Source organism: Castanea sativa, chromosome 5 (genome assembly GCF_040712315.1).
Source record: "Castanea sativa cultivar Marrone di Chiusa Pesio chromosome 5, ASM4071231v1".
NCBI classification, from domain to species: domain Eukaryota; kingdom Viridiplantae; phylum Streptophyta; class Magnoliopsida; order Fagales; family Fagaceae; genus Castanea; species Castanea sativa.
In genome coordinates this window covers 49017558-49089646 of record NC_134017.1, presented here as the reverse complement: position 1 = coordinate 49089646, position 72089 = coordinate 49017558, and the positions used below count along the sequence as shown (strand labels likewise).

General features: G+C 34.9%; 3 protein-coding genes across 4 annotated transcripts; 1 reads left to right on the top strand and 2 right to left on the bottom strand.

The window, feature by feature from the left end:
• Nucleotides 1-20645: 20645 nt before the first annotated feature.
• On the bottom strand, nt 20646-31772 carry LOC142636857 (protein STICHEL-like 3). The gene is made up of 7 exons (XM_075811147.1): nt 31597-31772; nt 28786-31425; nt 27138-27357; nt 26295-26855; nt 23675-24251; nt 22527-22590; nt 20646-20952 (listed from the first exon to the last, which is right to left on the bottom strand). The coding sequence occupies exons 2-7, from the start codon at nt 30844-30846 to the stop codon at nt 20860-20862; spliced, it is 3576 nt and encodes a 1191-aa protein (XP_075667262.1). The 5' UTR covers nt 30847-31425; nt 31597-31772; the 3' UTR covers nt 20646-20859.
• Nucleotides 31773-53391: 21619 nt separating this feature from the next.
• LOC142637384 (uncharacterized) lies at nt 53392-58428 on the top strand. Its single transcript, XM_075811665.1, has 3 exons — nt 53392-53712; nt 57065-57138; nt 57982-58428. Exons 1-3 carry the CDS (start codon nt 53464-53466, stop codon nt 58067-58069), a joined length of 411 nt encoding a protein of 136 aa, XP_075667780.1. The 5' UTR covers nt 53392-53463; the 3' UTR covers nt 58070-58428.
• Nucleotides 58429-60682: 2254 nt separating this feature from the next.
• LOC142634178 (uncharacterized) lies at nt 60683-66329 on the bottom strand. 2 transcript variants are annotated; one of them, XM_075808466.1, is made up of 4 exons: nt 65993-66329; nt 63835-63957; nt 61076-61195; nt 60683-60959 (listed from the first exon to the last, which is right to left on the bottom strand). In XM_075808466.1, exons 1-4 carry the CDS (start codon nt 66027-66029, stop codon nt 60904-60906), a joined length of 336 nt encoding a protein of 111 aa, XP_075664581.1. In that variant the 5' UTR covers nt 66030-66329; the 3' UTR covers nt 60683-60903. The 2 variants fall into 2 exon arrangements, with proteins under 2 accessions (XP_075664581.1, XP_075664582.1); XM_075808467.1 differs by lacking the exon at nt 65993-66329 and adding an exon at nt 64082-64206.
• Between the last annotated feature and the right edge of the window lie 5760 nt (nt 66330-72089).

Genomic DNA, 72089 nt, shown 5'->3' with positions numbered 1-72089 from the left:
GCGATGCCGTAGGATTAATCTCCCCACAACACAACTTCTTCTAACACACACAGAAATGCATATTTATACTTACTTGAACTTGTTAAATATCTGTGTGAATCTGACCAGGTTTGTTTGTTTTTGATGTCTTTTTTACAGATAAACAACACGTGCGTCCTCGTCTGAGTCACTGTAACGTCGCGGATCTAAACCGAGTACTTCGCTCCGAGGTGTTCGTTAGCGAAGACTTACAACTCCGGGCTGCTTATCTCATTCTGGGGTACACTCCCCTTTCCTCGGACTTCCAGGAGATAGAAAACGCCATAGTTGCGGGTGACCGAAGACGAAGGAAGATAAACGTAGCTTGGCCCCACTTTTCGGACGACCGCGACCTCCCGACGCTCCTAACACCGTTTTGTACCACCGGCCTATAGCAGCCATTCCCCTCGCCGTGCACTCACAAGCAACCTGCTCGTTCCGAGAGAGCGAGTGTCTTCTTCGCATACACTTGACGACGAGATAGATAAATTCCATTTCGAAGACACCGAGAGACCTCGCGGGAATCAGTTTGTTGTACTTTCCGACGAGGAGGAAGAAGCCACCGAGGCCTCTGGAATTGTAGGTTTTGTGGTTGCCCTACCCGAGGACGAATCTGAAGAAGATATGGGAAGAATGCAGGGTCTCCTCACCAATAGAGCCGCTAAGGTTGTAGAGAAAAAGACGGGGACGTCCCAAGTTCCCCCATCTTTACCACCTCCCCCTCCTCCAAATTGGAACCAAAATTTCCAGCCGAGGATCCCAAGAAGAAGAGAAAGGGGGATACCGAGGGGACGATCAACAAGGACCCCAAGAAACCACGACAACAACTCCCACCGGTTCAGCAGCAGAAGCTGGACAAAGGCAAGGGTAGGGCCCGCTCGGTTGAAATCGGGGAAATCAGGGACGAGGCTGAAGTGCGCCGAGCACCGACCACCTGGTCCCCCGATCTAAGACTGGACGGCGCACCCATCTCCCGAGTCCGGTATAAGGGCGGTTCAACAAGGCCATGCCCACCACTTGGCCGAAGTGTTGGAACGCCCTCTCCTGCTGCCCAAGGACATGGAGACCTTGGAAAAAATGGGCCAGCCACAACTATTCCTCTCACTAAAAAGAGACTTAGCGCTGGTAAGTTTTTTCCCTTTTTTTAGGAAGATTCCACCTTTAACAATATTTATAAGTTTGTTTACTATTCCTAATTCTATCACACTTTGTTGCAGGCCATTCAGGAGGTCTTTGTAGCCGAGAAGTTTATAGAAGACACTCGGAAGATAGCCAGAACCGAGCTCGAAATCAGGATGGAGACTGAGAAGTCCTTGGGCACAGCCCTTGCTGAGAATGAGAAGTTAACCTCAGAGGTGGTTGATCTGAGGAGAGATAAAAATGGGGTCGAGTCAAACTTGAAGACCATGAAGACCTAGATATAAGGACAGCGCAAGCTCCTTCGCGAAAGAGATGAAGAGCTCTCCCAAGCTCAAAGGGAGTGCTCGGATCTGAAAAAGGAACTAGCGTTGATGAAGGAAGAAGCCAGCTCCTTCCAACTCTCTCTTCAAGCTGCCAAGCAGGCGAGTTTCGAAGAAGGGGTAGCAACCACAGAGGAGCGAGCACCGAGAGGAGTTCGCGGCTTTATGCGGGGAATACTGTCAAAAAGTATGGGGGAAGCTTTAAACGTAGCAAAGAGTTCCTCTATCTTCGGATCCGAGGAAGTCCGAGAACGTTTGGCTTCCCTCTGAAATACAGGAGATTGAAGAGGCTCCTTGCCGCCGCCACTCCTACCCCCGAGACAACTCTCCTCTGCTCTACCTCCGTGGTCCCACAGCAAATTCCCCGATCCTACGTAACCTTCTAGTTCCAACAAAGAGAAGGAAGGAGGAGGGGATGCAGAGAAGGACTTGAGCCAGACAGTGGAACCCAACGTCCTTCCAACGAAGACAGCAGATAAGGGAATGCAAGTCTTGACTCCCTTTGAGCTGGAGTTGAGACAGACCGAGGGCACCAGTACCTCTCAGCAAGACCCCCCTACAAAAGCTTAGGACCTATCTTTAGGACTTCTCTTTTTCCATATTTGAATTATATATGTAATGTATATTTGACTGATTAATGAAGAACAATTTTATTTGATTTTCACTTGGGTTGTATCTGTTTTTACTTTATTCTTTTTGTACTTATTACAGAAGTTTCTCAGAGTAAATAAATCTAACTCCAAGGATTGCACAATCATAAATTTCACATAATCATGCGCATATTATTAAAGATTTAATAAAAGGTGACATGGTTAATATATTTGAACAATGCCTCGATTAAAAAGAAGAGAGGACCTCATATAACAATTAAACCCTTATAAGGCACAACACTGTTTCTAGTAGGATGTAAGATCCGAGGACCATTCCTTACACAAAGTTGCTTAACACTTAAAGATATAAAACTTAAGATCCGAGTTTACTAAACAGTAACGCATTAACATCCAGACATAATAAGGAGATAACTTTGATCAAAGTTGTAAGTTCAAATGTTAATTTTCCCAAAGTAGGAGGTCCGAGGACCCGACATAACTAAGGTTCTGTTTAACAAATGATAAGACATCAATTTCCACAAGGTTGGTGGTCCGAGGGCGACACTTAACCAAGTTTCTGTTTGATTCTTTAGAACAGTAACTTCAAATGTTAATTTTCCCAAAGCAGGAGGTCCGAAGACCCGACATAACTAAGGTTCTGTTTAACAAATGATAAGACATCAATTTTCACAAGGTTTGTGGTCCGAGGACTGCACTTAACCAAATTTCTGTTTGATTCTTTAGAAATGATAACTGTGAGCATCAGAGCTACTCATAACTTTGAAATATTAATTGACAAAAGCTCATTTCATTAATAATAATACTTTCTAAGATTATTTACATTCCATGGACGTGGTACAACTCTTTCGTCTAGGTCAACTAACCTATACGACCCTATGCCACCCGAAACAATGCGATAGTGGCCTTCCTGAGTTGGGTCCCAACTTACCCCAAGCTGGGTTCTTAGAAGTGCCTACAACTTTTCTTAGTACAAGATCACCTGGCGCGAGTGGTCTTAGTTTCACGTGGGCATCATACCCTCGTTTTAGCTTCTGTTGATAATAAGCCATTCGGACCATAGCTACCTCACGCCGTTCCTCAAGTAAATCAAGATCCTTTTCTAGGAGTCTTTTATTATTCTTTGGGCTAAAAGAACTCGTCTTTAAAGTAGGAAAACCAGATTCCAGTGGTATCACTGCCTCGGCACCATAAGTCATAGAGAATGGCGTTTCTCCAGTGGACCTGCGCGGTGTGGTCCGATACGTCCATAGGACATGAGGGAGCTCTTCTACCCATCTGCCTTTCGCATCGTCCAACCTCTTCTTGAGCCCGTTGACTATGACCTTGTTAACGGCCTCGGCTTTTCCATTTCCTTGAGGATAAACTGGGGTGGAATATCTATTTATGATTCCCATGTCACCACAATACTTCCTAAAAGCCTTACTATCAAACTGGACACCATTGTCAGAGATGAGTGTGTGTGGTATTCCGAATCTAGTGACGATGTTTTTCCAGACAAACTTCTTGGAGTCAACATCTCTAATATTTGCCAAGGGCTCGGCCTCAACCCACTTAGTGAAATAGTCTGTTCCCACGAGAAGCCATCTTTTGTTTCCAAGCCAGCCCTCGAAATGGCCCTACAATGTCCAAGCCCCATTGTGCGAAAGGCTAAGGACCGGAGAGAGGGTTGAGAACCCCTCCAGGGTTGGTGAATATTAGGGGCAAACCTCGACATTGATCACATTTTCCGGCATAGTCCCGAGCCTCTCTCTCGCATATTGGGCCACCAATAACCCCGAGTCGTGGCTGCATGGGCTAAGGACCTTCCCCCGTGTGGCTCCCACAAATTCCCTCATGCAGCTCCTCCAAGAATGAGTCCGTCGATTCGGGGTGCACACACAACAAATACGGTCCGAAAATGATCGTTTGTATAGCTTCGGTCCTCGGACAACCGAAACGCGGCGCCTTTCGACGTATTTTTTCGCTTCAGCCTGTCCTGGAAGGATGTCATTCTTAAGAAAGGATATGATCGAGTCCATCCAGCTAGGTCCAGGCCTTATTAGATGGATGCGAGGTGCGTCGGCAATGACAACAAGAGGGTTTTAGTAAATCCCGAACGAGGATAACCCTAGGTAAACCTTGAGCCGAGGTAGTTGCCGCCGTGGCTAAGGAGTGCTGCATGGGTGTTTCCGCTCCGAGAGATACGGGTTAAGGCGAAGGAACCAAACCTCGCTTGGCGTTTGATCTCGGGCCAAATATTCTTGCATTCTCGGGGTCTCTAGCCTCCATGGTTCCCGTGACACCGGCCGACCACCAGTTGAGAGTCCGAGAATACATGGATTTCCTTACCACCCATCTTAAGTACCATCTACATGCCTACCAAGACTGCTTCATATTCGGCCTCGTTGTTAGTAGCCGAGAAGGCCAATCTCAAAGATTTTTCAAAGACAATTCCTTCGGGGACATTAGAACGAGTCCAATATCGCATCCTCTCGATTAGCAGCCCCATCCACATACACTTCCCCAAATCGGAGACACCGCAGCTACGATTGCCCCCGGCTGATTTTTCATCCATGCGGGCCTCTTTCGCAGTTTCTTCCAAGAATGGCTCGGCAAATTCCGCTACCAGTCGGCCGAGGACTTGGCCCTTCACCGAGTGCGAGGCTTGTATTTAACATCAAAAGCCCCCAGGATAGTCCCCCACTTCGCTACCCTTCCTGTGTAGTCGGCGCTACGCAGCACTGCCTTGAGGGGCAACTGAGTCAGAACAACCACCGCGTGAGACTGAAAATAGTGGGGAAGCTTTCTCGTGGCATGAACCACGGCCAAGAGTGCTTTTTCTAAAGGTTGATAACGCACTTCGGCATCACCTAAAGACTTGCTAACATAATATACCGGTCTTTGCACCCCGTCATGATCTCTTATCAGGACCAGGTTGACCGCGTGGACGGCCACGGCCAGATAAGCAAACAAAATCTCATGTGCCTCCGGACGAGACAGAATGGGTGGCCGAGAAAGATATTGCTTGAGCCGTTGAAAAGCTAACTCACAGTCCTCGGTCCATTGAAACCCTTTCCACTTATTCAACAAGCTTGGAAGAAAGGGCGACACGGCCAATTCACCGAGATATGAATCTATTCAAGGCAACAATCATTCCCGTTAACCTCTGGATTTCTTTTGGGTTCCGAGGAGATCGGAAGCCCTAAATAGCCTTCACTGCACCGGATTTACCTCTATGCCTCTATGAGTAATCATATATCCCAAGAACTTTCCGTACCCCACGCCGAAAGAGCACTTCGAGGCATTGAGGCGTAATTTGTACTTTCTCGCATTCCGAAAAGTGTCGAGCATCTCTCACGTGTAAGGCTATTGCTTTGCTCTTCACCACCATATCGTCAACATATACCTCAACGGTTTTCCCCATTTGTTGTTCGAACATTCTGGTCATCATTCTTTGATAGGTAGCCCCAAAGATTCTTTAAGCCGAATGACATAACTTTGTAATGATAATTTCCCGTCGTGTAATGGCTGCAGCTTTTCTCCCGGTCCTCCAATGCTAAGGGAATCGGTGGTAACCCTGGAAGGCGTCCAAAAACTCATCCGAGGATGTCCGACGGTGGCATCCACCGCTGATCAATACGTGGCATTGGGAACGAATCTTTAGGACGGACCTTGTTCGGATCTGAAGTCCACACATACCCTCCACGTTCCATTCTTCTTTTTCACAACAACCGTAGGGGCCAACCACTCGGGGTAAAAAACCTCTTTGATAGCACCAGCCCTTTTAAGCTTAAGAACCTCTTCCTTCACAGCCTCGGAATGTTCCATGGAGGACCGCCGAGGTGGCTTCTCGGAACGACAAACTGGATTGACATTTAAGTGATGAAAAATGAAGCTCGGATCAACGCCCGGAGCTTCGCATAAGGATCCCACGCAAAAACATCAACATTGTCCTTCAAAAATTCTAACAATTCCCTCTTCTCTTGATGTGGCAAAAGTACACCGACTTGGAAGAACCTCTCGGGTCATCGGCTACCGGAAACTTCTCCAACCCCTCACAATGTGTCTCCTCCCCGTCACCATCCCGGATGGACCGGGAGCAAGGCGACTTTCTATAATTCCTTAGTAATCGGGGCCGAAGATTCGGCCTCCGTCCGATGCGGGACGGCGGCCGATATGCACCTTTGCCCGGCCACCGATTGGTCGCCGAGGACCTCTTCAACACATTCCCCCGAGGGAAATTTAACTTTAACATGTAAGGTAGAGGAGACACTCCAAGAGCGTGCAGCCATGGCCTGGCGAGGATGGCCGTATACGGAGAGTACGCATCAACCACAATAAAGTCCACCTCAACCGTTTCGAGCCGGATTGAACGGCAAACGAATCCGTCCCTTCGGCACTACGGCTCTCCCCTCAAAACTTATGAGCGGCGAATCATAAGGAGTAAGATCTTCCAACTTCAACCTTAACCCCTTGAATAGATCGGGGTACATGATATACGCACCGCCGCCCGGTCTATCATCACTCTTCTCACATCATAGTTCCCCATCCCGAGGGGTGACCACAAGAGCATCGTCATGGGGGCCGAATAGTCCCTACCTTATCCTCCTCGGAGAAACCTAGGACGGGCAAGGTGCCCTTCAACCTCTTCGGCTGCTACCCACATCCTCGACCCGAGGATGGGAAACCGCCACTCTAGTGGGACCGAGCCGGTCCTACCAGTGCAGCGAAGATAACATTAATTGTTCCCAACGCGGGCCGAGATGAATTGTTCCTCTAGTTGTTTGAACCAACTTGACCGACCGCCCGTTGGCCGACATAAGTGTCGCCTTCAACTTTCCCTCACCGACGAGCCGCTCTGGGATGGTTCCACATGGTCCGACAGCTTCTCGGTAGTATGGCCTACATCCCGATGGTAACTGGACAAAAGAGATTTTGGTTTCTTTTCGCAGGTCCCCCGCCATCTTGCTCCGGCCATCTCGAAGAAAGGCTCTTTACGAACTTTCTCTAGTAACCGATGCACCGGTTCTCGGAACACGCATATTACAACTGGTGCTTTGCCGAGCCGGATTGCCCGAAGTAATCCCTCCTCGGCTTGTTGTTGTGATATCTGTCCGACCCGAAATCCCTTCTCTCCCCGCGGGATAACCTTCTCCTTTCCTTTCCCCGCTTTCGGTCTTCCTCTACCCTTTTGTACTCATCAATACTATCCATCAGGTTGCGTACACTGCGGACTGGCTTTTTCGTCAAAGACTTTCTTAGGTCGTGATCAGTAGGGAGACCTACCTTAAAGGTATTAAGCGCCACCTTATCAAAGTCGCCATCTATTTCATTAAACATCTCCCGCATCGGTCGGAGTATGCTTTCGGTTGTCTCCTTCCTTCATGGCCATGGATAGCAACGAGTCCAATGGCCGAGGGACTCTGCTACACGTAATGAACCGCGAAGCAAATGCCCTAGCTAGCTCCCCAAATGAGCCTACAGACCCCGATTTGAGACCGTTAAACCATCTCATAGCCACAGGTCCCAAGCTGGAGGGGAAGACTTTACACATCAGAGTCTCGTTGTGAGAGTGCACTGCCATCCTCTGGTTGAAGTGACTCACGTGCTCCATCGGATCAGTCCGGCCATTATAGATGGTAAAGGTGGGCTGGGTGAACCTCCTAGGAAGCCTCCCCCTCTCAATCCTCCGTGAAAACGGAGATTTAGAGAGTTGGTGTAACGCCCTACTCATGGTATCGTTGCCTAAGCCCCTAGAACGAAGCTTCTTACGTCTGCGGGTTGGCTGGTCGTCCTCCTCACCGGAGGATGTTGCGCTGGTGGGGGAACACGACCTTGAACTGTAGCCAACTCCCCTATCCTTCTCCGAAGAAGAACTAGACGAGGACGGGGAAACCTTACGTTTAGCACGGCGCAACTTCATCTTCAAACGATTGATTTCCTTCTGCATGGATTTAGAACCCTCATCGTGGGTAGTGCTACCCCCACCATGAGTATGGCTAGCCCCTGGGTATTCTGTATGGACGCTTCCCTCACGATCCCTACGATGTTAAAGACGTTCGAAAATGATCTTCCGGCTGTGATCCTTGTGACTCGCATGGTGAGAGCCTAAGCCTGCCATAATATTCCTACCTCTTCTAGACTAGATTTCCCACGTGACGGCGCCAATTGTAAGTGCACAATTGCACCCTGGTCCCAAGAATACATGGGTTATGGGCTCGGAGCCTTAAACAATATGAATTTATAGAGTGTGGGCTTGAAACCCGTGTTAGAAGCGTGTGAGGATTAAATGACAAACTAAAGATTGCAAGTACTTGGAAACAACAAGGAATATTGTAAATCGGCTTCCTCGGATGTAAACCGGAGTTGTTCTTATATTATATCTTTCTCTTTGTTTCTTTTTCTTTTTAGGTTACAAAAAGTCCGTCCCCCTTTCTCGTCTTAGATTGCTCTTTAAATACTACTCTTTTGAATACTTTGTACACGTGTTGCTCACCTCCCCTTAGCCTAGATATTTCTTTTCTCGATTGCCTTTGAATAGTAACCAGAAGTTTCTCTTCCACTGTTCAGGTGTCACTTCCCCATAAATGCGGCCAGGGTGGTAGGTGCAGGGTCTTTAATGTGGAGGTAGCAGCCTTTATCTTTGACATTTCTTCAACACTGGTGCTTCTGGGGCGTTCTAGGGTTCACCCCCTTTTAGCCATTGACCTTAACCGTGTCATCCCCTAATCTTTACCATGAAATCCCGAGTTCTTCGGTGTCCATCCGAGGGTAAGCTCACCCTCGACTGGATCCTCGGATCCTCGGCGTATGGGCCGACCCATAGTACCAACAAATTCCAAACCGAGAAGCAGGTCGGCATTCCTTAACACGGCCCATAAGGCCCACATTCCCATCAGGATCTTTTTGCCCCCCACAAATTAGCTTTCACATTTTTTTTAGCAAATTTATGTGTGTTTAAATATGCATTATTTATAATTTGTTGTTTGTGTATGGTAATGGTAGGTTTTTATTTATTTTTTTATAAATTTTTTAATCAAGGTGATATGAGGAATTAACAAGATGAGTTATTTATTAATTTATTTTAGGAAATCTATATATATATATATATATATATATATATAATAGGTGAAGCAGAGAGAAACTCCAATTGCAATTCCAAATTAGAATTCTAATCTATATTGTGCCACGTGTCATTGTAAATATGAAATTGGAGTCTAATTTTCCTCTATCTGTTGTAATTTCGATGTGTGTTTTTTTTTTCCTCACACCCGTGTATTTTCAGGTTCACCTCTCTTTTCCACACTTATGTATTTTCAGGTTCACCTCCCTTTTCCACATCGATTCAAGCACCTTAATATACAGTTCCCCTCTTCTTCAATCAATACTATAGAATTTCAAAAGAATCTCTCGGTATCAGTGATGCATGTATTTGGGTATTTCTGTATCTTATATAAGAAAAGGTTTTCTAGATATTCCGATTGTATTTGTCTTTACAATTTTCATGGTCCTGGTTTATGCTTTGCAAAACGAATACCAACCATTCCTAAGGTTTAATTACTGCTTTCTTTCATCTGTCTATACTGTCGTTCTTTTTTGTGTAAATTTTTTATTGTTTAATTATATAATTTTGTGGTTTTTCTATGATTGATGTTGCATGTTTATTTTCTTTCATTTGTCTGTACTTTATTTCCTTTTTGTCAATAATTTTTTATTGTTTAATTATAAATTTTTTTTGTTTTCCTATCATTGATAGTGCATGTTTCTTTTATTTTTCATAATACGTTATCAGCACGAGTCTCTACCTAATTTCGAAATGAAGTTGTAATCCCATTATTTTTCAAACATTAAAGATTATTTGTGTAGTTTTCTCAACTCACTGTAAATTTTCTTTTAAAGAATTAGTACTTATCCTATTTGTTTGTCTTTACGTTTTATGCTCATAATTTTAGAGATTTTTAATTGATTAAAAAAAATTATGAGATTCACATTATTCTATTGTTATATATTGTTATGAGATGTACGTTATGAGATTCACATTTAATTGATTAAAATATTTTGTTAAAAATAGTTTGTGATAAAGTAACTAAATCATAGTTATATGTACTGTGTATGAATCAACCTTAAATATATATGTCTATGTAGCATTGTTTCATTAAAATTTTGTATGATAAAAAAATTTGTTAAAAATTACATAATGCTAAGTTTTATCAAACATGAATAAATTAAGTCTTTTAAACATGACTAAACTCATGATTAATAAATAAAAAATAAAAAAACAAAACCAATAGTATCACTTAAATAAGAAAATGTAATATATTTATTTTCATTATTTTATTAAATTATATTAATTCCCGTGTGGTAGTGTAGGTTACATACTAGTTAAAATAATAGAATGCATAAATTTAGTATTTAATAAATTAGATGGACATATGATATATTTTTTATTTGTAAAGTATATGGTAGAGAAAAAATATTGTAATAGAAGATTTGGATTTAATTAACACCTACAACTTTGAAAATGCAGAATTTAAGGGATAAAAGCCACGTGTAGAGCAGAGGTAAGGCGAGCAGAACAAGGAAAACGCCTCCACCTGTGGGTTTTTGCTTTGCATTCACCACCACCGTGCCTTTAGTAACACGTCGTTGGTACTTCTGGTCCGTTACAATCATGCCACGTAGCATGCGGTCAACACTTTCACCTTTACCATCTCCTCACAAATTAAGTAATAGAATGCCACAATTTTTTATATTAATATTTTAGATATTAGACGGTGACCGGTTGTTTATCGCTTTCAGATCAACCACTTTTTTTTTTCTCATTACTTACGGTCTATCTATTCATGACACAAATTGTAGCATTTAATATGATCTTAGAATTTTCACAAATGAAGGAAAAGTCACAGAATGCGACGGCCAAGACTCGTGCTTCAACCGTGATTCATGCTGTTTTTCAACTCGGTATTAAACTATGTATATTAAAAAAAAAAAACTTATAATGTAACTATATTCTATACTATGGTATAGTATGAATTATGAAATTAAACAATGATGTCAGCGTGGACTTTTCTATTTTTTCTTTTATCCTCTCGGTAATATTATCATTGACATGTTTGAGTCGACATGCCTTTATTCTATTTGAGAGTATTCATGGTTGTATGTTAAGAATCTGGCTGTGATTCATTGCGGTCATGCCGGTGATTTTGTCTACATATATCTGTTAACCGGCACGTGGGGTGTGTGATATGGAACCCCTTTGACACGGCAGACTTAATTAAATCTTTATCACCAAAAATATTTTATAAACAAAGTTGAGTTTTAAACCGATTTAAATTTATTTTCGTTAATTTATTATGTTGAGATCTATAAAATTATTATTTAAATAAGTTATATGATTCATTAAAAAAAAAAATACTGTGACTAAACTTTTATAATAAGTAGTTTGTCATTGGGAAGCTTGTCATTTAATGAAATGTATTTTAAAATTTATTTTCTCTTGATTTGTCCTCCTAAGTCCTACCTCTCTTTCTCATATTTCTATTTTCAAACCCTATCAATCATAGACAAGTTCAGTAGCTCCATCAGCTACGCCAATAAGTTGCATTGTTAGAGAATTCTTGCCAACCTTAACCTAATTCACACGGTTAACAACAGCATTTTTAGCCTTGAGAAAGTCATCACAAAGATGGTTAGGGTGGATGGATTAAAGGCAAAGGATGCAAAATCAAGGGCAGATCAAGGCCAATTGACCGATTAGGTCACTCGAGCTTGGTCTTTTAGTTGAAATAGCCAAGTACGAATGAATTGCACCACATAATCGACTAGCCTCCAATTTGATGTGATCTAAGTCAAGCCAAGTTTAAGTAGGCCTATGCAAAGATTAGTTGCTAATTGCATTTGCCTAAAAAGGAGAGTCTATGGAAGGATATCCCATTTACATCCAAAATTAATTAAGGCTCACTAACCCCAATCAACGTTTAATGACAAGGCCTTCTCCCTACAACCATGGGGAGGTGCTAGCAAGGTCTCCTCATGCATCATGTAGGGATGACATGTTGTTGAGATCCATTCCTTATCATATTGAAAAGTACCTATCAACCTCCACCACAAGAAGTTGCATTGTTAGAGAATTCTTGTTAACCTTAACGTAGTTCACACGGTTAACAATGACATTTTTAGCATTGAGAAAGTCATCACAAAGATGGTTAGGGTGGATGTATTAGAGGCAAAGGATGTAAAATCAGGGGCAGATTAAGGCCAATTGACTTATTAGGTCACCCGAGCTTGGTCTTTTACCTGAAATAGCCAAGTACAAATGAATTGCATGACATAATCGACTAGCCTCCAATTTGATACGATCTAAGTTGAGCCAAGTTTGAGTAGGCCTACATAAAGATTAGCTGCTAATTGCATTTGCCTAAAAAGGAGAGTCTATGGAAGGATATCCCCCTTACATCCAAAATTAATTAAGGCTCACTAACCCCAATTAACATTTAATGACAAGGCCTTCTCCCTACAACCATGGGGAGGTGCTAGCAAGGTCCCCTCATGCATCATGTAGGGATGGCATGTTGTTGAGATCCATTCCTTATCATATTGAAAAGTACCTATCAACCTCCACCACAAGAAGTTGCATTGTTAGAGAATTCTTGTCAACCTTAACGTAGTTCACACAGTTAACAATGGCATTTTTAGCCTTGAGAAAGTCATCACAAAGATGGTTAGGGTGGATGGATTAGAGGCAAAGGATGCAAAATCAAGGGTAGATCAAGGCCAATTGACCGATTAGGTCACTCGAGCTTGGTCTTTTAGTTGAAATAGCCAAGTACGAATGAATTGCACCACTAATCGACTAGCCTCCAATTTGACGTGATCTAAGTCAAGCCAAGTTTAAGTAGGCCTACATAAAGATTAGCTGCTAACTACATTTGCCTAAAAAGGAGAGTCTATGGAAGGATATCCCCCTTACATCCAAAATTAATTAAGGCTCACTAACCCCAATCAACATTTAATGACAAGGCATTCTCCCTACAACCATGGGGAGGTGCTAGCAAGGTCCCCTCATGCATCATGTGGGGATTGCATGTTGTCAAGATCCATTCCTTATCTTATTGGAAAGTACCTATCAACCTCCACCACAAAAGCCTTATAAATACATCACTCAACTAGAGAGAAAGGCAAACTCTTCATCTTCTCCACATTTTGAAAATATTATTTGAGCACACGTTTCAAATATTCTTACCGACCATATTGGTGCGGTACTAACTAACCCTCTCGTTGGTATCTAACCTAATACGCGATTCCTTGCCTTTTTGCAGACATACCTAATGAATAATCAGGGGTTCGACTACATGCTTGTCAAACTCCTTGTTACGATTACTTCTCACTCATCAACATATTCCACAAATCATTACAAGTGACCTCCTTTTGGATCCATTGACTTATTGATAAAATAAAAAAGCTAAGAAATGATTTGTTATGAGTCAATCTTTTAAATATTGATTCTGAAAGATTGTTCACTCATAAAGATATATATATATAAATATATATATATATATATATATATTAATCAAACAAAAATCATATTCTTTTGCTAACACTTAGGAGTTGGACTCAAACTATTTGAGTTTAGTAACATGGGTTCAAAGTTCAAACATTATTTTTGGTTCTCTAGCTATTGTGAAAGGTGAACCCATAACAAAGATTAGGTTTCGCATTGTTTTGGGTGAGAAGTATGTCTCCCATGACTCATGAGAGAGAAAGAGGTCCCCTCATGCATCATGTGGGGATGGCATGTTGTCGAGATCCATTCCTTATCATTTTGGAAAGTACCTATCAACCTCCACCACAAGAGCCCTATAAATACATCACTCAGCTAGAGAGAATGGCAAACTCTTCATCTTCTCCACATTTTGAATTATTTGAGCACACATTTTAAATATTCTTACCGACCATATTGGTGTGGTATTGACTAGTCCTCTTGTTGGTATCTAACCTAATACGTGATTCCTTGCCTTTTTGCAGACATACCTAATGAATAATCAGGGGTTCGACTACATGATTGTCAAACTCCTTGTTACAGTTATATCTCACTCATCAACATATTCCACAAATCATTACAAGTGACCTCATTTTGGATCCATTGACTTATTGATAATAATAAAAAAAAGCTAAGAAATGATTTGTTATGAGTCGATCTTTTAAATATTGATTTTGAAAGATTGTTCACTCATAAAGATATACATACATACATACATACATACATATATACATATATATATATATATATATGTATATTAATCGGACAAAAATCATATTCTTTTGCTAATACTTAGGAGTTGGACTCTTAACTATTTGAGTTGAGTAACATGGGTTCAAAGTTCAAACATTATTTTTGGTTCTTTAGCTACTGTGAAAGGTGAACCCATAACAAAGATTAGGTTTCACATTGTTTTGGGCGAGAAGTATGTCTCCCATGACTCATGAGAGAGAAAGAGGGTGGGGGAAACGTGTTTTGCCTATAAAGAATGTCGAAGGACAGAGGAAGAGTGGGGTTGAAGGAGTTTTGTGAGCAACACATATAGATTATAGACGAGTAAGGGAACTTTTGGACCATCAATCATTTTTAATCTCTACCTTGAGTAAAATCGTGAGTTTAAACTTTAACCTGTGGTTTTGAGCTATCCTTGTGAAATAGCACTTGCTAACTTAAACTTAAAATTGTGACTTTAAATCAAAATTTTACCTCAAAAGTTAAAACTACACTCTTATAAATGGTTGTCGAATTTTCAGTTTTTTACCAAAATCACTCCACGGTTTGACATAGTTCTTCTTCATTTTTTACAGTAAATTTTAGCTATCATATAATTAGCGCGCATTATATAGAAATCTATTATGATTTTTTTTTAATCAACATTTTTTTTAGCTACATTTGTTTATCGACTTAAAATCCTATATTTAAGCATCATAACAATTTATTTATTTATTTATTTGAGATAGGTTTAAAATCCTATTTCTAAACGGGATATGTAATTCATTTTTCATTTGTTGCTATTTAAAGTTAAATAAAATTAAGTCATTTAAACATTTGTATGTGAAAATATTCAAATAACAACTCTGACAACGGTATTTAAGACTGAAGATTGATATTCATCCAATAAGCCATTTTTTTTATAAGTTTAGGCTGAGTTTGGATACAGAGTTTTGTGGCCACGTCCAGCGATTCTGCGTTTTTTTTTTTTTCAACGTGCATGAACAGTAACAGGTACTGTTCATGCACGGTATTTTACTGTGCGATAGACAAATTTCACTGTTCACGCACTGTTCATAGGGCCCACAAACACTTTATTCAGAAAAAAATATTAAAAATAGGTCCCACAACACTATTTACACATTTAAAAATTATTTTGCTACAGTGTTTTCAGTTTTCAGTTTTCAGCAATAAGCTCTATCCAAACGGACCCTTAGTAAAAGTAATTTGTATTTTTTAAATCAAACAATTAACAAACAAAAAAAATTTGAAAAATAAGTTTTCTAATAAGTTTATTAAAGTAATTTGTATGTGAATAATTTTTTTTCATATATTTATTTAAAACTATAAGAAATATCAATGATTTATGTATGAATCACTGAATCAAACAATATAATTTTTTTTTATATAGTAATTTTTAAAATTGCAACAAACATAAGAAAATAAGTTAATTTCTTTTTAAATATTTTCCAAAAAGTAAGGGTATGTTTGGTAACTTTTTTTCTCCTTATTTTCTGTTTTTAAAAATAATTTTCTATTTTTGAAACTAAAACTTGTTTGGCAACTCAAAATAGACAGAAAACAAAAACTATTTACAAAACTCAATTGGTGAAAGAAACTAAAAACATGCAAAAAGTTATTTTCAGTTTCTAGTTTACAAAAATCAAATAAAACACGCACTTGATTTAATAAATTTGTTTCATTTAATGAGTTAACATTAGAGTTCAAATCCTAATAACAACATATTTTAGTATTTTTTTTCTTTAACAAACTATTTTTTTAATTTCGACTAACCAAACATGTTTTTTATTTCAAAAATATAGAAAATTGTTTTTTTTATTTTTTATATTTCCTTTCCAAAAACAAGTTTTTAAAAATAGAAAACAAAAATGTTATCAAATATAACCTAAGTTTCTTTTCCAAAAAATTAAAAAACATTTTTAGGCTAACCAAAAGGATGGTCAAAGGGTGACTCTTAAAATCGTGTGGAGCATAAACCATTTGAATTTTTAACGAACAGAAAAAACACAGGCCATTAAAGTTTGAACAACCAACATTATGACGTACAGTTAAACAATTTCATCCGACGATCGACAGATTTTCCCATTCTCTGCAAGGTTTTCTCACAAGCCAAAATATTCAAGTCAAGATCCGTGCAATGTGGACAGCTTAGGTGGGTAATAATTACATAACTCTAATAAATATAGTTGAATTTTTTTTTTTTTTTGGAGAATCAATAAATATGGTTGAATAACTTGAATTTGGATTTGAAAATAATCAAAATATTCAAATCCAAATTCAAAACGTTTTCTCTGATTAAAAAAATAATAATAATTGTATGATTTCAAGGTTTTTTTTAGTACCATCAAAATCATATAATTAATTTGTTTTTGATCAGAAACAACATTTTGTCATATTGAAAGTATATTAAACTGGCTTATGCTGACAAATTCTAACAATGTTAAATAAAAATTTCTTTAAAAAAAAAAAAAAAGAAAGAAAGAAAGAAAAAAGTCTGCCCTCAAAAAAACAAAGAAAGCCCCTATTTGCTCCACAGGTTTATGGAATGCTCAAGAGGGACCTCTGAATTACACAACATGATTACACAATCACTCAAGGTGGAAGATTGGTAGGGTCAGCAATCAGCATATAACACATTCACAACCTCTTCTTTTGTTTAAGTGTTTACTCTTTCAACTGTCTTTATAAGAAAATGGTACCATGCACATTGCTTAGAAACTGCCTCCCTCCTTACCAGTGACTGAGAGTGTGCAAACATGCTTTTCAAGAAAAGCAAGAACACGGTTTCCAGTAAAACACTTTCACACTTGTTCTTGCAACAACAAAAAAGAAAAGAAAGAAAAGGCTTTGCCTTTCAGCAAAGTAAGCGGAACATTCAGCTTTTCTGGTCGCTTTCGGAGTTCAAACGGGCCGACCACGGATTCACACGCAGCTTCAAATCGTGACTAATCTTTTAGTTTGCACTTTCTTCATGATGAACAAGTCAACATTTTAGTATTAGTTTATTCAAAACCTGTGTCACTGAAAATGACAACGAGTTCACATTTCTGGGTGTTCATATATTACTTCCCACCGCATTTTGACAATAGCTTTTGAATGCTATATTTATACTAGGGTGTTTAGTGAGTCCAGGTTCAACCAAGGAACATTAATTAATTTAATTTATTTTATTTATTACTATTATTGATGGTGATATTACACAAAGTACCAACAACGAAGATCAAATGTTTTGTTTATGCCTTGGATAACATTTCAAAACAACTTACTATATCCTTTTGACAAAGACACTGACACAATGATATAGAATTAAGAATACTTGGGCTTGTAGCTGTAGCTGTAGCTTGAACTAAATAGTTAAAACCATACTTCTAAATTGTATTTTTAACATGTTAAGCACCGAATTTTTTACTTCTCTAAATAATGGCTGGGGCAATATTTTTATTTATTTTTTATGTGAGCCAGGCTGTAAATTGACTCTAAAATAAATAAACATGAAACACAATATATAAACCTGTACAAAATAAGAGTGCAGATATTAGCAACAAAAAGAAAAAAAAAAGAAAAAGAGTGCAGATTTCACAAAGTTAGCTTAGAAGTTAGAATTCAGGGATGCCTAAAATCAATGATGATGGGAATATTGTTACAGAGTTTCCCCTAAACAAGAATTTCCATCATAATCACTCAATTTAAAACCGCAATATCGTTCTTGTGCCTTGTTAGTTGGTTTTAACTTCAAAACCAAATAGATGATTTGAGTTTGCTTCTAGACAGGTAATTTTGAAATTCTATCGAGTTTGGAATTCTAACACATAGGTAGCAATGTTAGTCCCTTTATTTAGTGGTGAACTTAGTTCATAGAGGGAGTCAATGACTATTTATGACCGAGCTTGAGTGTTTTAGGGGATGAGGGGAAGCGATGAATAGCATTGCTAAGTTTGATAATCAAATCCCACATGCTCTATAACACAATCTACAAGAAATTTATTCAGAAACACCCAGATAATAAGACTGTCCGTATGAAAGGGTATAATAGAAAAAGGAAGCATCTTGTGCCTACCACAAGTGTTGGGTCAATCATGGAGTGTGAGACCAGCTTATTAAACAATTGCGTATGCATCACTGTTGAATAGAATACACGAAACGCATTAGAAATTCATATTTTTATAGTCATACTTTAGATGAATTGGCTCTTAAAGCTGAAATTCAGACGGTCCATTTAGGTGCAAAGAGGTGGCATTAAAGACCCTGTTTAACAAGTATAGTCATCTCATTCAAAAACCATATTGAAATCATGGTTCTTGCCAGAAACACAACTCTCACACAAAGGATACTGTTCTACCAGAAACTATAAAATTATGATAAAAAAGACCAATGTGGTTTGAATAATATGTGCTCATATATAATCATTTTTATTGACTAGCTATAGTAAAAAGTTCAGAAAACATATGACTAGCTAAAGTAAATTCTCTTTGCAGCCCAATCTGAGCACTTCAACTCTACAACATTGTGTTCTGAATTGGGAATTTAGTGGAGACAGACCAAAAATCTAATGACTATCAATAGTTATTTTACGGGAATAAGGACGGAAATCTTTTGTTTAATGGCTATTAATAATTCTTACTTCACCACTACTTACAACACTAAACAGAGAATGAGAAAACATTAGCTATTTAACAGCCCAATCCACAATGCAGGAAATTGATGAACTAATCCAAGCCAAGCTGAAATAACAACTTTTAGGCTAGACAAAATTGTACTACAACATGTAGAATTTTTAAGAACTCAAAGACTGTCTTGCACCACGGAACCAATGGCTATGGGAATAACCGAATAACATCTATTTCAACTAGTAAAGTCTCTTGGACTCATACTTGAGACTTGGATTGATCTGGCCTTCACCCAAGATAAGGGCAATTATGGGTAAGGGGATCCCATCATGTAGCCCAGACTATGGGGTACAAAGAAAAAAAAACCACTCAAAACTAAAAGTTGGTCAAGAAAGGTTATAAATTTTTTCATGACTACATGTCAAAAGCTTTTTATTTTTTCTTTGCCATTTTGGTAAAGGGATTCAAATTTACTGATGAAACACAGCTGGCAGAAAGATCAGTGGTCCGGGATGGAAGTGGAATATCAGCAAAAGATCACGTATATCTGCCTCAAATTCTTCACATAAGGAAAAGAGGCAACACAATTCAATATTGTCAATGAAAATGAAGAAAAATAAGTGATTTCTAGATATTGAGAGCTTGAAAACCCTGTTATCTGTTCATGTAACACTAGCCAGTTTTTCCACTCAAGAGGTTTGACCTAATATACAAGCAAACACGACTAAGGATAGTAATATATTTTTATTTACAGGAGATCACCCCTACAAAGGTTTAACTATTGATTTGGATTAAGCTGAAGTCCGAAGACAATTTTAGTTTGCTACGTTGCTTGCTTTACATAAGTCAACAACAATAACATCTTCTATTAAGTCATGTGATAAGCAGGGACATGTTTTTGCCAAGGATTAAGAAAGGATTGTTTTTCAAATCTTTGTAACAAGTCAGGCCCGAGGGAACATTACAGTGTCGAGAGAATTATGTAACAGTGAGGCAGTCTTCTACATCTACTTTAGGTAATGACATTTAGAGAGAAGCCCAGCCACTTTCTGAAGGAGACATTGTCATTCCATAATTTCTTGTCTTACAATTCCTCAACACTGATTAGATACACATCTCTCTATGCGTCTCTAGAAGTAAAGCAAGGTACACAAGTTGGAACTTAGAAAGAGAATTAACTACAAAAAGTTATGTAGGCACCTTTTGAGGAGCACACCAACTTTCAGTGGGAGACATTCTGATTCTACAATTTCTCGACTCACTATTCCTTAACACTGATTAGATACACATTTCCCTACCCATCTTTAGAAGTAAAGCAAGGTAGACAAGTGGGAAGAGTTCTAGCTACAAACAGTTACACAAGGCACTTCTTGTAATGCACGTACTGTGCCAATGCCTTGCACGGGCTAATTATTGATAGGCACAAAGTGTAAAAGATTAATGGAAAATGTGGAAGCTACCACCAATTTTACAACAAATGGCTTACAAACTGACATGAGGATGAATGTGATGACTGGCACATAAACAACATAAGAAATAAATTTCTTAAATATTTTTTGTTTTGCATTTGAAAATTTGATACATCAGTTTGTAAGCCTTATGTCACATTTGTAGTATCCCCAGTATCACCCAAAATTAATACCACAACTAATTAAAGCCTGCATTTGACGGAATACAAGAAGGCCTAAAAACAGAACAGTTGCTCATAAAAAATTAATATCATTAATAGAGGCTGCACTATCTAATTTCTTTCCTACATTTTCTAATTCAGATATAAATCATACCTTTATTCAATGAAAAAATATTTGAAAGATAAATTAACCTAGAAATGGCAGGAAAATCGCTAAATACAAATAATACAAATGATGTTGCACAATCTACCCTTCTAAGCCATCCTAAATCCTTTTCTTGCATTACCTTGGAGATTTAGCTGAGAGACACTTTCCACAGGAAACAAGCTTCAGCAATGAATGTGGTTTCCGCGTCCTAATTTTCAACCGTGAAAGCTGCAGATGGCCACACTCATAAGCAACATCCTCAAACAGATCACAATAAAATAATCATTACATAGCTATTAATTAAAATGAGATTAGAAATAAAAATGGGGTAAAAATAAATGGATCTTACTGAATAATTTAGCAACTTAAAATTTAAATGCTGGAAAATCTTATAAAGACAAGTTGGGAAGTTTTAACAAGATGGTCTTGGCAATGACTGGCGGTAGGTCCAATCAAGTATAGAAAGAACTATGCATGGCTAGAACTTTCTTCTACACTAATATCATTTCATTTTTTTCTTTTATTTATTTATTTAATTTGACTAAGCTTACACTTAAGGAAAAATATAATGTAATATGGCCTTGAAAAACATGAACAATAACTCTGGAAAGAAAATGACACCTAAGAGTTAAATAACTTTTGAATGAAGATGAAAAGAAGAAATGATGAGAATAGACATAATTATTCAGAGAAGAAAGCAGTTGAATTGGTTGAAGTACTATTAATTTTCTTTTTCTTATGTGGTTAATCTGGCAATTCACATACATTTGAAGATATTGAGAGACCTGTGGATCTTTCGATGTCTTTGCTAGCTGGGACTTTATTTGAGAGGTCTCATATATGGGGTTTTACACATTGTATTTCCATATCTGATTTATTAATTTCTATTAGCTCTTCTTTTTGATTTGTTTGTATTCGTTTCAAGTGTAGTGGGTTTACTATCGTCAACAAATTGTACTTTTCTAATCAATAAAGCTGCTATTACCTATCCAAAAAAAAAAAAATGGAATTGGTTGAAGTACTATGATAGGCTAATGAGGCTCTGGTAAGAAAATGAGGTGGGTTAACCAATAGTTTGCCCCCACTCAAGCTTATTTTAATGACTGTCTCACATGGATAAGAGGGATGGGTTGAAAACTAGTGATCTATTGTCGGTTGGCTTTTTGCTATTCCTCAAGCCCGCCTGATTTTAATTTATAAATAAATCTGAGCATGAACACATGAACTTAAGCATATCCATCATGTAATTTATTCCCAATATCCCTTTGATCAATCCACATCTATTGCCTTGCTTCTTTGATCTATCCCATTTTTGCTATTCTGTTGTTTTCAATTGAAACATTTAGCACCACATATGTTCATGCAGAGGTAAATTTTCCAAGAAAAATTAGTATTAGGTACTAGGTTATGAGGTTAACTATGTAAGAAATATTAATGAAGCCCTTATAAAGCCTCATTCCACATCAATCAGGCCTCAACCATGTACAACAGAATTGAAAATAAACACACAGAGGTTTCTCCCATTTCTGGCCCCTAACAGACTGATCCTTGGCATGCCTCTCCATTAACACAACCAGGAAACACTAAATTTATATTACCTTTACTCAATTACCAACAAAAAAAAAAAGAATGCCTCCTTTAATACTGGACTTAACTAATTGCAAGAAAGCACAACATGGTAATGTGCATGAGAGGAGAATATCAAAACTCTTTTTTTATATATATATAAATAAAAGTCCACAACTCAAAAGAATGGAATTTAAAGAATTCATCATAAGACCGTCATGATCACTATGAGTTACCTTCCGACGAGTTACTCTAGTTGCTTTCCAGCAAAGTAGGCTTCTTGATCTAGGTTCCAGTCTCCTGTAAATTTAAGAAATTTTAGAACCGATTTAAAATGAAACAAGATTATGTTTAAGCATGCAAAATATTCTAATCACTGTCTTAAATACCAAAGAGTTCCAATTTGAATTGGGGAAAAATGGATCCTAATTGTTATTCTAAGAAACTTATCCAACCATTATTCTGTTCGCAGTATAAGTGTACTCATACTAAATTAAACATGAAATATAGAAGAAAAGTTCCTCTGTTTTCTCTCCTTAGGGAGGACACATTGCTGAAAATCAAGCTGTCACATAACTAAAGAAGTTAAATTTGTTCAAACTTATATGTCTAAGCTTTTATCTATAAAAGGAATATGTCCTAAGGTGCTTCTCTTTGTTATCTTCCCAGAAATGAGCAATTTAGACCAAGTAACCGTCACCAATTTGTCTTATTTAAATATTTAACATCAGGAAAAGAAATATTTTCACCATAATGCATTCTCAAACAACTTCAACGAAGTTAAGAAGACCTCTTCTATGCAAACCTTTTCTATTTTTCTACTCGTAAACTGGTTCAAATTTCAATTCATTACTTCTCTTGCTTCTTTTCGCACGATACTTTCATCTAATTTTCTTATAATTTTTCTAAGCTTTTGGCCATTTTTCCATTAATATTATGATTTTTAACATTGAATATGTCCTTTCTTGTTAATTATCCAATCCCATAATTTGACCAGAGGAGAGAACAATTATAGCCATATGATGATGCAACTACTGAATTGAGAAGATGGAATTGAACTTTGACAAGAAATTCCACATACTCAAAATCCATGTCTATTACACCTGACCAAATAATTTTATATCACTAACAACCTTTTTTTCTTGATAAGTAAAAAACGCACCCTGTAAGTTTTGAGCCCATGACCGTACACTCCACTCCATTCTTATGGGGGGAGGAGGTGCTAATATAAAATTTTCCAGTCATTTGAAGGTATTAAAATTTTAAAGTTTAATGTAATTGTGATAAGAGGTTCGGTTGCTCCTTGTCAACCATCAAATGCTGTAAAAGTGTAATTAGAAAGAAGATTAATTTTGAAAAAGGACAATGGGATTGCATTACATACAAATTCTCCTGTTCAAGCTTTTCGGCAATAGAAACTGCTTTGCGTTTTGACCATGCATTTCGCTGTGAACATCCTTCAGCTTGCTGAATTACGTGGGCAAGGGACACCTTGCTTTTAACAAGGCTCTGACTTTGTTCACCAAGTTTTCGTCTTTCTGGGAGTGAAGCCATGGTTGATTTCTTATAAGAAGCTGTTCCTTCTCCCACACCAGATCCTCCTAAGCCTCTTTTATCAGCTGCTGCATGATTATCACCGTGCTCATTACCCTCGGGTTCCCTCGGAGAAGCTGCTACTTCTACAATTTCACTTCTTCCCATTTCAAGATTGTCAGTTTGCAAGAGCTGGGCTTGACTGCCAACTCCATTTTTATCTCTAATTTGAGATGAACTGTCCCTAGAAGCTGATAAGATAAGTGGCACATGTACACCTGATCCTGAAACTTTCTTTGGTTCACATCTAATTTCAATTATCACTGGGGAACACAGAACGGCCTCAAATGCTCCTAAAATATGCTCCCTCAGCTTCTCAGCTTTTGATTTAGTCTGTTGTGAAGTGAAGATCAACTGCACAGTAGGGGCTGCAAGAAAAAGAAATTTAATTGGACAAACCATTAGTTACTGCACAGGAAGTCAAGAAATAAATTTAGATAAGCATTACTTAAAGTGAAGAGGCATCAGTACTGGCAGCTAGACTGATGCAGATTGGAATGGATGAAAAATAGAAAAGAAAGAAAGAATAGGACATATCCTAGTCTTCACCTTCACCACCAAGCCTAGAGAAACATCTCTAATCAGAATATTTATTCAAATTGCACTCCACTTCAAACTATTCCAGGAGCCTCTTTTAATTAGGCTTTAGGGATTATATCTCATGAAACCCTCCACAACATTAAAGCCCAAATTCAAAATTATAACATTAAATTAAAATCTAATTCGAAATTCAAAAATGGAATTCGGAATTTGCCAGTTTGCCAGTTTGCCTTTAAAACCAAAACAGAATTTTTGGAATCAGCCTCACCTAATCGTAAAACCTTACAAATAAATCTTTGCTATGATAATGAGAACATGTATTCATATTTCCTAAGTGGCAAAAAGAGGTAAGTTCATTACATCTTTTGATATTTGAGGGAATCTGGGTGAAACTGGCTATAGGAGGTGAAGGTATTTTGGGTAAGTACACTTTACAAACACCAAGAGATTCAAGGTGAGACGCAACCAATGAGCCTAATCAAGTGATATTCTTAGGTCACACAATGCGTAATAGTCTTAAAACTCGAAAATTGCTCCCTTCCTGTGGATTGGATAAATACCAATGGACTACAAAGACAAACAAGAAGGCAATAATGGTCATCTTTTTCTCCCCCACCCCCCCCTCCCCCTCCAAGCACACAACAATAGTAGTCTACACGTGAAATAGTAGTCCTAAATCTCATCTCCCATGTGCTAAAACCCAAGACCTCCCCTTTATTTAAGGGAGGGATACCCCTTGGCTATATGAGCTGGGGTGAGGTAATTGTCATTTCACTGCATAAAATATAGTCGTCTGTATAGTTAAACCCTGGAAATTTTCTCCTGTTTGTCAAATTTTCCTTAGAAGCAATGCCCTCCCTGGAATTTGCCTGTGCCAATTAGCTCCTTCAGTAAACAGTTTTATGTCATCTACTAATAGGGGATCTCAAGAAACTTCCAAAGTGGCCATTTGACCCATATGTGACTATTCAATTATATGAAAATTGAGTTTTCAATCATCACTCCAAGATAGTTATTGATAGTTTTACCCAATAACAAACCAAGCAATTGAGAATAAGATGATTGATGTATATTTTTGTTTGATGACCAGCAAAGCCAATCTCTCATGCACAACACCCTATCCCCTTCATGACTATGTTACAAAAATCTATTGACAGGACACAGGTTGCAAAAGCGGCACAGGTATTGCGACAAATGAAAGGTTAGGGCATAATAGACACAAGGGGAAAGTCCAAGGGGGACAAATATAGAAACCCCTAAAAAGATTTTAGTTCTTTGATTTCCAATGAATAGAACATTTTAAGGGTAAATTATATGAAGAGTCACATTAATACACAATCTAATTCATTTTCTGAGTACATCCAGAGCAAGGAATCCCTTATCTGAAATTTGTACCTAACTTGTAGCCTTAAAAAAAAACACTTTTGGTCATAAGTCTTTCAAGGCTAGTCTGCTTCTTAACATCTTGAAAAGTGAGATGGAATTGAAAAAGAACCAGATTCCGTAAACAACATAGATGAAGAATGATGTAAATACATTGGTAAGATCAGATGGATGTTTTGGCAACAAATTGAAACCGAAGTATCTTGAAAATTGAGAAGTTAGGGCACTTTAATTAAATTTAGTGTTGTTGGCACATTATGGAAAAAGCAATATAAGTTACTTCAATTTTTGAGTTTCCAATTTTGGCCCCAGATTTTATGCCTCCACAAACCAATTGATCCCCAAAATTTTTCAAATTCCCATGCACCAAGAGTTTTCACATATGAAATTAACATAAAACAGGACAATAATGAAAAAGCTTTCTAACAGAGAGATATTGGGGCAATAATCATGGCACTTGAAAATGACGAATGCATATTGGGGTGTACCTGCACCAAAACTGACTGAGATCAGCTTCCCTTCTTGATACAAAAACTCCTTCAAACCATTAATTTGAATTTTCTCAAGCACCTCCAACCAGATATCTGCAATTCCTCTATGGCTTTTACCAGGAATATGCCGGCCACTTACCCTGTTATTGTCAGTAGAATGTGTGGATGTCTGTTGATGAACCATACTAGTCCCAGCATGTCTTTTTTTCTCTAAACTAATACCCTTAAGCGTGCCATTTTCTCGGAAATCAGCAGAACTTCCAGCACGAAGATTTTCTATTCTGACATTTGTTGACAAGCGTCTCTCCTTATTGGACATCTCAGAATGCTCACTTACTCTCCTGGCTAAATCTCTTCCGCCCGCATTATTTAGGGCTAAGGGACTGTGACTAAAACTAGTGTCCGCAGAAGTGGGCAGCATGTACTGCTGATCAGGAGCTAGTTGAAGCAACGCAGCTGTTAGCCACGTTAATTTATCATTTGACATCCTCAGTTGTTTTTCAGCCTCTGATAAAGTTTTCAGAGCTTGACGCAGTTTTTCCATATCTTCTTTGGATACTGCAACCAATAAGAACAAAGATTGAGCTGTAATCAGAAAAGCCACAAAGGAAAAGTTGGCACAAACTAGCTCCATTTATTATTTAAAGAGGAAGGCTGAAAGAGAGTTGCACAACATGAAATTGGTATACAATGAGATGAAGAAAAGAACAAGGAATGACGCAATTACAGATATTCAGATGCACATATCTTCAGAGAGATAATATGATCAACATCACCAAAACTTGTGAATAAATAAATGAATTAGTTTTTTTTTTAATATAGCTGGTAACAGTTACTCACGTGGTTGTCGTCGAAAGAACTTCCTTCTATGCCTGTCTTTTGTAAAGTCATAACTACCAGCAAGTATATCGGTAATGACTGTAGCAAGCTGTGACATCAAAGCCAATGGCTCTACACCAGTTTCCATTATTATTCTCAAGTTCTTCACGGTGTTAACTGTGTCTGCAGATAGTGCTAAATCAAGAAGATCTACTAATTTTTCATCTGAGATAAGCCCAACCTGAAAAAAGGATTTATAACTTTCAGTTGTTGTGAAGGTAGAAAAGCATTCCTATATACTATGGATACAACAGTTATCAATGACATCTGTTACTAATAACAAGTGTTGGAAAGAAAGTACATAGAAGGGAATTTTCTCTAAAGACAAAAAATGCAGCGAAAAAATTTGTATGGACGTGCATTATAAATAAAACAAAAAGATTTAATAAAAAAAACATTGAATTAGAGTACATCAGAAGGCAAGAAAATGAGGCCACACTTGCAGATGATAAGACAATAAAACGCAACCAAAGGAGCTAACAAAAATTCAAATTTGAAATAATGACAACAACTTCTTTACATCTACGGGAAAACATTCATAGAGGATGCAAATAACCATCAGATGCAGCAGAAACACTAAATAAGTAAAATCATAAGCCTAACATGCACCATACATTCCCATCGGCTGATAAGTCAAAAAATTTGTTCATGTCATTACCCTTCTCATGTTCAACTTAGAAATGCAATAAACATGGACATATAAAGTTTTAAAAATATGCAACTGAAATATAATAAGTTCAAAAGCAACATAGTATAAAATAGAAACCCAAACATCAACTATTATAGATATAAAAACCTAATCAATTAATCTTAGACTAATAAATACATCATAAATGTACTCAATTACTTATCCTACCAAACACTTGTAATGCTACAATAACTCCATTCCCATTGTTGTATCACTTCAGCCTCTATTGATCATCCTCCAAATCAAAAAGATCAAAATTTAAAATTTACCAAAAGAATCCATGATCCTGTCATTAAAAATTAAATTATTATGCCCACAAAAAGTTAAATTTCGGGCCTCAAAACATTTTTTTTAATACCTTTATGAGAATGGCATGATAAAGAATCTGAAATTCCAGATATTATTACACACTGATACCAATTATTATCATTTAGCCTTGTAATCTCCCAAGAGAAAAGATGAGAATTCTCATCATTTTTGGTGGCTCAGAGAAAAGTGTCCGCCCATTAATATTCATCTTTCACACACAAAAACTCAAGCAAGTAGAGACCCCTCCCCCCCCCCCCCCCCTGCAGGCCCAAAAATAAAAACTAAGTACTTCATCCAAAATCTTATTCCAACATATTGGAAAAATCATCATATTTCATCAAATAATACATCAAAAACATTAACTTAAAGAGTGACAGTGAAACTTTGATAATTAACTCTCCTAAAGGACAATTGGCATAGGAAGCAGCTCCAGAATTAATATTTTGCGGGTATGTCACCATGCATATCTAGTTGCAAAATCTCAAGCATATTTACATTATTTGGTTCAAGATTAAAACATATATTTTCAAGATGATAGGCATAAAGCAAACATAAGAGGATATGAAAAATATAAAATTCTAATTCTGATAGCAAAAGTGAAGATAAACTTACCAGTTCCTGAACCAGAGGGACAGAGATCCTCTGGCCAAGCAAACTCAGTTGCTCAAGAGTCATCTCAGCATCTCTCAATGATCCATCTGATCTTGATGCAATAAGTTTTAGTGCTTCCTTATCAATTTCTAAATCTTCTTTGGTCGCAATCCACTGCAAAGTATAGATAATATCTGCATCCTTCAGCTTTGGAAAAAAGAACTTCTGGCACCTGGATATGATTATGTGAGGCAAAACATCAAGACTCGAACTGACAAGGACAAAAACCACACGTCTGGGAGCTCGATCAATGACCTTTGATATGGCACTCCAGCAATCAGAGGACAAAGTATCACAATCATCAAAGATAAACACTCTATGATGTGATGGCAGCTGGGAAACAATCATATTGTCAAGTAAATCCATAATGCTCTCAAAGTCAAAATTACTGACTGGACCAACTTCCCTTATGTTTCTACTCTTACCCATATCATGTGCAATGCAAGAATTGCAAAAGCCACAAGGTTTAGGATGTTCCGAAGACTGACAATTTAAAGCTCGGGCAAATATGCGGGCGCAGGAAGTTTTACCTGTGCCATGGGGTCCATAAAACACATACAGCAATCCAACCTTCCTTTTCATGACAGCATTTAAAAGAGCTTGTGCTACCAAATTCTGTCCCACCAGATCCCTGAAGGTTCGTGGCATGTACTTTTGTGTGAGGCTCTGGTGTCTATTTTTGCGGTAGCCTCTCAACTTGCGTTGATCACCAGATCTAGCTTCAGAAGCAAGGTCTGAATCAACATCATGCTTGTATAAATTATCAGCAAAAATTCCAAGTTCACCGGAATAGTTATGGACCCAACCAGCATTGTCAGTCGTTTCCTGAGATCCAGATGCCTCAACCAGCAGAGGCAGTGCCTCTGCATCAGATCTTGTAGATGAGCTTGTGTAATCAGATGCCATTGGCATGTCAGACATTTCTCTCCCATGGGCAGTTGAACCACCTTTCTTTAACCTTGAGTCTGATAAACCACAAGACAAACTTCTTCCAGCCATGTCAAGAATAGTTTTACCTCTGTGGTGAATTCTTGACCAATTCCAAGGAATCCCACACCCATTTCTTGGAGCCCTTGTGACATTTGCGTTGCCATACTCTTCTTCCCCCTCCTCCATCAAATACTTGGCACAGGCTGAACCCTGAGCTAATGTGTTAGATGCCACAGACAATTCATTCTGAGCTCCAACGTCTCTTGAAGCTCGAGTTCTTCTTGTGCCTCGAAACTTGCGCCTTTTAACTCTATTTAACCCACTGGAGTACGCATGAATGCTGGCTTGTGGTTCATCAACAGTTTTCTCCCATCGAGAATGACTTCCACGAAGGTGGATGTTAGAAGATGCTACATCATCAGTTAGACCATCATTCAACTGCTCGGACAGGGTCTTATGTTGAACATCTCCAATTTGCTTCCCCTTTTGTTTACTCTTTCTATCTTTAGATTCAGAGTTTCTAGAAACAACATCATGAGTCAAGACATTTCCATCTTGATTGAGTGGAGGCTCCTCATTGCCACCCAAAATATCAGTCCTATTACTCTTCCGACTAGACTCCTCTCTCCTAACTCTTCTACCATTTCCAACTCCACTCTTGCTACTACGTTCACTTATTGCCGCTACCCCATCATTACCCCCACTGACCTCACCAGGAGCAACTTTTGATGTGGATAAATTGGGTAATGTAGGTGAGCTTCCTGACATCCTCCTAGCTTCCCTCCGACGCTCAATGCCAATAGACCTTCTCCCCTCCCGAATCCTTGCATCATTTTCACCCTTCTTTGGAAGTAGATCAACAATGGAAGGTGAATGCCATGAGGGAGGACTTGCAGAAGGGTCCCTGAGAGATCTTGACCTCTGTAGGACCACAAGGTCCCTCATAAGAGACCTATCTGCTAATATGGGGCTATTCTTGTGCATATGATTCTTCAAGTGAATACAATTCGTCAAATGTATGTGGTTGCGTAGATGATCACCGATATCACCATTCGCATCCTTAAGAATCCTATCGCGGACAGCTCTGGTCATGATCAGAACACTAAAGCCTCCAATAGAAGAATCTCTTTAAAATTTAGGAAAGAAATTAATGTATATAGCATTTCTTATTGTATAACTGTCACAAACTCTTGGCAATTATGGCATTAGTTCCTTATCACCCACCAATGATATCTCAATGAAGGCATAGCAAAGCCCAAAACAATGCCAAGATTCAAGCAATTAAAGATCCTCCATCAATAACAAAACCACCCATTAGCAAAACCCCATTTCCAATAATAACACCCTCAAGTACAACAAAGCTACTCAAAGGCATAAAATCCACCTATAATATAAAGTAAGCAGGGCAATCCCTTTTAACCCATGAAATCAAAGCTCAAAAAGATTCAAGCTTTAAAGCGCGAAACTCAAATGCCACTCCAAAAGAAGCAGCATTAGCCACCACCTGAACTCCAATGCATGAGATTACAACCAAAAACCCCAACCTCAACAAAAACCACCACCCTCTGAACTTCAACATGCAAAAACCCCAGAACCAGAACAAACTAAAAGCAACCCATCTTTTGAAATCTCGGCAGCAATCAAAATCTCAAGCCCCTTTACTTCAAAAACCTTGAAAAAGATTATGGATTTCGACAAACCAGAGAGAATCAGATAAGGCCATGAGGAAACAAAAAGAAAACAAAAAAGAACTTAATGTAACAACACAATAAGAAAACAAAAAGAAAAAGAAGGAAGTAGAAGAAGAATCAGAAAAAGCAAGAAGGGAAACACCCCTATCACCTGAATCAGAAAAAGGCAAGCAAACCCATTTGGATCATTAAGTCCTGGATCTCCCAGCAAGCTTCACATGCACTTCACGAGGGCTTCTTTCATAGAAAACGATAGTCAAGAGAGAGAGAGAGAAATAGACCAATACTAGAATATTAAACACCAAAAAAAAAGAGTTTTGTAAGCTTGTATGAAAGAGAAAGAGCAAGGGAGAGAAGCAAGTATTTATCAAAAAGTGAGAGAAGCAAGTGAGTGAGTGAGAGAATCTCAGAGAGTTTGTATATTTTGCCGTATGCTGTAAGAGAGAGAGAGAGTGGGTGAGATCCGTTGGAGACTGACATAGAGAGAGAGAGAGAGAGAGTGGGGGGACATAACACAACACATGTAATGTGTCCGTTTGTTTGAGCATGCAATTCCTAACACTATTTTTTGTTTTGGATTTTAGCCCATTGCATGTACTGTCTTTCTAGGACTATTTTTATTTTTCAATCTTAAAATTTTTGAATTTTGGGAAATAATTTGATTTAAAATTTTAGAAATGGAAATGTTATTTAAAAGATTTTGAATTTTGGGGGGACCAATTAGGTCCGTTCCGTTGAATTTGCCGGGTTCTTGTTAGTATAGGGTGGACTTTTTTGGTAGCCTATATATATATATATAAGCAAACAATTTAGACTTTCTTTTCACTTCTCCCCAAATCAATAACAAAACATTTATTAAGAGAAGATAAAGAAATTTCGGTGGCTTTTGATTTTTTCACTTTTGTTTAACCAAATGTGACATTAAAACAAAATAATAATAAAATAATAATTTGATCCTGTGTTTGGAATTTGGATGAGTTTAAATTTTATATTTTACTTTTTTATGGTCAAATTTATGTATAGTTTTTAACAGTTTCTGCTTTTTCTTTTTCCTTTTTGAGCAAATAACAGTTTCTGCTTTTAGGTGTGAATTGTACCTTTTATTATTATTATTATTATTTTATCAATTTAGTGCAGTGCTCATATAAGTATTTTTTTAATAATATTAGACATACAAACTTTTTTTCAAACTGCTAACATGATGAATGATTATTGGTAATTAGAAAAGTGATATTCATATAGAGCCTAATAATGTTATGTGAGCTGTTAGTATGTGCGAACAAAGTTTCTGAGAAACTTTACAAATTTCTCATATATCTCTGTTTTATGTGTGAATTTTGAAAATATAAATGTTTAAATTTCATGTTCCTTATGTTCTTAATATTCACATCAAATTTCGTTCAAATCAGATATTTTTTACTATTCGATCAATAAATCTATTTTTTATACACAAATTTAGATCATAAAAATTTGAAATTTTAATACTATTTGCTTAATGACATAGCAATTGAGTTTTGATCTTCTTTAAATTTTATAAGCACGACGGATATAATAAGAACATGCAATCTAACTGTTAGATTTTCAAAATTCACACTCAATATAAAGATACGTACAAGAATTTTGTAGAATTTCTCTTCAAATTAGTTTGAAAAGAAATATTGTTCAATATTGATGAGTGCACCTCATATAGAAAAGAGATCTTAGAATCAAAATTGGTACTTTATTTCTAATGTAATTGGCATTAAATTAGAAAGATACGCTGAATTGGTGGTCAAAAATATGCCAAAAGAAAGGACCCAAGTAGACCTGGCAAAGGGGAAAAAAAAAAAAAAAAAACCCAAGTGTATAGTGAAAGAAAAAGAGGCAAAAATCCATCATTTATTTGATCTTTGATTTTGCTTTACCGACATAATAAAACTGATTTCCGAAAATCTCCAAAGCTATTACATTACATTTTGTTTTTATTGGTCACAACTATTAACCCTCGATCAGAAGATAGTTTCTCATGTTTCAAATGTTTTCTATAAAAAACCAAACCCCAAAACTAACTTCTTTTTTTTGATGGGACCAAATATTACTATTTAAGAGATGTGACTAGTGACCAAAAAAAAATTGTTGTTGACTTAACAAAACCGGTTGAGCTTATAAATCTTTTTGTGGCGTGTGGCCTTGTTATATTTAATGTCTTCTTCTACTGTTTGATTTGGAATTTATATATATTTATTTGTTCCAGGTGGTATATTTCTCTACTAGCTTATGATATCCTTCTCAAAAAACAATACTAGCTTATGATATGGTTATCAACTATCATCCAACTCAGGAATCGGAAATAAGCATGCATTATATCTATTTATGACATGCTGCATCTGTTTGGTGCAGTAAATAATTTTACACACAATTTGACAGTTCTATCTACTTACTACATTGAAATATTAAATATCAAGTTCTATTATATTTAATTCAACTGTATATAACTTATGTTAGCTCTTTACAGAATTATTATTTCTCTCATATTGTTCAACAAGATAATGCAATTGCGCTTGACTTAGTCCAAAGAGCTGACTTTCTTTTCCTCTCACAGCCTAGATGGAGTCTGTTCCTCCAGATTTAATTTCCCTTGTAATTTCTAATTTACCAACTTTTGATTAATAAACAATATTTTCTTTCTTTTCAAAAAAAAACAAAGATTATTTCAATGTACGGCTAATTTCACAATTCGAACGTCATTTCCCCTCCTAAACCCTCAAGCATTTTATATATAGAGAGATGCCAATTAAGCTACAAGATTCTTGACAATCTAACACAAAATGAGACTGCAAAGCAAAAAAGAAGATTCAAATCCCCAAATCAGCATATAGTTTTTCTATATTCCAACATACACACATAGATCCAGCAAAAAATAGCACATACTCACAATATGTGACTATGGAATAGTTATCTCTAACAAATTGCTCGAACATAAAGTGAGCATCATTTGGACTCTTCAACTAATGGCATTGATCAATGGAACTTTATATTTGATTAATTAAGTAAAAATGTTGGTTCTTTACTACTTTGGGTGGTAAGATATCTGTATAACTTGCAAAAGAAATTGTAGTCTTATAATTAATACATAAAATAGAATAGCTTTATACATATATATATATATATATATATATATAAATAGAAATTTTACTCTACCTTAATGTAAGTGTATATGTGTATAAAGCTCTCTCCTGAAATCTTAAACCCCGACCATTGTACTCCCCACGCCCCACAAGCACTTATATTTGTAGAGTGACTCTTTGGTGCAATGGTAAAATAGAATAGCTTTTTAGTACCAAAAATGATTACATCAAACATGAGTTGAATTTAAAACATATATTTTCAAAGAGAGAGAATTATCAAAATTTGATGAGGAGGAAACTATCACACAAATCTTTGATACTTTGGGCCTGTTTGGTCTACAATCTTAAACTCACATTTTTACATTTTAAACAATTTTACACACTTTTTCACCTATCCAAATTTCAAAAAACTACAAAAATCACATCTCAAACTACTTTACCACACACTATTCACTATTTAGTTATTTTATTCAGCAAAAATAAAGTTATTTATCAATCAAACCATTCATATTTTTCTCATTTTTAGTTCTCTCATTTTTCTTAACAGAAATATAAGGGCAAATACAAAATGATTTTTTTTTTTAAATAATCAAAATAAGGACCACTGAGAAAATTAAGCTATTTTAAAAATATGTTTTTCCCTGTCTGAGAAAATTACAGTTTGACCCATCATCAAGAAAGGAAATTTTTTTTTTTTTTTTTTTTGAGAAAGGAAAAATTTTTTTTTTCGTAGCGTAGAGAAGCCATTGTCCAATTAAATTCAGTCCACTGTACTGTGACATAGCCGTGGTCCCCAGCGGGTAATCTCAGGAACCATGCGGTGCCTCCGTAAACAAATCAACTATCAATGTCACAGTCACAATCACAATCACAATCACAGTCGCGTCGTGTTGAGCGATGGCTGATGTACATGTGTTTAACGATAGATGTTTCTAATTCTCATCATTATTATTATTATTATTATTATTTCTTTATAATTACCATGATAAGCATGTTCGTGCGTGTATATATATATAGAAAATTTCATAATTATTTTTCAGTTTTTCACAATAAGGATCTATTTGAATACTGCTTATTTTACTAAAAATTGAAAATATTGTAGCAAAATAATTTTTAAATGTGTGAACAGTATTATAGAACCCAATTTTAAAGTTTTTTTTTTCTAAATAAAGTATTTATGGGTCCTATGAACAATGCACGGATTCACTGAAAAAACATAATTCCACGTGAAACAATCTTCTTTAAAATAAAAAAAAATAAAAAAAAGGCCAAAACGCAAACACTGGCCTTTATCAACTGCATCCAAATGGGTACTAAGCTAGTAATAAGTTTTATTGATTTTTATCTTGACTCACTTTTTGTATTATTTTTTTATTTGTTACTAATAATTTATCACATTAATAATTATCTCTCTTTTTTTGTGTATAAACTTGATCTTCTTTTTCTTTCTTCTTTTTTTTTATTATTTAGATGCTTAATGTTAGCAAAAATGTGCAGTGATTGTCTAATGCTTAAGTGTACAAAAAGAGTTTTCATTATATTTCCATATTCATATCCATGAGGTTCCTCATATAATGTAGATATAGGATACTCACATTCTATGGAAAATAGAAAGAATTTGTACTAGTTCTCATCTCAGCTTAAGAAATTGAATAAAAGGAAGACCTAATTAGGCTATAGTATGATACTTTGTATTGATTAGACTTCTTGATTGTCATCATGCTTGTACAACATTATTACAATTTTTTTTTTGGGGTAGAAAACAATGACACAATGGCCAGTGTACTTAGGATTTGTATGCTATGTGTTAGAAAATTACCTTAAATTCAAATTTTGACTTTTTTTTGAGGGGGGGGGGGGGGGAATTCAAATTGTGACTTGGAATGAAAAATTGGGATTTTTTTTTTTGAAATAAGAAAATTAATTTAGTTATCTTTTGAATTTTCTTGGCGTTGAAAAATAGGTTAATGAGTGGATGGACATCATATTCCTTCTTAAAGAAGTAATGTATTTCTTATCCACTAAGAAATAAGAATTGGGTGTATAAATATACCGTGTTACAAAGGATTCGATGTTTTTGACCTAGAGACCTTCCCTATAGGGAGAAGGAATAAATCATAATAATGAGAGTGAACTAGTATGAAAAAGTATTGATAACGAATTAAAGATTTTTGCTTAGAAGATAATACAAGGAGAGGGACAACAAATTTTGGGGGTTTTGTATAACGATTTTTGTTAAGCACACAAATGAAGAAGAATTTGTGAAGCTTGTATTAATGTTGCGAAGCGAGAAAAAAAAATGTCATGTGTGAGTAAAAAGGAAAAGATAGTTCTACAAATTGTAATGCAAATTTGGTGCGAAAAAAAACATGGTGGAATCTTTGTGTGTGAGAAGAAAGAAAACAAAGAAATCTTCTTTAACTACGAGACATACATGAGAAAATAAATTTGAGGTTTTTCTCTTGGGAGAGGTTTTTGGGTACTACGTACAACCACGAAGAGTTGTTGTATTCAAAGTTAGTGACAATCTCAGATGAAGTCCCTAGAGATAATATATTATTGTATTTAGAGTAGATCTCAAGTTTTGTATAAATTTGAGAAGAGATAATGTGATTGATTTTATAATAGTAGATTTATTTAAAATTTGTCCCGTGGTTTTTACCTTAAAGGAAAAAGGGATTTCCACATAAATATTTGTGAACTTATATATGTGTGATAGATTTCCTAGCTTAGTAATTTTGGTAATAAGTTTTTTTTTAAAAAAAATTGATTAAAATTGTTAGTTGATTTTCTTAATTCGCACAATACTAGATTGAGACTTGACACTATATATATATATATATTGTGGGTGCCCGAGGATCGAGGATGAAGTTGAAGAGTTGTGGTGTGGGGATATCATGGGCCCGAGAAGGAAAGTCACCTGAGGAGAGGAAGAGATGAGACAAAGGACTCTAAGGCATTCCAAATGGGAAGAAGGATCTGAAGAGAGAAAATCAATGATAATAGAGGAAGTTTTTAGTTTGGAGTAGCATGTTGCCTCTGCATTAAATGGTGGGTAACAGTTTTATCAACTGCATTAATGAGGAAGTGACTTGAATAGTATAAGTCACCGCTAAGCAGATTGCTTCTACCACCTTCTTCAGACGTAAAAAGGGACAAGTGTCAGGAGAACAGATTTATGATGAAAAGATGAAAGGTCAAGATGTGAAGAAAGGGTGGAGGATATAAGAAAAATAGGGTTTTCAGAGAGTAGGATCCAAAGACAAGTATCAAAAAATAGAAAAGAAACAAGAAGAACATTGAGAGAAAAGAGTGAATAGTACTATTTTTGTATAATTTTGGCTTCCTCGGGCTATTGATACATGAGCCCATCTATTCTATAATATTAGTCATTTCTTCCTTATTTTCATCTTCGGGCAGAGCCCCCTCTTGTTGTTTATTTTCTTCTCTTACAAATTTATTGTTTTGGGCTGAGGTTGAACTGTACAACTCACCCTTCTAGGTGGGCTTGGGCCGCCAGTTCGTTATGTCCTTACATACATACATACATACATATATATCAACCTATTCGGTTTAGCTGACTTAAATATATTTTTTAAAATTTTATTTTTTATACTTTTTCTTAAAGAGATCTTCCCAAACAAACACATGGACTGAGAAAGTCAATTATTATTATTATTCGATATTTGAAGGAGAAGAAATTTGAACTTTAGGTGTTTTCATTGGAAACGCCAAATAGTGTCAATTTAGTTATAAAACTCTTGATTTAGAACTCAAGAATTATGGAGTAGTTTTCATAGATGATTGTATATTGAAGAGTACGAGAAATTTCAGAGTCTTAATTATGCTGTTTTTAGTTGTTATCATCCTACCGTTGCCCTACATGTGATATTATCCTATTGCAGTCACCTTTTATTTGATGATATAACACAATCACACTTTATTTGATGATATCTCAAGCTATAATATGGAATGAATGCGGACTACACAAGCAAAAGAGGAAAAAAAATATGTGGACTACAAGTAACAAGACAAAGAGGGCTGATAGTCTAGCCGTAATGATATCCTTTGATGTTCCATATTTGTGTTTAAAAGTGATTGGAACCCCCCTCTCCCTCCCTCATTGTCTATTATCTAAAAAAATAAAATGATGGGAAATAAATCAGCAACTATAAATACAAATTAAGATAAATTAAAAAAATATATATTGGAAAAAACTAGTACAATCTGACTAACAATTCCTTTAATCTCCAAAAAGGAAAATACAATCTGACCAACTCTTTATTTCTTTTCTTTTTTTTCCCTAAACATATTATTTCCAGTACCTCATAGAGGTATTTATTTTGTTAGCTAATAATTTGGCACCAAGGATGGGAGGAAGTATACTTTATTTCGAGTGTATACTTCCTCTTACCCATAATTGAGTGGGTTCTACCAGTTTTGAGTGTGAGGAAATATACACCCGAAACAAGGTGTATTTTTCCTAGGGACGGAGCTAGACTTTAGACTTAGGGGCAAAACATACACTAAAAAATTTATTGACTTGTTACTAAATGAGACAATCTTATAAAAACTAACGTTTCCAACAGTTCTTTTGTTATTTATTTAATTAATTTTCAGATGTTTCATCAATTTCAAACCTTACAACTCTATTGATTGATAATTAAAAAGAATATATAAACAAAAAGAAGATAAGAAAAGCCCATATATATTTATAGAAAAATTCATAGGCTACTAAAAAAAACTTACAAACTCATGTATTAAAAGCATGTGATTAGGTCCACTTCAACACATAATAAACAAATGTTCATTTTTTTTTTCTTTTGTGAATGATGACACATCAATTACATATTTATCTACTAAAATTTGTAACTCACTCTAAATATATATTGAAGATAAAACTTAGATATGAATTTTTTTTTTTCATTTTTTTTATTTGGTTGGGTTCTATGGGCCAATTTGTAAATTTTTGGGGAGAGAGGGGCCAAGATTAATTATCTTGGACCTAAATGTTAAAAAATTCAAAATATATATACTACTATGATTTTCTTTAAAAAAAAATTGGGGGTGCCATTGCCCCCTAGTCTATGAATAGCTTCATCCTTGTTTGGCACAGAGATAGGAATGAGCTTCAAGAGGGCAATAGTAGGTTTTTCTCTTGAGATTAAAGTTTGATTTAATACCAAATTTGATGCATGATAGTGTTAGGAAATAAGATAAGGGAAAAGAAAGATAAAACAAGACAAATCCTAAACTCCAACAACTAAAATCAGCTTAAAAAACTTAGGTGCGCATCTCCATTAAACAACAAAAAACATTACCTAATCTTAAAAATATTATCTAAATTGTCGCGCCTTCACAATTATAACTTATAAGAACCACTATATTAATAGGGATTATAGGGTTTCCACGATTCCATCATTATGGAAATTTCTAATCATGTCGCAATTAATTCTTATAAAATCCTCAAAAAATTAAAGACCAAATTCAAAAATAAAATTTAAATTAATTTTGGTGCTCGTTGCACTTGCATCACCTTTTACTCTTCTATTATTTTCACAATTTCAATATATAGTGTTGGAGCATTTTAATATTAATTAATTAAAATGAATAAATATAACAACATAAATGTAAAAATGTGGGAGTGAATATGGAAGATAAGGAGTTGATGAAAATATTTAATCCCACATTGAAAATGAGAGAGACTATTTTATTTTTTTTAATTGTGGTGATTAATGGGCTAATATGAATTGACTCAGATATTAGGCTAAATACGTGCGTAAGGGGGAGGTGAATGGTGGAGGTTCTTGGTAAGGAAGGGTATAATATTCAGAAGTATTATTCAGTTTCTCTTTGTGTTATTTTCATTATTATTGTGTTTGCACCAACATATAGGAATCATGAGAGTACAACCAAAAAATAAATTTTTAGCGTGGTCAATATGATTTTAGATATTTTACATATACTTTTAATTGACATAATTAATTAATTTTATAAAACATTATTACACTTGCGATTATAAAATAACACACACACACACACATATATATATATATTTAATTTATTTTAGAATGTATCCCAATCTTGTAAGAAATATAGTTTTTTTTTTTTATAGATAATCCCAACATATGTCATCCGCCCCTGATGATAGCTCTTTATCATTAGACTAAGACACCAATCAGTTTTGGTGTAGACAGGGATTGAATCCCAGATCTTTTATTCAACCATCAGAAATTTTACTAGTAAGAAATATACTTAATATAAATGCATAATTTTTATTATTATAAATGTTATAAAGTTTTCATGTATTGCATGAAAAATGATATTATATGATATATCATAACGAAAAAAGAAACCAGTTCACCATACGACTAATGTTTTGAAACAATGATTTTGTGAATATTAAAATATTTCATCATCATTTTGGTTGGAATTTGTTGAAATTATTTTATTTGAATACTCATACAACGTATTGAGAGAGAGAGAGAGAGAGAGAGAGAGAGAGGACTTATGGGTTGGCCGAAATCAACGCTGATTTGTCAAAATACTGAAAATAGAGACCGTTTAAATCCATGTAGGTGACCTCAATCCTTCAACTTGAACTCAATTTGAATTGATTGGTACTCTTATCCTTTTTATTTTTAGGTATATAGCTAGAGAGAAAAAAATTAGATTCAATTCAAAAATATGAAACATCATAAAAAATATCATTATTTTTGGACTATCAATTAAACCCCGATCCCCGTTAAGTGTTCTAACTTTCATCCTCTAAAAAGTTAAAAACTCTTTAATGGGACATATATAGGTAAATTCCCAGCGATTGAAAACTACAGCCATTCAGAATTTGGAAGTTACAAATTGGTATGGAAAAGAATACTACTAGTTATGGTTAATGTTAGAAATACTGAATTGAATAGTATTGTATTTCTTGAGTAAAATAATATACATGAGTGCCTTTATATAGGAGGCATATGCGTGCTATACAAGTAAATATGAGTGCGGTACAAGTAGTACAGTGTGCAGTACAAGTAAGTGATTTAAATGGGCCAAGCCCACATATGAGTATATGTTAACAGCCCCCCTCAAACTCAAGGTGGATGTGAGACCAACTTGAGGTTGTCAACCAAATCACGAAGGCGTCCCTTAGGATGGGACTTGGTGAAGATGTCTGCAAGTTGATCTTTGGAGGAGACGGAGAAGAGCTTGAGAGCACCATGAACAAGATGATAACGGATAAAATGACAATCAATCTCAATATGTGTAGTCCGTTCATGGAAGACATCATTATGAGCAATGTGAATGGCACTCTGATTATCACAATAAAGAGGTGTAGCAGAGGATGTAGACACACCTAAGTCTGTAAGAAGCCATCGTAACCAAAGAAGCTCAGATGTGGTATCAGCAAGAGCACGATATTCTGCTTCAGTACTGGAGCGGGCCACAAAGTTTGTTTCTTACTTCGCCAAGAAATCAAGGAAGAGCCAAGTAGAAAACAATAGCCAGTGGTGGACCTACGATCAGTGGGATCTCCTGCCCAATCAGCATCAGAGAATGCACGAAGTACAAGAGGAGATTGAGCTGAGTAGAAAAGGCCATGGAAGAGAGTGCCCTTCAAGTAACGAAGAATGCGCGGAACAAGATAGTGAGTTGACCGTGGAGCGGACAACATCGGGCGACTGATGAACAGCATAAGAAATGTCTGGACGAGTAACTGTGAGATAAACTAGGCTGCCAACTAATCGTCTGTAAAGAGAAGGATTAGACAATGGTTTCCTCCCCGAGGGAGTCAGATGCGCATTAAGCTCAACTGGGGTCTCAACAGTTTTGCTATCAGTGAGTCCAGCACGAGACAAAAGATTAGAAGCATACTTGGCTTGAGTAATATAAAGACCATCTGAGGAACGAGTGATTTCAAGCCAGGTATGCTTACTCAGTTGAGAATTGTATTCTTTATGGCGAATGAAACTATATAAGATATTGAGAATTGTATTCTAGGGCGCAATTCTTTCTCTGAATAGGTAAACTATTTTCTTGTCAGAAACACTCCAAATGTCGAATCATCAAAATTAAACAGGTTACATGAAATTTATTTAGGAATTCCCTTTTGAAAGGGACAAATTCTACTCGGTTATATATAGTCGGTGGTTGAGAAAAATGTTTTCCTAGTGAAGCATATATTATAACCATTCATTTTTTGAGATGAAATTTGGCAGTGTTGCCAACTTGCCATCCAATTTTTGCTTGTCCAAGCTTGTAAAGCAATGTACGTATCACGAAAGTATGGCAGATTGAATTGGGACCAATTTTATTAGAGAGAAGACAGGAAAATCTAATAGAATATGGCCTACCAAAATTATTACATGGGTCATACTTAAGAAGCAAAGGGAAACCCATGCACAAGAAAACATTCCAAACCACTTGCATGTGTTTGGCACAGCCAAGCTGACCCAGAGACCCATGTCGATAAAAAATACTTTTTTTTTTTTTTGAGAAATAAACAAACACAAATAAAAGAGAGCGAATGAGATTTTAATACAAAAACACACTGTAAAATGAGTCGTCTGTTTTTTTTTGGTGGTGAATGAATAAAAGTTTTCATTTACATAGTTTATAAATTATTTATCTAACTACACTAATACAATTCATATTCAAGTAACAAAATTCTAAAATGTATATTGGTAGAGGTTTTCCTTTTATTAAGCTTGAACCAAATTATGCTTGTATAATATCTATTGATTAGATAATTATTAATTATTTCACAAAGCAGCAAAGCAAAGTAATCATTTTCCTTTTTTTTTTTTTTTTAAGAAACAAACACACATATAGTCGTATAATTTTTTTAATGTTATCATGAGTCATGACCCACGTATATATCATGAAATCCAATAGATTTGTACTTTGTGGCCGGGTCACTCTCATAACTACTTGTCTCAATGCGACATTATGCCCCAAACAAGGTGCTACAAGGTTATGAAAAGGCATGGTATTAGAATTTGATTAATAAAAGGCAGATCTTACCCAACGTCAATCCGTGGATCTTCCTGGATTATTTTTTTCTTCCTTTTCTTTTGTTGAATAAAAAAAAGGTGAAATTCAGAACACAATGCTTAATCACTAGACTCAAGAGTTGAGACGAACAAGATGCTTGATCACTAGACCCAAATGTCAATCCATGGATCTTCTTGGATTTTTTTTTTCCTTTTTCTTTTTGTTGAATAAAAAAAGGTGGAATTTTCGAGATGGACAAGATGCTTGACCACTAAACTCGAGACGGAAAAATTCTTAGGTAGTTCCGGAGTATAGTGAAATGATGCTCCCTCCTCTTACATTCATTGTGGACTCCATCATAAATTTCATGAGCGGACCCCACCATGAATGTGAGAGGAGGGATCACCATTCTCTGTGTTTCGAGAGTACCTAAGAATTACTCCTCGAGGCGAATGAGGTGCTTGACCATTGGACCGGATGTTCTTGGATTCTCAATGGGTAATGGAATAAATTAATAAACTCAAGGTGGACCACAATATTTCGGTGTCTGATTCGGCCATGCTAAAAATGTTGCGTGTAATCCATGAAAGTCCTCGTCAAATAAAAATTATAAAAATAAAACCCTTCTATCAAGTCATTATCGAATTGATTTCCCCTTTTTGGCTGCGTAATCCAATTGATTTCGTAGTTAAAGTTATATTAATAAAACATTATATATATATATATATATATATATATATATATATATTTATATCTATCTATCTATCTTTGAGAGCCTTATATTGACGGTTTATATCAATTTCATAAACAAATGGTGTTAGGATTTTCTTAGTGTGTTGACAAAATTTTGTGTCAATTTTATTGTATTGTATTTCAATTCATTTGATGTAATTTGTACACTTTTGAGTTGTAAGTGGAAGTGCACTAGCCTATGTACTAGGTGTTGTTTTAGAAGTGTTATGTTCATAATTTAAAACACTTTTACAATAAATCCAAAGACTCACCAATGAAATTATTATTTTTTCCATTAGTAACAGCTAATAACAATCTGCCACGTAAAATTTGTTGTGAAATTATTGTGAAAATGTTATAGGTATAATATTTCTCAATCAATTTTAGACTAAACACAATTAAAGCATTGAGGTAATTAGCCAAATAATTAACCAAACCACTCAACAATAGCATAGATAACCGTAATTGAACAAAACAATAATGTAAAGGGCAGTAAATCTCCTCTCAAGATATGACAATGATGAGAGGGAAGAGAGTAGAGAAAGCTAATGTGTTTGGCTAGGAATTAATAGGCTCAAATCTCCTAACTCTCAAGAGGTTTCTCTAGAGTTTTCTCTTTGAATCTCTACATTTAAATTCGTAGGAAAATAGGGTATATATAGTAGGAGAAAAGGAGGCATAGTAGGTGAACTAAGCAACTGATTTCTCTACAATGTAGAGGCAATCACGAGTTACCCTACTCTAACTAACATTTAAAATCATCACATGCTCCTCACATGCCAACTTGCATGTACTCATTTTCTTGAAGCACTTTGCGAGTTACTCTTGAGTTCCACTAATCTAGCAAAGTAGCAATTCTTCATCAAGTTTAAGTGTCCAACCCCAACCCAAGTACATTAAATCCCACAAAATGCATAGAAATAAATGCATAGAATTACAACAAATTTGACACAAAATAAAGCCAACAAAACACACTATGAAAATCCACAACTTAACAGTAATTGTAATTGAGATGAGGGGTGCATATGCTGGAAGAAGAGTGAGAGAGCTACCCACTTCCTTAGAACAAAATATCCATTGTAGTTTCACACCTTCAGCCTCTCAAATCGCCATATCATTAGAGAGAAGATCCAAGCCTTACACCATAGATACTTTGTGTGATCTTTGTTTTAGCTTGGTGTTGGGACTTGGAAATCACAGGAGCAATCCCCACAAAATCTTTAAAAGACCTTGAAGTGTCCAAAGAAGCTTGGACTTGTGGTTGGTGGCACAACTTGCAGAACCAGTTGCTACTAAGGAAAGAAAAAAGGATTGGTGTAATTGGTTTCTAGCAAGAGCGGGTAGCTCAAATACATCTATATTTACTTAGCTCAAGGGGGTTGTAAGTGTAAATGTATCACACCTATTCTTACTAGTGAATTGATTTGGTGCTATAAGCTCCAAAAAAAATTTATTTATTTTTACCCGGTTTGGGTTTTTCTCTCCGTAAATGCTTCGCGATGTTTGAGGGTGTAAGTATTTGAGGGTGTAAGTATTGGGGGGGATTTGCTATTGTTGTTATGTTGTTGTCAATGCATGATAATTGTGAAATTTGCTTAAAACTTGTAATTAGCAGTAATTAGGGGGTCCTAAACCAGTGTTTCTCAAATGGGGTAATTAACTTTCTTTATTCAATAAAAAGTAAAAAGAATTAGGAAAGGTGACCGTGCATGAAATTTGATTTGAATTAACTTTTACACCATCGCCTTAATGGATTTCAACTCACGACTTACCTAATAACACCAAAGAATAAAAATCTTTATATTATATTTTGATTTTTGAGTATTTGTATTTTACTTTATGTTTCTTCAACCACAACTATACTCAATTTTTTTTTCTTCTCTTTTTTCTTGTAAAATAAGTTAAATAACACTTAACAAAGTTTAAAATTAATAAAAAAAAATAAAAAAAATCAAGCATATCCGAAAAAGTCAAGTGTATCTTGTATTGTAAAGTACCATGGGGCATGGGCCAACTATAATGCAAAAATAAATTTAAGTACCATAGAGCTGAAACACCGAAAGAAAAAATTACGTATAAGGTTTTTTTTTTTTTGCTAAATAAAGTACGTATAAGTTGGAACCTAAGAATTTGGTTCAAATCATTGGTATATATGAACTAAATTTAGGAGACCGAAAAGCTCAACTCAACAGGTTGGAGGACCATATCCGTGCACAACGACATTAAATGACACACACCGTTTTAGGTTTCGTGACCATTTTCACTTTCTTAAATTTGTTTGGCCTACATGTTTCTAAAGGGTTTCGCTTAAATTTTTTCTTTTCACATGGTGGGTGGTCATTATAGTGACTGCCAAGTGCTAACTGTGTGACCCATATCGAAAAAGTTGGATAGAGAAATTTATTGAGTACAAGAAAAATGAACCTTGAAGATTCTGAATAATTGTTGAAACTTGTATATAGTAATGAAGTTGCATTGTTTGCTGAGTTTCGAGAAATTAAAATCGTTGTAGAATAGGCTGTGGCTTGTCACTTTGGTTTTGGGCTATTAGTCTAGTCCTTGATTGATGCATAAAGGTAGCTCTCTAGTGGAGGTTACATCACTGTACCAAACCTATGGAATTTCCTCAACTTCCCACCATACATTATAGATACAGAGAATTATACACGTAAGGGTCAAGCCAGGAAAATGATGGAATGATTAAAATATTTATGGAAAAATGAAAAAATTACTAATTCTTTTATAATATTTTATAAAATGTTTTTAAAAATAGATGATTAATGTGGGGGCCAAAATAAGCTTTTATCTTTTTTTTTTTTTTTTTTTAGTATGTTGCTTAATTTCTCAAACTATTTAAGGAAATATCTCTGTTTTGAAACTCGATTTTTAAAATCGAGTTCCAAATATAAAACTCAATTTTTGAACAATCGAGTTATAGCGAATGTAGACTTAAATATTTTTTTTTTTTGGAACTCAAGTTTCATGAACTCGAGTTCCATACAAAGAACTTGAGTTCATGGAATTTGAGTTCCAGAAAAAAAGAACTTGAGTTCCAGAAAAAAATTTCAAGGAACTCGAGTTTCAGAATTTTTTTTTATTTTAAATTTTTAGTGTTGTATAATTTGATTGACCAAAAATTGAGTTTTAAATTGGAACTCGATTTTTAGAAAATCGAGTTTCAAAACAGTGGCATTTCCCTAAATAGCTTGAGAAATGGGGCAAAATTCTGGAAAGTTTTTTTAAAAAGGGCAAAAGTCTTTTTTATTTTTTTTTATTTTAATACAAGATATAATTTCTACTCTAGCCTAATTTAAGTGTATATGTGTGTGAAACTCCCTCCTGGAGACTTGAACCCCGACCCTTACCCCCCACACCCCACAAGCATTTATACTCGTGGAGTGACCACCGCATTAAGGGTGCGCGGTGGTAGCCTATTTTCTCCTTAATGTGTATCTTAAGAGCATACATTAATTGAACTCTTGTTAATAAATTATAATAGGAAAGTTTTGATATTATTTTCATAGGAAATATAAAAAGTTGTTAACAACATTTATTGTTTTATTATTGTTCCAATAAAATGTTTTTAAAAATACCTTCTAAACTGATGCACTTAAAGGGCGTTTGGTTTCAACGTCCACGTCCTGCATTTACGTTTTGGTTTTTTTTTTTTTTTTTTTTTTTTTCAGCGTGTCTGTCACTGTTCATTGGCCATGAACAGTGATTTTAGGCCAATGAACAGTACTTTTTTGGCATGAACAGTATTTTTTACACCTTTAAAAATTATTTTGCTACAGTGTTTTCAGTTTTCAGCAATAAGTTCTATCCAAACAGACTCTTAACGTATTGATTAGCATTTCCCTTAGAATAAAAGCAAATAAAGAATACACCAAGAGATTTGATCAAAATTGGATAAAAATATAAACATTACCTATGAGACTTGGGTAAATACTAAATATATATCACCTACTACCATTTTTTTTAATATTCAATTTATTCTTTAAGCACAAACATCATTTATTGCCGTTTAAATATTAACCTTCTCCTCTTACTTTTTTTTTCTCTGTCTCTAGATGCTATTCATCTTCCATCAACTATCTAGTCACTTTTTTTCAAAAAAAAAAACAAAAAAAAAAATCTAGTTACTCATTATGCATATAATTGTTATAATGCGATCACTAAGAGTCGACTTTTAAACAGTGTGCAGTGTTGCTTGTGTTTAGGAAGCAAATTAAATGTTTTTAAAAAAATCTTGGTAATACCCAATATTATCCTAAACTTTAGGGTTAATTTTTTTATTTTTTTATTTTATCCCTTAAAATTTGTTCTCCTTTTATTTGGAAAAACAAAAGAAAAAAAAAATTGTGGTAATCATGCTTCAAGCAATTGTAAGGCAACATGAAGTTCATGTCTTTTTTGAGGTTTTATTTGAAAACCAACTAGAGGATTAAAATGCTCAAAGATTAAAGAGGTCGGTTTCTGGTTCGTTGGTTCAACCGTTCAAGCTAGCCAACTAGCTAGACAACTAAAACATCCCGTGAAGCCAATGCTATTACAACTGAAAGGAACATTGTTAAGGAATAAACATCAGAATTCAGAAGATGATTAGGCTGATGCCCATTGACTAAAACAAGTCTTCCACTGCTCACTGCTTCTTTAGGACTAAATGGGCACATTATTGCCAAGGGTATCAATTATTTTGTAGCTCAAAACTAATTCAAGAATATTGTAATTCAATTGGTAACTTTTATCCCATTTTTTCCATTTGGGAAAAAAAATTGACATTAAAAAAATTGACTTTTTGAAAATTTTCGTGAGGAAAATTAATTTCTTTTTGCTAGAATATTTATTATATTTATTGTTTATATATTTACCCTTAAATAGCTTGAGAGAATAATCAGATACTCAAAGAAGTTTGAACTATATATATAAAACTTAGGCCAAACATTTCCACAATAACTTGATATAAAATACAGAGACATTATAACCCAAAATGCATAAATTCAATGTATAGGACCTCAGTTACTCAAAGTGGGATTTCAAAAAAAAGTTACTCAACGTGGGATTTTATCACACATGTACACCCAATAAATTAAACTACAACTCTCCTGTAATATAAATATGATACTCTTGTCTTGTGTACCTACAATTTTCATATTCATAAACGAAATCTCTTGCGGATTCTCCTTTACTTTCATTTCTTAAAAGTGACACGTCTTAAATGAAGGACATTCGTTAAATTGCTTTACGATTCAATTACTGTTTAATTCTCTTATAGAACAAAGCATCGGTTCGAATCTTCTATGATAGAACAGAGTTCCCAAAAAAAAAAAAAGAATATTTCTAAGGCTAAGAGTAAGAGGAGTAAGCTGAGCATATAGTGCCTTTACATTGGGTATCGTTAAAACTTAAAACAAAGGAAAAGCGAAGAAAGGAAAAGAATAAAAATTGCAGAATTGACCAAATCCTCGATTAGCATCACGCCGACTCTTAATGAAGTAGAATATAATATTTACTTCAGCCGGCTTGTTTAAGATTCCTCATCTATATTTTGGGGCCTCTCTATGGTTTGTGGAGTTAATCATTTTTATTCATTGGAAAAGCTACTTTTTTGTCTAGTTCCGCAGAGACAATAATATAGTTATGTGTTCCAATCCTAATTATTATTTCTCAAAAAACTTTCTGGGTTAATGGGATCTCTAATCTTGAGATGAGAAGTTGAGTTCTCAGCATTTTGTTTTTAGTGATTAGTTAATCACGTGCAAACGTGCACAAGGTTGGCGGCTTCACGCTCATTTGCTATTATCCTAGAGGGGCTACGACTAGGAGTGGAATCTAGCAAGTTTGGTTAAACAAAGCCCAAGTTGATTGTGTTCACTGATTACCTTACCCAAGAATGGTATTTAGAATTCAGTTTCACTAGTAATCCAATTATGTGCATTGCAATTTGCAATTCCTTGATTAGGACAACAGTAGAACAATCTTTTGAGAGTGAAGCATAGAAATTTAGGCATTTGTATCATGTACAGTGTGATAATGATTATCAGGTATTTGTTATTTCAATATTGTTGTACATATTCTATCGCATGGAGTACAATTGTGTTTTGAAAATATGATTTCAGGAGAGCGTGTAAGTAATACCGGATTTGTAAGGTAAAAACCAAATTGATCCTGTATGGCACGAACCTCCCCCAACCTACTTGGGCCTTTGGCCTAGATCTCCAGCCTGGTGCACGACCCACGGACCTAGCCTTCCGATCTGGGGGCTTGGTCCCGAACAGGGTGAAAACCACGGGGAGCAAGCCTCATACCGTCTTGTTAAGCCCACAACCTGTTGAGCAGGCCTTAGACATATGCACACATCATCGTTCATAGCCATGGAGGTGCCCGACAAAAGACGTCTCGGACAAGAACATGACTGACCGAGAACGTAATATCCCGGGTACCTAACGTTACCTTGGTAGTATCGCTGCCGCACATTCATCCAGAAGTGGGAAGCAATTCCCAATGCCACTCTCACCACACTCCACTTCCAACTAAAACACCCATTTTGCAACAATAACATTGGACCTCCAATGCCACTAACGGCCAGAGTAATCATAACAGACCACTAACTATGAGGCTATAAATATGAGAAACTTGGAGAAAGGTGGGGACTTTTGGAAAAGGGGGGGGGGGGGGGAGAGAAAGTGAAAAGAGAGTTAAAGAGAATTGTAAGAGGGGTAGTAGAAGCAAAGAGAGCATACCTGGGAGGGAGAAGTACCTATATTGAGTTTCCATTCCTCGAACTACCCAAAGTAGGAAATTGAAAGGCCACATTATAAATAGGTTGTGAGCCCAAGTGAGAGTCGGCCCATCTACTTCACTTTTGGCCTGTACAGATCCGATAAAAGAGTGAAAGATGACTGGAATGTAATATAGTACGATGGTTTGAACAAAACACTTAATAAATAAAAGGGATAAATGACTCACTTCTCTATGGGATACAGAAACACCACCTGAAGAGATACAGAACCAAGACTCGCCACCTAAGGAATCCACCAATGGGATAAGAGTTTAAAAGAAGAAATCCTTTTTCTGAAGCACAAAAATTTTTAATCTAAAAATACACTATAATCTGTTTTTATTCAATTCAGCCAAATGACTTATATAATGCTTAGAATAGCCCTCTAAGCATGGGAGAACAAAATCAGCAGTTAAAAATATTACATTTTTAAGACCTTAACTCATAGGAACTATAAACAAAATAAATGACTTGTTTGCCTAGAAGAACTAAAATATTAAAGTTAAATATTCCTTAGAAGAACCCAATTATATGCTATTTGATTTCTTGGACAAAATACCTATTTATCTTCATATATTTTTTGAAATTGTTGGGAAATTTATTTAAAATAATGCCCTTATTTGCTATCACATTATTCTAGTGTCAGTACTGTAATAAGCTGTGTGCAACATTATCTTTCCTTGGTGTGTTTATCTGAGTGGGTTGGGTGGAGTTAAGGTTAGAAATGGAGCTTAAGTGAGATGGTAAACTTTTGTCAACTTCATAGCCCTTCCATTTTACGACAAGGAGTCCATAGTGGATCCTGCACAAACTTTTGCATTATGTCACGGTGTATAACATAATTTTTCATTGGAAAATAAGAGAAAGTAAAGAAAAAATGCAATCAAATGAAGTAATAGTAGAATATATGAGATTTGTCCAATTGTATATCCAGCTAGCCTAGCTGCCTACGAGAGGTTATCTTATGCATGCACCTTCCTTCTAAGTTCTAACAAGTCACAATGTATGTGTCCTTTGCAGTTGTGGATCCTACACATTTTGAAAAGAAAGATGAGATAATTATTGCTACTCTGCACCCCCTATTATCACTCATTATCATACATTGTTTTGCTATGCTTTGAGGTTTAGTCTTTTGACTACCTTTGTTGATTGGGAAAGTGTGACCGCCTAAGATAGATAGTTCATTCCCAACAAGGCAACAACAATATAGTGGGCTTGGGCCTATATTATATAAGTTTATCACCAAACTCAAATCAAACGTAGGTTAAAGTATTGGGTACTTCTTACTCAATCAACCAACGATGCTAGTCAATTACACATTTTCCACAAATTTTAACATTGGATTCGGTGTTTTTGTTCTTTTTTTTTTCCCATTGACTTCGAATCTCCCGTTCTCCCTGCCATTCAATTTTTGGGTCAAAAGAGAAAATAATAAGATTTTATAAAATCACCTTGAAATATGTAGAAGACATTTTATAAGGACAATCAATTTGACAAAAAGGGAGCTGCCACATGTATTCTTAATATCCACCTCTATCAAGATTCAAAACAATAGTGATTAAGATTTAAGATATCAATATTCAAAACTGTCTCAATGAGGCAGTATATTCTTGCCAAAGGTATTTGTAGTTTGATTACCACCTTTAGTATTTTCAATAAAGATAAGACAAAGTTTAGTTACAACTAATTAAAGTAAATTACAACCTTATGATTAATATCTTTTCATTGGAGGTGAATTTTGATAGCTCCACCATTGGATAATTTGGATTACATCTTCATATATTTCCTCTGTGCTTGCAAAACTTCTAGAAAATTAAAGATCAATAACTATATCATCAATAAATTTTTTAAATTGCAAGTTTTTGTAGTTTAAAGTTATGCATAAAATATAAACTTATAAATCATATAGTAAATAATATCAAATTGATACAAAATTTGACATGTGTATTAAAAACGTAATGACTGTTAGATTTTCAAAATATGTAGTAATATTTATTTTATTGAATAAGATTGTAGTCTTAGACTGCAACTAATTTTGTAACTAAATTTTGTCCATAAAGATATCCAAAGTTTAAATCCTCCATCCCAAAAATCAAACTATAAAAAAGAAAAAGAAAATATCAGCTCAAATCAACTTGGTTCAACTCACTCAAAAGTTCATCTCAACATACTTTTAGCAATTTCATATTTTGCACATGTAATGGAAATGTTTGTTGGGGCTAAACAAAAGAAACATTGGGCCTTGTGATTTACCTTAAAAGAAAACCAAAGTTGTTGAAGTTGTTAGGTTCTTCGGGCCCAAAATAAAAAGCCCATTGGACATTATTTGTGAAATGATGTGATGACACGCACTTGAAGCCTTCATTCTTCTTCGACAGTACACACTAACTAGCACAGCAGTTGGGAGCAAATGGCGACGATGCTGAGGAGCACCACCTGGGGGAACGTGGGGTTCACCACGTTGCTTGTTCGGAGGTTGAGTCACGTTATGGCTCTCCCTCCACCATTGGATGCTCCCATCCACCGTGAGCTCACATCTCCGCCGCCCGTTTTGCCTGAGTCAGACAGCAGCGACAACCACAACATAGGATTTGGATTTGAGTTCCCAAGTTTCTCCTTTGGTGGATCTATGGAGCTTATGGCTGTCCCCAAGAGGAAGGTACCTTCTCACTTCTCAATTCATTTTCATTTCAATGAGTAATATATCAATCTGGGTTTGTTGGTTTGGATTTAGGTTGAGTTGAGTACAGTTGTGTTTGGGATTTTGGGTTTTAGAATTGAAGTTTTAGGGTTCTGGGTATTGCTTGTTTTGTGCTAATATTGCTCATTACTAATAGTTTGAGGGTTGTTCCTCCAAAAGAAAAAGAAGCTTGAGGGTTTTTTTTTTTTTTTGAATCTATGAACTGGGATTACTTTCTGTGTTCTGAAATTATTAGTCTTTGAATTGTTATTGCTGTGTGTGATTTTGAGAAGCTTTTATGGACCAGGGTATAGTTTTTTTTCCATAACATTGGTCAGGAGGTTCATTTTCCTGTTGGCTGTCCCATCCACTTCTTTGTGTTTTAAGAGCCACAATTTTGTTATGGAGTGCTGTTGTATGACTTCACAGTTCACACTTCTTTGTGTCCTAACTGCAACAATTGTATTATGTAGTGCTGTTATATGATTTCAGTATGTTAAAAAATGTTGGCTCACGATAGGTAATCATGTCTAATGACTGTTTAGGCAAGTAATGGTGTTTGAAAACTTAAGTTCCGACCCTCCCCCAATGGCGAGGTTTTAGGCAAGTGTTGGTTTTTAAAAACTTAAGTTCCTGTTTTTGGACTGTAACTAGTAAGTTGCCTCATGCGATGCGCGAATAATATTGTAATGTTTTTTGTAAGATAAGTTTAGAAAATGTTGTACATATATTATACCATAATTATCATAGAACTTTGTTAGTAATGAGTTCATTATAAAAAGTAACAAAAGCTATACAAAATAATGAAATAAAGATGAAATTTAGAATTTAAAAAAAAAAATCTTAATGAACCAAATGCTAAAATCCTCGATTCATACATTATTGAAATTCATAGAAAAGAAAGCGCACACAACATATAGATCATTATACAATCATCATTAAACCAAAACTCAAAAAAAAAAAAAATCATTAACCGAAAACTCAATTTATTGTAGGAAAAAAGTCAATATGTATTTCTTTATTGAAATATCAAGAGACTTACTCAAGAAAGAAGCTTCGGAGTCTAAAAAATGCGGATTGAATAGTCATGTTGTTTTTTCTTTGCAAATTCAATTGTCATTGACTAAATTCCCTCCACCCTACCTCCGCACACCCTTAGTATGATGATCACTCCACAAGTATAAGTGCTTGTGGGGTATGGGAGGTAAGGGCCGAGGTTCAAGTCTCCAAAAGAAAGCTTCACACACATATACGCTTAGATTTGGCTAGAGTAGAATTTCTATTTTGTATAAAATAAAAAAAACCCTCCACCCTAGATGATAACTGCTTGATCCCTATAATCCAATTTATGATTTAAAACATGTTTAGCTTTTGTTTATTTTGAAAAGACCAGTCTACTTAAGTCATATGCTAAGATTAAACAATCTTGAAAGGACAATGACAATGAGACTTTTACACTAAATAAACAATTATCGACTTCTCAATTCTAGACTTCAAGCATCTTTTGAAAATTGATATACACAATAACACAACCTATAAAAGAAAATAGCAAAACACAGAATCTCACGATCTTAACCCTACCGATTGTAAGTGAAGAAATGAATTTTTGAAATTAACAAAAGATAGCTTGAACTCATACATGTCAAGGCCACTTAATGTGTGATGGATAGCCATTGGCTACAACAAAAGATCACAAGAGCAATAGGTTTCTTCCATTGGCCTGGTGTTTTAAAAAATTGTGAGTATGGAAATAAAATTTGAGAGTAGCAGTAGTTTTGGAAATTTAACTATTAAAGGTTTTTTTTTTTTTGGAAGAGAAAGAAAGTTTTTTTAAGAGAGAAAGAAAGAGAATGGAGGCATATGGTCAAAGTTGAGAGGGGAAGGCAAAGCATGAGATAGAGGTTGGGGAGTCAAAGGTTTAGAAAATCCTATATTAATCATTATAGTAGAATATTGATAATGTACATAATGTGAAAACAAAAAGGCAAAAACCAAAATTTCATTTTGGAGGCAAGTTGTGATTAATGCATCTACACAATCATAAAGGCAGAAACTTTTTATATAACTAATGTAAAAACTTGCCATACCAAAAAAAAAGACTAACAGAGGAGGGAGACTTTGTTTATGAGATGTTTGTATGTAAATTCATGACCATAAAATAATAAGGATTCCCATAGAATAAAATAAAATAATAATGATTATAGTAAATAAAAGATATGGATTTGTGTAATTTAGGCAACAGAAATGCTAGAAGATTATCTATCTCGATCTCATTAGTTATTAGTATCCCTTTTTATTAAAAAAAAACTGAAACATTTTGTATACTAAAAGACATGAAGAAGAGAGAGAGTTGTGGTGTAAAGTCAGTCAATTAATGGGAAGTTGGATGATTGTAGAGAAACTTCATAAGAGGTGCCACTTGGCAAAAGCTTAGACCCTCACACAATGAGGTCTCTGCTTTTATATATATATATTGATGTTTGCTAAATAAAGCTCTTGGCAATATTTTTGGGTGACAATCTGATTTCATTGCTGCAATGTTTGTGCTAGGGATTTTTGATTTTCTGTCTTGTGGTTGAGCATTGACTCCTTGTAATTGACTTTCAGTCACTCTCTCCCCTCCTTTTTCTTTCCCATTATGTGAATGCTTTATTTTCTACAATGATGCAAGGTGTCCAATATATTGGTAAAACCAATACATAACTTTGGCTTAGACATCAAACTGACTAATACTGGTTTGAGCAACACTCTTCTCACCAATCTACTGTTATTGGCAGAGGGTACAAATAGAATGTAATTCAAATGTTACCTTCTGCCCTTTAGTCTTGATAAAATAGGTATGCATGAGCTATGATTCTTTCTTTTAGTTTCAAATATTGTGCATGTCCATGAACATATCTTACTTGACATTGATGAGGTACTGGTAATTATCAAAAAGATTGTACGTTCAGTAGCAAAAAAGTGGTATAGTATGTACAATTATGATTAGGAACATATGCAGTTTATAATTATGGTGTGGCTTTATCATTTCTCTCTACACACACACACATTAGGGATTATCACAGTTTTCTTGGAAGCAATGATCTCTCTCTTGATACGGTTTTCTCTTTAAATGATCATCTGATTCTAGCTTTCCTGTTGGACATGTCATTTTATCCTTCATCTGTTTCGGTCATAAAGGTTGGTAGGTTTTTTGACTTTGTGCTAGCCTAGGGTAATTTTTTTTTTTTGGGGGGGGGGGGGTGTTGGGGTGTGTGTGTGTGTGTAGGTTCTGGGTAAACAATGCCTTTTTTTGTATAAAAGTGATTTTAAAAGAATGTCTACCATGCAGGTTTCTCCCCATAAGAGAGGCATAAGAAATGGGCCAAGGGCTTTAAAACCTACCCCTGTGATTGTACGGTGCTTGTAAGTATTTTTCCATTACTGTTCTTTTGATAAGTTTGTTTTGCCGATACTGATATCTGCATATGTTTCGTGTTTTTTCTGGATTCATATATGCCTCTCTCTCTCTCTCTCTCACACACACTCACACACACACACACGCACAACATATTTACTTTGAATTCATGATGAAATTAGCCAAATGTTTTCATCACCTTTGGAAAATTGGCTTGCCTTTTCAGATATCAGACAAATAAATGAATCTTCATATGACAAAATTCTTTGGATAAAGTCCTGTTTTTCTGTAACTAAGAAACATTCTTGGTTTCTCTGTTCCATTTTTTAGTGTCATTTGGTTCACTGTCTTCAAACATGAGAAGCCTTTAAGTGAGCAGATAAATTATTTTTTTCACCCAGACTAAGTTCTTTATCAGCAGTTAGTGAGGTGACAAAGCATTTGATTAGGGTGGTTTTTGCTGAATTTTAGAATAAATAGGCAGGGCTTCAGGGGTTTGCAAAAGAAAGAGAAGGATCATTAATAATAATGACATGAACTGAAACTAAGTATTTTCTTGAAAGCCTTAAATGAAACTGTGATTGTGAATAAATTTATTGGAAAGAGAGCATAGTGCATCCCATTATGTGTTTATTCACTAAAACAATAGATCAAATATAACAACCATACTTACATATTAAAAACTCAAAGTTTCATGTGTGCTTTTTTGTAAATTCACCACCTCATTCTCGTGTTGGACCAACACTTGTGATGGCCACTTAAAAAGTTAATTTATACTTAGATTGACAAATTACAGAGCAAATTATGTTTACTTTATTGTATACCTAACACTTTACTATTTTCTGTCACAGGAGCTGTGGTCGGGTCAAGCTGCCACACTTCTACTGTTGCAGTGGAAAGAGGGAAGGTGTCGGTGAGCAAAATGATTCATCCAGATAATCAAGTTCTGAGATGCGAAGTATCAAACCTTGGTGGACTACTAGAATTTTAAATTTTCAGTTTCAACAAGCTTGCATGTAGTAGTTGGAATTTATATTTCATCTTTCTTGTAGGAATGCAGGTTATGTTGACCTTGTTATGTTTCGCACCAATACACATTTCTACTAAATTTTTATCGTTGTTAAAACCTCATCCATTGAAGCTGGGAGTGTGGATGATTAGATTGGTTAACTAGGTCTCTGCAAACTGGAGTAGTTATAAATAAGCAGAATATTGAGGGGATTTACACTTTTCCCAGAGTTCAAGTGGTTAAATTTTGTGTGTGGAAGTTTTGTAATTATCATAAATTTTTTTGGATTTTTTTGGTTTTGTTCAATACACTAATAATCTTGATTAGGCAGTAGTTGTGAAAGATCATTTAAAAATTGGTGAAGGCTGCATTTCTCAATGGTCATCGATAACATTTACTCACCAACAGATATTTGCATACCCCGGAATAAGTATAACCTAAACATTCACAACACTTTCCCCTTACAATAATCTGTGACTTGGTTAAGAGCACAAGTTCAAAGCATAGAGGTCTGGTATTGGAATAATTATAATGTGCATCCACATTATAATGTGAGATGCTAAACCTTTTTTATTTTATTTTTAATTTGTGTGTGTGTGTTCTTTATTAAATTTCATCAGTTCATGACCTCCTTTAGGCTAAATGCTCGTACAAGGTTGAAGTTATTGGTAGCACATGTCAGATGGAGCAATTGCACGCCTGGCCTATGCCACTTGAGCCTTTTCCTGGGTTCACGTGTGAGGTTTCATTGTTGTTGCCTAATGGGCAAGCTACGGGATGTAATACTTGAACCTCAGGCATAGTCTCCTGAAGGGTTGGAGGAGTTCATGGTTGTGAACTTGTGATGGCTGCTAACTTTGTGAGTTGTGTGATCAACTTGGACATTTAGAAACAGAACTTGTTTTCGAAGTATCTATGTAAAGGAGACTCTTATGGGGTGTTGGCAAAAGGAAGCATACGGAGTGAAGTAAAGGAATAATGTAGAGAGCAGACTAGATGGTGGTTCTCTAATTTTCCCCGACTGTGCTATTATCCTTGTGACTGGGAGTTTGCGAAGTGAGGATATGGGATGGTCAGGCTGCTTTAGGTGGAGCCCTGGAGGATACAAGAACTGGTGGCCTATTGTATGGAAATTAGAGAGGCATTAGTCATGGCAAAGTGGAGTTGGTGCCATGATTCTAGAACCAGCTCATTTTAGGATTTAGATCCACATCCACCCCTAAAATCCACAACCTCAAATCCACTAGAATGGCTTCATTTTGAAAAGTGAAAAATACAAAACTAAGGGTCACATTTAGTTGGGGAGAAAAGTGTGTTTGGTTGGAGAGGGGAGAGGGGTGAAAATGATGGTGTCTAGGAGTTTTCTCTCCGGGCACATCATTTGGGGGTAAAATGGTTTTCTACTTAATGTTAGTTTTTTTAAACCCTATGTTACATTTAATTTTTATCTCTTATATAATTTTTCTTCTTCTTTGTAGTAGGGGCATAGTAGTAAATTTATATAATCTTCATTTTTTATCATATCATTTTTGTTCTCAATCAAACAAAAAAGTTTTCTATTCCATTATTTTTCCACCACCCCAACCAAATGCCATGAGAGAAAATTAAACATTTTCTATTCTCCACTTTTCCATCTATTTTCTATTTTCTATCACTTCACTTTTTCACTTGTAACCAAATGGACCCTAATAGTGAGCACAAATTGTGTGGGTTGGACCTACTAAAGTTAGACATCAATTTCGGCACTCAAGTGAACACTAAATTACCAAGCCCTCTTCAACATTTGAATGTTGCTATGTTTGTTTCAACATTAACGTTTTTTAAAAAATTAATATTTTTCCGAAAAGAATTTTCTAAAAAATTATCTCATTTTTCTATATTTGGTAGCAACTTTAAAATGACTTGAAAAACTATCTTTTGATTTTCTTTATTTAGTTTCACTTGAAATAGAGTTGTTTTTTTTTATTTAGCTTCGTATGAGATAAAGTTGTTTTCCAGAAAACTTGAGCAAAAAACTTCATCTTATGCCAAGTAAATAAGGGAAGTTAAGATAGAGTTTTCCTTCAACCATTTTTTTTTTTCTAATACTACCAAATATAGGAAAATGTAAAATGCTATTTTTACATAAAGTTTTCCATTGAAACAAATAAATTTCACAAAGTTTATTTCACCTAAAGTACAATAAGAGTGATGTAAATGATGATCTTAGTGAAAGTAATGTTGCACCATTTATCACAATATGTTACCTATTGTTAAAAAGATTGTGCCAGTAGTATTGTTCTTTAACGATTTACATTCTTGAAACTAGTAGCTTGCAAGTTGTAACACTAGCTTAAAAACTGTTCTACCAGAAAATGGGGGGGAGGGAATTGAGTTAAATTGTTAATGCATGACTCTCTCTCTCTCTCTCTCGCTCTATGTATACCTTAAGATTAAGGAGAAACTCTTTTTTTATAAGAAAAACAAAATAAGAAACTCTTATTTTTAATTAGTTGGTATCTTATTTTCACCTAATATAGAATAATATTTGGATCAAAAGAGAATAAAAAAAATATTCTTTGAAAAAACAGATATATAAATGAAAAGAAGATCTATAAGGATAATCGATTTGAAAATCCTTTACTCCAAATACTTGGGAGCTGCGACATGAATTCTTAATTCCCATCCAACACTATCAAGATTCAGAACTCTAGGGGCCATGAGATCAATATACAAAATTTACAGTCTTAATGAAACACTGTATTCTTTACCCTATTGTCAACTCTCATATCAAATTGGTTGGCTCACTCAAAACATACTTGGGTAGTTCATACCTTGCACCTGTAATGGAAATTCTGTAAGCTGGATGAAAGAAATTTTTGAATAATTTAAGGGAAAGAAAAGAAGAGAGGTAAATGAAAGGGGAAAAAGGGGGAGGGAGGAAGGAAACGAAGGACCTCTCTCATCATAACAGATTGTCAAGTCAGCACTCTGAACGATCACACCTGCACTTTCCACGATTGTTTGTGCAAGGGTTAAGTCTGCTTCAGCAGCTGCTCGAAGTGCATCCCATATCTCTGGAAAGAAAAACAACATTCATATTCAGATATCTTCTTTATTCGCTTAACACTAAAAAATTAGTTCTTCAACTTCTCTTAACACTAAACAAACAGTACATGTGGATTGCACATCAAATATAACAAAAAACATGTTTACAGCAAAATATACACGCACATATACAGCAGAATATACATTACCATCATGTTGATGACTATAAACAACATAGAACAGTAGAAGGGAGCAAAACATCCAGACTAAAATATAATAGTTTTAGAACCTTCATGCAACTTAGTTTTAGCAATCATAGTGCAACATATAAGTTTATTTTTATAAAAAATATGGGTCAAGAATTAAGCAAATGTTTGATATGAACTTTAGACATTAACTACATCACAACATTTTTTTAACAATAATTTCATTTTACTTCTTAAACAGTAAAACAAGAATATATAGCAATAACAACTGATAAAATATGACAATGTCAACAGCAAAAATGACATGGTTTGGATTAAAAAAAGAAGTGATATAGTTTTTATCTCAAACTGTACCATTAAATACAGGTAGACAGACAGATGAGAAAAGTAGATGGTATGAGGAAGTGGCAAGCAAACAAAGTTCATCTTTAAACCTGAACTATGATACTTAATAGGATGGGCTTGATTAGCAATTACCACAACTTCCTCCAAAGTGCCGATTGTACTGAACATGTTTCATCACAGTTACTACTAAAATATAATATGTGCGTGTATGTGTGAACTAGAAACCAAATGCAAATGACTACCTTCTAAATGGGCAGAACCCATTTAGTGTCAAAGAAAGGCAAGCTCCTACTGATCGAGACAATCTCTGGATGTCAAAACTAATGTATATAGGGATAAGACACAAGCCTTGATTGGGCAAGTTGTGTATGCACTTGGCTTACTGAACTAAGACAGCTAAAGCTAATTAAATAACCATAAAATATGCAGCTATGAAAAGAAACCGTTTTGTAGAAGAATATATTTAGAAGACATGCACTTGATAGGGTCCAGACTTGTTTTGGTGAACCAAGAGTACTTTGTCCCAGTTAAATAATGTTTATTCCTAGTGCCCATAACTGTGAGAAGCAAACTTTTGATTTACAATCTCATATTTTAAACGTGCCTTTTCCCCCTCTTCAACTATAAGTGCCACCACAGTAATCAAAATACAATATGCTATCACATATAAGAGAGGTCCAACAATATGAATACGCTAAATTCATTTTCACAGCAATGAATGATAAGTAAGTTTAAAACAGTATCCATAAATGTCAATGCAAAACTTCATGCAGAGGTTTGTACTTTCTATGAATGTCATTCTCAAAATTATAAGATTTATAATGAAACTAATTTTGGTCATAATCAGCAATATCAAACATATCATATCAAGTTCTTGCGGTACATCTTTTACCAAACACTTAATAACAGAATTTTGGACCATTCTGGTCCAGTAGGAGGGGGAACATGCTCAATATGCCGGAAGAAATTCACCAATATGCTTAATGGCTGATGTGGTAACAAACATTTCAACTTAAAGAAGTAAGTGTCCTTCTTGCAGACCTTTAAGTAAAAACTAATAGTTCGTATCAGCTGATAGCCAGAACAGTGAACTCTTTCAGTTTACTGAGCAGGACTGAGCTTAGTTAAACATTTGCTTCCAGAATGAAGAGACACAAGTATAGTAACTATCGCATATATGAATAAAAGCAACTCTTTAAGTATACTTTCACAGATTAAATATCTTAACATAAAGAGACAAGATGGGCCCCAACAAGGGAACTCGAGAATCAGGATAAGCGTGCAATTTTTCATATCATTATTCATGCTTTTGCAAGTTAACCACACGTGATAAACTATTGTACAACTATTGGCATCCATCCCAGTGCATCCATATGCCAATGTCAGAAACTAGAAATATCATCATGATGCAGATAGGCACAATGTCGAACATAAATTCTCTCTAAGAGTATCATTTATTTTGAATAATCATTAACAGTCCATATGTCTCCCATTCGTGTCAACAACCATATAGCACAAATTCCATATAGATCAACAAACTTAATCCAAGTCTTCATTCTTCAAAACATAATAGGCTGAACCACAAAACAATCATAATGTAAAAAAATAAGTTGGGCTCATATGTGCTCTTTGCAATCACTCATTGCAGATCTCTTGAAGTAAAGGCTTTTCTTGTGCATCTTCAGCTAGAATAGCAGAGACAAAAAAATTGCTAGAGTTTCATTGCAATATCTACCATAGATGCTTTCCATAGAATCTTCAACAATACTCTAGCTATATTTACTGCCTTGGGCTACAAATATGCCCGAAGCATAAAAAGTCATGGGCCATCAAATGGAACTTTCACCTAAATCATACTGATGCAAAAGCAAACAAGAAATGAAAACGTCAAATCTTTTTTGTCCCAACTATACAACAGATATGCTATCTCATGGCCTTAATTTTTAGTTACTCATGTTTTCGGAGGGTCTGGAGTAGGGTTGTTACCAGATACCCAAATAATTTTGAAACATGGGAATAACAGAATTTGACAAAACTATAAAGTTAATATGTAAACAATATATGTGCATACAGCATGCATTCTTTGAGAGCATACACAAGTCCCATCGAAAGAGTACCTTTCTGGCCACCATAGTGTGGAGCGGTATCCCAAAATTCATCACGCATCTGCATTAGTTGTGTCCTTGTAATTGGTTCGGTATGCTTCCAAGGTTTTGGCTTCTGAATTTTCTTAAAATCCCCTGAGATCATATAAATGTATTGTTATCACCATCAAATAAATTGAATTAGCTAGGAATCCAACTATTAAATAAAAGTAGCAGCGAAGAAGCAAATACATAAGCACATGGATAATTTGATACATACGCATAAACGCATATATGTGGATTTGGCGTGTTTATGGAAGAGGGGGAGACATATGATGAGGATGAGGAGGACCTAAAAAGATAAGTGGATATATCGTGTGTCGGTGAAGTGGTGGCAGCAACAACATTAACTTTGGTTTTTGTGTCACAGTTGTGCCATTAAATATTGTTTAGGTCACAGTTCATAGGAATTATTTTAGGATATAATCAAATATTGGGGAGCTATGACTACTCTATTGCCTATTGGAGGCTTCCCTCTATTTCTTTCCCAGCATTCAAATAGCTGGTCATTCCTAAGGGGACCAAGGGTAGAAGGAAATAGGCGTGCACAGCATTTATGCCAATAACTTAGAATGGCACAGTTGAGAAGATCCTTCATATATCAATAGCTTGTCCTTTACACTCAAATGGAGTGTTAGGGAAGCTAGTAGAAGATATATATCTCATAGTGACATAAGGCAACTGAGTTGTGTGTTGCTTGCATTCGTATGGATGAGCTTATTTGCATCCTAAAAGAAAATGTACAGCTTTTTAAAATTTCATCTTTTTCCAGGTACATCTATACTTTTGCACAATAAACAAAGTAAACTAATAAAGAAATAAGCTCGTTCAAACACACACTTAGTGGTATGTGTATCCAGTCTATCTTTCCTCTTCACTAGGCAAGTCGAAGATTTGCAGCCTATACTGTACCATATCTGGCAGTGGCTCAAATAGACACAATCAATTGGACAGAAGAAGAATCAAAAAAAAATTTGTTGAATCGAAAACCTAATGACACTGTGATCAAACCAATCTCACAATCGTGATTCTTGCTCATCATGTGGGAGTGGTTAAATTATAACATATTGACAAAAATAGTGCAGAGGACACTTGTTGGTTGACAAATGTCATTGATTAAACTTACTTACAAAGAATCCATTCTTGCAAACACAACCCCTACAACCCCCCCCCCCCCCCTTTCTAATCTCATCTGCATTCCGATTAAATAAAAACCAAGTCCAAGAAGACTGAGGAGGCCTTGGGGAGAAGGTAGGGCACTAATTCTATCCTCCTTTCCTGCTACTAGGGAAGCGTGTGCTACTGCTTCTACTTAAAGGTTGAACTTTCATAAAGCAATCACCTATGTCACATAAGAAAAAGGAGGCAAGCTTGGTATGATCTAACTAACAATATTCCAACCATGACATTGACGAACAAACATGGAAGAATTTGCATGCCTACATTGCTACCATTGTTAAAAAAAATGAAGCAGTGAGTCAAGCGTCTACTGCACTTTCGGCCCTTATTTATTGAAACCTATGCTATACCCTTAATAATCTGTTCATTTCTCAAGATTTGTAACAGATTAGTGCTTTCCCTTCTTTTCTTTTGAGGAGGACGCATGTCCATCACATAGATCTTTCCCTCAAAAGGCTCATAAGAGGTCTTCCTCCTTTGTTTCAAATCTAGGAAACCAATTTAGAAATTGTGCTTTTCAGTCTATGAAATCTTTGATCTCACCAATAACAACAACAACAACACATCTGAGTTCTCACAATTGCTATCCTTCCTCGTCATCATCACGCCGCATACGCCAACATTATGTTATAACAAAAGAATCCCATTACAGATACACAACAACAAAGTCAAGATTTTGTCACTCAAAAAACAAAAACAAAAAAAATCTTAAAATATTGTCTGTGAGCTACAGCACATGCAACAAACAAGAAGAAAAAAAAAACTTGAGATGCACCATTGTCAGTGATTCTAACATTACACACACAACCAAGAACTAAACTATGCATAACAATAATAAACAATGGCACACACGTTATTATTTTTTACAGTACAACTCAGAAACATTTTTCTTCAAGTAATACCAAAACTTTGAACAAATCCCAGATAGAAAAAGAAGCAGTTTTAGTATTACCATCGGCTTTGGCCTGAGAAGATCCAGAACAACCCATGGTAGCAAGTTCCAAAGGAGTCTTCAAACAAACCAGAATATATTTGCCTTGTTTATTTTTTGTTGGTTACTTGAACCTTCTTGTTGAAAAACGAGAAGAAACAAGAAAGCAAAGCTTATGGCAAAAGTATAGTAGTAATAAAATATATGTTTGTATGTATGTACGTATGTATGTAGTAGTAATGGCCTAATAGATTCTCAAAAAAAAAGAAAAAGAAAAAGTAATGGCCTAGTGGGTTGATAAAAAACAGAGTAATGGCCTAATGGGTTTCTTTTTCTTTCTTTGTTACTTGAATCTAGCAGCTCTTCCTTGCTTCGATTTTACTATTTTGTATGCCACAGCTGTTATTATTATTATTATTTTTTTTTTTGAGAATCTCCACAGCTGTTATTATATATATTATTACTATATATATGTATTGATAGGCTAAATTTAATATTTAATACAAATCAGAGACTCTTTCCATGCTTTTTCGGCTGCTTTGAAGTTCCAGCTTGGGGTCCACGTCCGTGGACTTATCCTCTATTTCTATTTCTATTTCTATTTCTATTTCTTTTTTTCTTTTTTGTCTTATATATTTGTTTGGTGGAAAATCACTTACTAACATAAAATTTTAGTTTTTTTTAAAAATAAAATTTTAAGTTTTTATATAATTTTTTTAAAGTAAAAAATTATTTATATTTTTATTGGGATCTATACATTAAAAAAAGGTATTAATATTATGATAGATAATTTAAAATTAAAGTAAATGATAAATTTTATTTTAACTTTCTTGAAATTTTTGGTAATAGAATATTAGTTTGAGTAGAATTTTAAATTCCTTCAACTTAGGCAATTGAGTTTTACCTAAATTAAACTATCATAAAAATAAGATAAGACATATAGAAGTTTTAGTCTTTTGAAACTTAGATTATAGAATTTAAATATTTTTATGAATACTTATATTGTGTGTGTGTTTTAGTTTGATAATATATGTATTTTATTAATGAATACTTGTACTGTGAGGATACTTCCCCAATTAATCGGATTTATCCGCTTTGGGGAGCCAGTCCCTCACGGTTTATCGGCTCGTCCCCGAGTGCAGGCAGGATTTTCACCAGGAGCAAGGGCTAGACCTTGGACTCGCGCAGCTTGACACCAGTCCCACATCGGTTAGAGTTCCTCCACACATGGTTTATAAGCTTGAGCGACCATGTGTGTACCATTACTACCACTCTGAGTGTTAGTAATGGTACACACATGGTCGCTCCAGAAGCTTATAAACCATGTGTGGGAGGGAACTCTAAACGATGTGGGACTTGGTGTCAAGCCTGCGAGTCCAAGGTCTAGCCCTTGCTCCTGGTGAAAATCCTGCCTGCACTCGGGGACGAGCCGATAAACCGTGAGGGACTGGCTCCCCAAAGCGGATAAATCCGATTAATTGGGGAAGTATCCTCACATGTACTATGATATGTTTTTAACTCAAAAAAAGGGTGACATTTTTTGTGTGTCAAAATAGTTACAATGTGCTGTTAACGCTCAAACTATGTGCTGCTAACCTCTAATCAATTTGTGTATAAAGAGGTACCAACACCACATAAATCATTTTAATTTACAAACTTTGCAATTTTTTTAATGGTACGATAAATTTGCTTTAGTTATATCTCTCTTTAAGAGCATATATAAAATATTAAAGAACCATGGAAAAAATATATGAACGAAATTTTACAAAATAATTAATAAAATAAACACTTCATTTAATTTGTATAATAATAGATATCAATATTTATATTTGCAATAAATTGTTAAGCAATTACTTTTCAATTAAACATGTATAGCATTTTGTTTTTGCCGGCTTTGTTTTTTAATAAGCATCACAGCACACTAGATTGCACTATAAATTTTTTTTTTTTATTTATGCAACCATCAAATTTATTTATTTATTTTTATGAAATATTGGTAGAATTAAAAAAAAAAATGTTGGTTGAGAGTTACACTCTGTTTTGACATTAACATTTTTCTAAAAAATTAATTATTTTCCAAAAAATACATTTTCTAGAAGACTATACCATTTTCTTATATTTTGTATTAACCTTAAAATGAATTGAAAAAGTATTTATTGGCTTTTTTTATTTAACTTTGTGTGATATATAGTTGTTTTTTAGAAAATTTAGTCGAACACGAGCTTCTCTCACATCAATTTAACATGTCTAACATTTTGGTTTTGCGTGCTTTTTAAAAAAAAAAATACAAGATAGAAATTTATTCTTACCTAATCTAAACATTATGGCACTATATTTCACTTTAATTTTGTTATGAACATTAATTTTTTTTTTTATTAAATATTGGTAGAGTTGAAATAAATATGTTGGTTGAGAATTACAAAATTACACTCTATTTGTTTTGACATGAACATTTTCTAGAAAATTAATCACTTTTCAAAAAATATTTTCTAGAAAAGTATATCATTTTCCTATGTTTGGTAATAATCTTAAAATGAGTTGAAAAAGTATTTATTGACTTCTCTTATTTAGTTTCATGTGAAATATAATTGTTTTCCAGAAGATTTTAGTAGAAAACAACTCTAACTTACACCAAGTCAAATAAGGGAAGTTAAAAGATAGTTTTCTTTCAACCTATTTTTTTTTTTAATAATATTACCAAATATAAGAAAATATGAAAAACTATTTTCACATAAAGTTTTCTATTGAAACAAAGAACAATCTACACTTGAGAGGTTTCTTAGAACAAAACTATAACTGTATATATTTGTACTATAATTTTTTGCATTGTTTCTTCTCTCTAATTTAATTATTGTCCAACTTGTTTGTGGAATAACAAGAGTCATGTAAAATTCATTTAAATTAGATTCTTTACGTGATTCTAAAATTTAAAAAAAAAAATCTTTATACATTTTAAAAGGTTATCATTTCAAAAAATTTCTATAATGAAATATTATTATTGAGCATTTAACACACATTATGTGTAAATTAAATTTGTAAAATTTAATTACTAAGTGGTGATTTTTTTTTTTACAATTCAATAATTGGAGGTGAGAGATTTAAACTTTGAATGCCTCTATTGGAAATACAAGAAGATACCGGTCAATTGAGTTACAAGGCTCTTGACTAGAAAATGGTAACTCTAGTATATTATATAACTTACTAAAATTGAATTAAACTCTTTGAATGATTTCGAAATTGATTTGGATTTTGGAATGAAAATGATAGACATTTGCAAATTCATCAAAACTTAATTGATTTAAAAAAAAAAGAAAAGAAACTAAGCATCATAAAATGAAATTTTATTGTACTCATCTTGTGGTACAGTAAAACGAAACTAGCAAAGCATGTCTTCATGCCTATCATTTGGTGAAAGAGTCTGATCTAAAATTCTGTGATACTTGAAGGAGGTAGCCAAGCATCATAGAAGCCATCTTCAAGCTAGATTTGATCTCCCCCATTAGAGAGTTTATGTTTTGGACCTTCATAGAACTCTTAGTTCTTTATCTTTTTGGTATGGTTATAAATGAGTTGAGTAATATAAATTTAAGCATGATTAATGTATTTAATTTTTCCAAAATATAGAAGAATTTAGGTAAATTTTGAATATTGGTCTAGGACGGAACCTAATGGTGTTAACTGAGAGGGACTACCCAATAATTTCATGCCCTAACCAAATCGCAATAGTCTCTCTTTCTTTTTATTTATTTTTTAAATATATATCATTGACTCTGCATTTACCCAAAAACCCTTCAGTTTATGTTGTACCTATAGAAAAATTTCAAAAAAATTAAAAATATATACATAAATAATATTTTCCAAAGGCTCTGTGCCTATGGTCACATTCTATTCTCATTATTCATTGCCTCTTTCCCTGTGAGTGAAACACAGAAACAAAGCTCTAGGTAAGTTTATTCTAAGCCACACTTGTCTCTTAGTTCTTACTTCTTGGATGTCTTTAATTGCTTCATTGAACTTTGTATGTGTTAGTTATTATGCTTTGTCGTTGTTGGGTGTGCTGTGCTTATGTTTTGGAAAGGATGTGTTTTACAAGAGTGACAAGAGGAACAACAATTAGCATGCATATATACATAGAAACACACTTAAAGGAAAACATGTTTTGATAATGATTTATCATGGATCAAAGATCTAACAAGATAAAAAAAAAATTAAACATGATTACAAGCATGACATTTTGTGAACATAAGATCTAGCATGATAAACAAATGATTGCATGAACATATTGACATGTAGAATATAGAGGGAAAAAGAAATCCAAGCATATGATCAATAGTTAATTAGAATCAAACATCTAAGAAGCATATGAACATGAAGAATTCTAGAAATTTCATCCAACTAACATATAATTAAAACATCAAAACATGAGTAAACAAACAAGTGTTTTAACAACAAAAATAATATAAACTAGCCTTGAAGCACGCTCTCACGCACATGCTCAGAGGCTTTTCTATTTTTTTGGTAAATGTTAATAAATTAAATTGTTGACAAAATAAATTTGTAATTCAGATTGAATTTTGAAAACCTACAAAAGTGGTCCTATTTTGTAGGTAATATTGTATGTGGAAGTTAAAGAAATATTTTTACCAAGTTTTGCCCCTACTTAAATGTATGGGGTTGGGGTATCTTGGAACCCAAAAAATGTTTAGTCTAAACAGTAGAAACCCCTTAAATAGTAGTATAGATAATTTAAATTTATATTGGTCCATCCTTAAAAAAATCTTGTGACCACCCTTAGTTTTTTTTTATATTTTTTATTAGACCATTAGTTTTTTTATGCCCAATAAAATTAAACTTCAGTCCATAATTTGGTTCACTTAACAATATATTATGGTCTTTCAAGCAAAAAGAAAAAGCCCAATTTTTTTTTTAAAATAATAGGAAGCCCAATAAAAACCTTAGAAAAAAAGCCCAAGATCAGTCCTCACTCACAACTCAGACAGATTTTTAAATCAACAAAAATAATAATAATTAAATTTCTATAAACTAAACTAGCCTCATCACACGCGTGACATTTTTTATATTCATAACCAAATTTTTTACTAAAATCATAGAATTACCCATTCAAAATATATGTAGTTGAGAAAGTAGAATATAAATTTTGTTTAGAGGCTTACTAATTTTGACAGGAAAGTGCTTGACCATTGAGAAGAATTTAGTATATGAAACAGAAAGAACAAAGAAGAAACTGAAAGAATATTGTGGGTTTATAGTTGGAGGGACCACAACATTATAAAGGGGGAAGAGAGGAACAAATGAAAGATTTTTTTTTTTTTTACTTATGAAGTTGCAATTGATTTATGAGTGAGTTTTTTTTTTTTTTTTAATTGGAAACCGTGGGTGGTTTTTTTTTTTTTTTTTTTTTAAGAAGGTGGGGTAGTTTTTTTTTTGTTTGATAGAAGGTGGGATGGTTTTTTTTTAAGGTGAAGGTGGGGATTGTGGAGAGTTTTTACTTTCACTTTTTTGTTATTAATTTTTGTCAATTTATGATTTTAACCCCATTTCTTATTTTTTAGAAATAAGGATAACTTAATTAAATTATTAGTATTTTTGTAAGTCAAAAATATAATAACTAACTTTCTTAATTATCTTAATATATAGAGACAATAATTACTTGCATATAATTATACAAATAAGAGGGGGGAGTTCCTTTAGAAACCAAGAGGAGTGAGGCAAGAGAGTGATTGGAGATGTTGATCAACTAAGAAGATGATCACGCATTCAAACCCTTGTTGCTTCCTTTTGATCCCTAAAGGAGCTATTCTAGAATCCCAAAAAAGCAATAAAAAGGTTGCTTAATCACACTTTGAATCTAAGGAAGATTGGGGTGAGTAAGCACTTCTAATCCCTCTAATAAGTTAGCTTGGGGATGTGGTGCTTTGGATGGGGGGTGCCTGCCTCTATTTATAGAGGGGTTTGAAGGCTCTAAAGAGGGTAAAACTTCTGGATATGAATTGGATCAAATTTGAATTCAAATCTAAAATGAAGTTGAAATTGGAGGGAGAATCAAGAGTAAATATATGAATTCCAAAGCTGAACACTTGTAAGTATTTTGGCCATA

Coding starts and splice junctions, on each gene's coding strand:
- LOC142636857 (XM_075811147.1), bottom strand. CDS start 30,846: ATGACCAGAGCTGTCCGCGATAGGATTCTTAAGGATGCGAATGGTGAT. Junction 27,358..28,785: donor TCCCTCTGGTTCAGGAACTG/GTAAGTTTATCT, acceptor TCCTTTTTTCAG/GTTGGGCTTATCTCAGATGA. Junction 26,856..27,137: donor GTTCTTTCGACGACAACCAC/GTGAGTAACTGT, acceptor TATTGGTTGCAG/TATCCAAAGAAGATATGGAA.
- LOC142637384 (XM_075811665.1), top strand. CDS start 53,464: ATGGCGACGATGCTGAGGAGCACCACCTGGGGGAACGTGGGGTTCACC. Junction 53,713..57,064: donor TGGCTGTCCCCAAGAGGAAG/GTACCTTCTCAC, acceptor TCTACCATGCAG/GTTTCTCCCCATAAGAGAGG. Junction 57,139..57,981: donor CCTGTGATTGTACGGTGCTT/GTAAGTATTTTT, acceptor TTTCTGTCACAG/GAGCTGTGGTCGGGTCAAGC.
- LOC142634178 (XM_075808466.1), bottom strand. CDS start 66,029: ATGGGTTGTTCTGGATCTTCTCAGGCCAAAGCCGATG. Junction 61,196..63,834: donor ACACTATGGTGGCCAGAAAG/GTACTCTTTCGA, acceptor TTTTCTTTCCAG/AGATATGGGATGCACTTCGA. Junction 60,960..61,075: donor AATCTGTTATGATGAGAGAG/GTCCTTCGTTTC, acceptor TTTCCATTACAG/GTGCAAGGTATGAACTACCC.